Source organism: Magnolia sinica, chromosome 2 (assembly GCF_029962835.1).
Source record: "Magnolia sinica isolate HGM2019 chromosome 2, MsV1, whole genome shotgun sequence".
Classification (NCBI taxonomy): domain Eukaryota; kingdom Viridiplantae; phylum Streptophyta; class Magnoliopsida; order Magnoliales; family Magnoliaceae; genus Magnolia; species Magnolia sinica.
The window spans coordinates 15,100,142-15,161,089 of NC_080574.1; the positions used below are offsets into that span (position 1 = coordinate 15,100,142).

The window sequence follows — 60,948 nt, forward strand, 5'->3', positions numbered from 1 at the left end:
GTGGACCACACCGGAAGAAACAGGGGGATAATGATGTCCACCGTTGAAGCCTTCCTGAGGCTACAATGACGTTTATTTGTCATCCAACTTGTTCATAAGGTCAAACAGACATTGGATGAAGGGAAAAACAAATTTTCAGCTTCATCCAAAACTTTCATAAGCTTTCAATGGTCGGCGTTTAACTCCCATTCTCTTGTGTGGTGTGTTTACTTGAGCTTTTGATATGTTTGAATTTTGGCTCATGTCCTAAAATGAGCTGATAATCAGATGGACAGGGTAGATAAGAATCATACATCATGGTGGGCCCCACAGAGTTTACTCAGTACACAATGTAATCTGCGTCCAGATTTGCACCATTTTGGAAATGGTGGTGGCTCTTTAAAATGTACACATGGCATAGTTGTACGTGGTCTAGATTGTCCAGATGGTTGACCCAACATTGGATGGAGCATAGCCAGATTATTGACCTAAGAAGACACTTGATTTTCTAATGTACACCACTGACTATTTTACTTTTAATAATCCATTTGATTGCCATTATAATTGAATGGTTATGATTGCTTGATCAATGTGATTTTATTACTATGCTCCATCCATGGTGGAAACCACAATTTAGATATTGCTCTTAGAGCCTATTCATTGACGGTAGTTTTATGGGGCACTTATCACACCCCAGTGCTTTTCAACATTTTTGTCCTCATAATTAGTAACGACAATGCAAAACTTGTCAGGTCTTTTCATCATAAAACACCTTCAACATCCCATGGAGTAGCCCTCACCTACCTGCTTCTCTTCCTCTGCATGTAGCTTGCATGGAGTCCCAGTGTTACGGAGTACCAGCTACATAAGATTTGTGGAGTTCAATATATTAAATGAATTTGCAACATCCACATGATAAGGGCCGCTCCATGGCTCAGTGGTAGACAAACTCTATTTCAACACTGAGATCAGGGATTAAGTGCCCATGTGGTGTGAGTGGGTGTGTGAGTGCATGGATGTCAATCTAAAAATGAGGTAGATTTATAGTTCTAAATAGGTTATGGCATCAAAAAAAGTGAGTATGAATCTCTCACCATTCAAATCATTTCCCCGTCTCTCTCAACGCTTGTAGCCTGCGTGTGTATAGTTGCACCATTTCCTTTAATCTTCTTCTCCTTTTTTTCTATCCTCACTCGATCTTTCCATGTGGGCTGTACCATATGCCCTAGCAAGTTGCAATGCTCCTTGTTGCAATGAGACAAATAGATAGTTCGATGGATCAATCCAGACTATGTATTGGATCCACCGAAGATAGTGGAATACCTTGAAAATCACACTGAGTGGATGATCCCCATCAATCTTTAAGTCAGCCTTGTCTTTTACAACAAACCACTTCCCAACCCATGTAAAGGATTCAGGATTGCATGATAATTAAAATAAATAAATAAATAAATAAATAAAATTATATATATATTAAAACCATAAGGGCTTATTTGGCATGCCTCTATCAATGGTTGCATTGATTCTCAAGAAACATTTCTTCCAGATTACTTATCTGAAAGAGTTCAAGTCTAACAAACATGTATAAGAAAAACAATTTCCCTACGAAAGTTTCAATGGTAATCCTTCAATACTGATTGTTTCCTTTAGCGTGGCCAACTAAAAGTGCCAGATGTAACTCATTTTTGGAATCCTACCCTAATGTAGTCTGTCAAAACAGAGGGCAGATGGGCAAAGCGGATGAAAACGGTTTCATGGTAGTCCGCACATCACTGCAAGTAACAGTTACAGAAAAGTCACATCCGTCCTGTTTCTCCAGAGATTTAAACAAATGTATGGCTCTAAAATACTTGGGTGAAGTTTTCTGGCCGATTCACCTACCTTCAATATTGGAGCTAGACGTTACGAAAAAAAAAAAGCAGGTATTTGTAAAATTATTTTTCTAAATTTAATTAAGTGGCTAACCAAACACATTTAAAACTTAAAAAAAGTAACCTTCAAAAACACCTTTTTAGGAAAACCACACAGGCCCTAAGCAAAAGATAGATTAAATTGTTGATTAGGCCAACTTTTATATAAATGATCGTGACCTTGCATTTTATAAGCTCCGGATCTGATACTCTATGGTGGTTGTCTTTTTGTGCATTGAACTATGAAATGTGTGTTGAACCTTGTGGGAGATCCAGATCAATTAATTGCAATGTCAAAGTGTCCAAATGAAACTAGAAACACTATAAGAGCATGGGATTATGTATCCACCATCACTGTGGGCTAGTTTGGATGCAAGATTTTTGTATATTAGATTTCTAAAAGTAGATCGTGTGTGTGTGTGTGTTAATGCACTCCATGACAGAAAGACAACACCCAAATATACTATAAATCCCAACGGTAGATGGAAATGGGGCCACTAGACACAAAAACACGTGACAAAGCACCACATATGCGAAAATCAGGTCCATTCTTCGGGCGTGAGCCACCATGAACATGTAAGGCCCAAAAATCGGGTCAGTCTGCCGTTAGGTGGGGTGCGCATGTTATGAGGAAAGTGGAACTTAAAAAGTTAAAAAAGAAAGAAATGAATGACGACCTAAGGTCCGCATCCAAAGTACTCGACTGGCCCATTTGATGTGCCAGCGCCCCCCCCTGATTAATGTCTGGACATATCATTCGTGTGCCAGCCTGGCACGTATCCCACGTTCTAAGCCGCACTTATTATTCGCAGCAATTCGTCCACATCACCTGTTTTGCATACCACTTACAGTACTAAAGCTCTGTGGGTCCCACCATGCATGTTTATGTCTGATATCCACTCCGTCCATCAGGTGGGAATCCTTACCTTCAACGTAAATCCAAAAGATTAGCCCTAGAGAAAAAGGACTGAAATCATATTTTAGGCAATGCGTAAAACACTCAAGCTAATCGATCCCAACTTATTATATATGTAAAATCCACTCCGTCCATCAGGTTCTATCCTTAATTCTAAGACCTATGGAAAATTTCAATAAAATATACAACTCAGATGGACCATAACACAGAACAATGGGGCCACCATCGTGTGTATCTTTCATCAAACCCATTAGTCAGTATGACTCGCCGGGATAAAGTGAGCCTTGCTAAACCAATCCACCAGATCAAGGATGGGAGAGCAGAGCTGGCTCCAGCATGGATGAAATCTGTCACACATCTAGTAGTTGCACACAATCAAGCAAGCCTTATTGGATAAAACCAAGTCATGAACAACAACTGCTTCTCCCGGTGCATCTTTTCAAAGTAAATTTGATCTCTTCTGCAGTAGGGTGCACATGGAACCTATAAACCGGACGAGAACTGACCAAGTTTTGAAGTGCGCAGGTTCTAGTTCCAGTTCCGAAAATCAAATAACCAATTAGTTCGGTTCGGTTTTCGATTTGGGTTTATGTATAACCGAATTGAACCATAGAACCTAACTTGAAACTAGACCATCCTAAGAAATAAATACTTTAAAAAAAAAAAAAAAAAAAAAACCCTCTAATCTCTTAATTGTACTCGTCTTAAGGCTATTTTATGAGTTTCAAGTATATTTTAATTGCCTATATGACTCCTGATTTATGATTTACAATGAGTCATTTTATTGTTTCTGTAAATATATTTTTGCACATCTTACACAATATCTAAATCATTAATTAAATAGATCACAACATGAATGGACATGGGCTGAATTATTTATATAAATTTAAAAAAAAAAAAACCGTGCAATTGGGTTGGATTATAAAAGGTCCAAAACCATAGGACTGATCCGGAACCGAATCGATTTTTCCAGTCCAGTTCTAGTTCAATTCTAGAGTGCAAACAGTCCGGTTCCAGTTCCGATTTTTAGAACTGTTAGGAATAGTTCGATTCTGGTTTCACCCCAGAACTGGACCAAACTAACCCGTGTGCACCCCTACTCTACAGTAGATACCTTAATCAGACCCACACACAGCACTAATGCTTCCAGGATATGATACTCTCTAGGCTAACAAGGTCATTTGATACTTTGGTTTTTCTTGCATCAGTTGGTCTAATCAAAATGAATCAATCAGCAGTAACATTAGCCTTTTCCAGGCCCATAACATGTTAGAAAAAATGATGATTTAAAATTTAAAATTAAAATAAAATAAATTATTATTTTAAAAAAACAAAAAAAAAGGTTTTTGATGTCCCTTATCCCTTCTTGTTTATCAACATTTGGTTTAGACCCATATTTAAAATAAATAAATAAAACGTTGAAAACTTTAGGCCTTTATGTTAAAATCCTTCATTTATTGTTTGCATTGGAAGTTAAGGGTATGCAATGGGATCAATCTTCCAAAGGAAGCTTCTATCTCCTTCTATAAACCCAGGCTTTAGTCTTTCCTACTTTGGAATGAGAACCTCCCTTTTAGGGCCGTTTGGATACCACCAAATAAGTTACTTTTTCTACTTACATTAGTAGATAAGTAACGTATTTGAGATAAGTAATTTTGGTTTAAGAACAATTATAAGTAACTCTTTTACTTAAATTTAGTTAATCACTTCAGCTTAATAAGTAGAAACCAAGATAAACTACTCGAGCAATAAATAACCTATCTTAAGTAACATATGATCCAAATGCTCTGTTTGCGTCTACAACTTCCTTTATGCCCATTGCTTGCAGGCCCACATTATCCAAAAATGAGCATGGGCATTCGATTCACTATTTCTCCGATGACCCATTGCTAAACCTTTGTAATCACTACTTCTGTATTCAAAACACCTTCAAATTTTTCGAACAATGAAGCTAGTACTAAGACCTTTGAGCTTCTTAAATCTTGACAAACGTCTAACGAGCATGCACCAAAGCATGATTCTCTGTTGGATGGGCAGCTCATCATTTTGGCTAACATTAAAAATTGGATTAAAATGAGCCCAAACCTTGGATGCGCAAAACAGGTGGTTCAAACAGATGGGGCGGACATCTCAGTGGGCTTCACTAAGTTTTGGACCAGGCTTTGAGCTATTAGCTTGGCCTATGTGCCCAGATTAAGCTTAACATGCATGGCTGGATCAATTTTTTCAGCTAGAGTTGAGCTAAGTAATTTTACACAACCTAGGTTAGCCAAGCTTGATCTAATCCAACTTCATATGAACATCTTACATCCTACAGATGCCATTCTATTCCTTGATTAAGCAACTCATGCATCTTCAATGTAGACCATTAGTTTTGTTCCTTTTAAATGTTTTTTTTTTTTTAAATGTCTGGCCCACTTGATAATGGATTAGATTAGGAACATTCAAGGGTGAAATAGGGATTTTATCAAAAAAATTGCCACATTTGGTTGGGCCCAGGTCCAACCAATTTCATTTTGAGCTCAAGCTTGGGCCTGCTATGGTATGCCCATACTAGACATGGATGCAGCTCAAATGTAGGACCGTAACTGTTGAGCCAGCTACTTCCAGCCCGAATCCTACTCATTGCCATGATGGTTGTGTATTTAGGGGAGGGGTAGGATGTGGAAGTGATAAAAAAAAAAGGGGGAAAAACACTTTTAGGAGATTAAAAAGATAGGAATCTTTGAAGGTTTTTAGGTTCTAACATTAATCAGGATAAACTTTTTAGTTTTCATTTCTTAACAAAACATGGTTAGGATCTTAAATGATGGTCTCAACCATTCATTTGTGGAATCGATGATATCCAAGCCACCGTAAATAAATAAATAAATAAATAAATTTTGAGCTGAAGATGAATATTCAATGGCTCATATTCAAATCCAAGATTCAAAGGTCAAGATCATCAATGAAGCCTGACTCTAAGGCAATATCTTTTATGTGATAGTAGTAAGAACCGTCTAAGAACACGGACGGTTCGAACCAATCTAAGGATGTAATCGTGGGGTGGAAATGGTCCACTGCATGGTATATACTATATTACAGGGGCACTGTACCCTCGCAAAACATTTATTGTTTCTACTGAGTTGTTTGGATGCATGTAAAATTTTAAGTTATAAATACTTTAATACTTACAAAGAATTTCACAGTTAACTATTTATATTTTTGTCATGTTTGGCTTTTTTTAATGGTAAAAAAGTTATTTAGATAAACAGTTTATTATTATATTTAGCTAACTTGTAAAATATTTTCCATATAGAAAGTGGGTAATCATATCATATAAAGCCTAGAGCAGCAAATCCCACCAAAATCTTTATTTTTATTTTTATTTTTTTAATTTTTTTCTCTAAAAGTGCATCAGCTGAGGCACATGATGGATGGATTGGATGTATCATTCAGATTAAGATGAGACTTACAAACAATGCATGTGTATCAGCCATTATGCTCTGCTACATGTAATTAATATATTTGCACGTGTAAACATGGAAACTGAAACATGGGATTTTTGCTTGTAAAAAAATAAATAATAATAATAATAATAATAATAATAATAATAATAATAAGGCATTAACTACTAAACATAAATTTCCCTACTCAAAAACTGTATCAGTGAACCTTCTATATTTTAAGAATTTTATAAGCATCCAAACAACCCTTGTAGACATATGAGATGTAATTCAATCCATTTGGTGATTAAGATCTCGCTAAAATTTGCACTAATAGCTCTACACGGCCTAGATCATGTTAGACAATTGGTTAATGGAGTAGATTCCAAGCAATGATCATGTACGTGATGAGCACTTGAGTACACTAATCTATTCTAGCCATAGTATGCTAATCCAGTGGCAATTCAAATGTATATATCACTCTACACTATGTTGCAAGATTACGGTGAATAATGCTATGCATTCTCGAAATCATGTACAAGGATCACAGAGGTCCCTGGTTGATTTTATATGAATATTTTGGAGAATTACTACTACTACTACATGGAATGCTCATCTGATCACCAGCTCTCACAAGAACTCGTTTTTACTTTATAAGCACTCATTTTATGTGAAATGTGCCTAAATTTTGAATGATCCACATGATGCAGCACCTCATGGAATCCCTAAGGCCTAACTTTTACCTTAATCCAAAAATGTTGGTGGGCCATGGCAAAAAGAAACAGTGTCCTCTCTTGATTTGCCTCTCTTTTCTATGGCCCATCAAAACTTTGAAGCAATGTAAAAGTTGGGCTCTAAGGGTTTCATGTGGTGTTGCATAACGTGTACTGCTTTGATTTTGGGCTCATATAAAGGGATGTGAGTTCTCATGAGAATAGGTGCCCAGTTGAGCATTCCTCTCTCTGGATGCTCAGCTATGCATAAGTTCACACAAACTCGTGTAAACTTTTTTGAGAACTCATCACATGTAATGTGACTCCAAAATCTGAATGGTCCACGTCAAGTAGCACCTCATAAAACCACCTAGTACCAATTTTTACTTTGGTGGGCCATGAAAAATGAAAACGGTTTCCTTCCTTGATTTGCATTTCTCTTTTCTATGGCCCATTATAATTTTAGAGTGAAAATTTGTACTTTGGGGTTTCATGGGACTCCGCATCACGTGGGCTGTTCAAATTAGACGCACATGACACATGTTTGAAGGTATGTGCGTGCATAGGTGTGCAGGCCAGCATGACTCTCTCTCTCTCTCTCTCTCTCTCTCTCTCTCTCTCTCTCTCTATATATATATATATATAAGCGTGCACTAGTACAATGCACTTTGATTTAAAATTTAAGGAGACTACCCATGGCAAGGAAAAGAGTGAACCCTAGATAAGGGCCATCATATAAATGGTTTGGATTGCTTAGATCTGATCACACGTATGAAGGCTAAATGATGTATTTGAGTACACGTACGCATAAAATGAGTATTGGAGAGGGCTGCGGCTGAGAGAAAGTAACTGTGGATTGATAAAATAGTTCACACCCATAGACACCCAACCTCTGTATCTTCACCATCAAGCCCCACCTTCATCCTAATCCAAAACTTAAGTGGGCCACTGCACTCTGAACAATGTAAAATCAGTACTAAACCCTCTAATCCAGCAATGTGGCCCACTTGAATTTTGGATTAGGTTGATTTTGAAGTGTCTTTTCATCTTAGGGAGCCAATTTTGATAATTTGGTTTGATAGTATATATGTAAATACCGTAGTGGGCCCTACTGCACAGTGGCACCACTGGAACAGATTTTCTGACCAACGTACCAGTCGAGTCCAGGATTCTGTTAGTCATCTTGAAAAGGATGACATATATAGCCTGTGATTTGTGGGTCCCACTAATGAGGCACTAACTGGGTGGCTTTATAACATATATGAATAGCTTATATGGTTTTCAAATGTGTCAAGTACTGGGACCCACATATGTGCAATCTAGACCATTGGTTTGAGGCCTTCCATGAGGGTGGACCATGGCCAAAAGTTCTCCTCAACAGCGAACACGTGTCTGCAGATAAGACCCACAGGGGTGTATTTATAGCATCCAACCTATCCATCACGTACGGTTGCCACCCTGTGAAAATTGGATACATGACCGTAAATCAGGCCAATCTAACTATTATGTGGGCCACTACGGGAATTTAGATTTTTTGAGATAGAATTCCATTGTCTTCAAAGCAAGCCCACCATTGGTTTTTTAGTCATGATACTAGAGTTATCACATCCATCATCATGGCTGCTTTTAAATAGCGCATGTCTTGGCAACACGGTAGCCTCACGATAGAAAATAATGGACAACCATTCAACAAAAGTTTAAATTCGGGTGGTGGCCAACATGATAATTGAAGTGGCCTAATTTTGGGGGCATCTAACTTTTGTGGTGGCAACCATGATGGACAGATCAGATGCCATATATACACTAGTGGACCCCACGCAGCACTTTATGAAACAGCAAGGTGGGCCCACACTCAAAGTTGTAGAATGAGCTTTCAGCTGTTTTCTAGGATCTATATATTGTTGGAGGCTCCTCTACAAACGCTGTAAAATATTCTTCCTATAAATGTTGCGTGTGGGTCCACCACAATGTTATGTTTGGCATCGAACCCATCCAAAAGGGTTGCCCAACTATAAAAGTGTGATGTTCTAAAACTCATATCAATCCAACCATTATGTCGGCCTCCATGTGAATTTAGAATTTTCCCTGTAGTGGTTGTTGTACTTTTTTTTTTTTTTTTTTTTAACACCGGTATAGATTTAATGTTGTACGTTATCAAGCGACCAACGAAGTAGTATGGTCCAGGCATCCAAAAGCAAAACACAGTTAAAGAGCAAACCATGACCAGCAAAAGTAGAATTTAGTCGCAAGAAGAGAATCGGTCAAAATGAGATTCATAACAAAAGATTAATCTATATGGTGATACTTCAGTTGCTATAATCATCTAATAAATAAAATAAATGATTAAATAATTTTTATAAAAGAAATCTATAAATAGCAAGAAAATTAGCATGGAAAACACACAATAAAACTCAACAAACAGATCAATACTATTAATTTATTTTAGCTCAATCTATCTTAAGAATAGTGATAATCTAGTAACAGTAATTTCTTAATTGTAATCCAACTATATGCTCATAAGTTGGACTTGATCCTTATCTAATATAAACAATTATTTCAGAAGATGTATTCTTACAAAAGTTCTTAGTAATCAATTATAAGTTTTTCTTTTTGTTTAATTGCACTGGCATACTAAAAAGTCATTTATTGTAAAAGGCAATATGCAACTCATCTTCAAAGAAAGAACCACACCCTTTAATTATTACCTGATCATTATAGATATTTTGCGAGTGGCTGAGTAGGCTACCAATCTCCTCATATTCGATTATATAATGTTAAGTTTGATGTATCTACCTATTTTGATGCTTGGGGTCAAATTCGATCGATTTAAATCAAGCATAAGGGCAAAAAATAATGCATATCCAAAAGTCTGATGGGCCACGAACAAAGAACAATCAGGATGGGACGCCTACCATTGAAATCTTACTCTGAATTCACCAGGCCCACATGATGGTTGGATCGGACATTTATGCTAAGCTGACCATAATAGACGAGTCAAATAGCACACAAAACTTGGTAGGCCCCACAAGTAACACTTGTAGAATACCATAGTTACGGTGTATGGTAAAGGGTATTGTCACCTTTTAAACTACATATTAAGAGCTTCTTTATTTTACCATTTACCATAATAAATAGTGGTAAATATGCAATGATTATTTTTAATAGCAGTTTGGAATAGGGGAATTAAGAGTAATTATTATGCTTAGATGATCGAGATTGCATCAAACGGATTGCCTGCATAAAATTTGTGACTCCCATCATGATATGTGTGTTTGATCCATTGTCATTCATTTGTTTTATCAGCTCATCTTAGGGCATGACCCCAAAAATGATGCAGATTATACACTCAAGTGGTACACGCCACAGGAAATAAGGGGGTAATGATGTCCACCATTAAAATTGGAAATTTATGTAGGGCCCATAGTGATGTGCTTCCATCATCTAACTTATTCATAAGGTCAGAAAGACATAAATGAACAAAAAACACAAATATCAAACTTTTGGGGCCCTAAGAAGTTTTCTAGGTATGCTAGACATCGAATGCCCATTGTAGCCTATAGTGTAGTCCACGGCCACTTTGGATTTGCCTCATTTTTGGGCTCATGCCCTGAAATGAGCTGATAAAATAAATAGGCAATATGGATCAAACACATACATCGGGGTGGGCCAATAGATTTTACTTATCCCATTCTTCTCCTCCTCTTTCAGTAAAGCTGTCAACATCATAGGCACGCTTACCTGAATGTACCGTGTTAAGTAAGAATTACCCATTTACCACCACTTACCATGATAAATGGTAAAACAAACTGGCTAAGGCTAAGAGTAGAGGTATTTTAGCCATGAAACAATAAGTTACTAAACTAAATAAATATTATTCAACTTTCATAGTAGTTTGTGTGTGTAAATATCATAATCAGTTTTGATTGATTGTATTTACAAAGTAGGATACGTGGGATCTCCAAGTGAATAGGTTTCTACCAGTATTAGTGCATTGGGATTTGTGAGTATGGGCATGTGGAATCAAGCATGATCCAAGAAGTATGATTAGATCAATGTCCGTGACAAGTGGTTGGAAATTGAGGTGAGCTATTGCAAGATGATATTTGAATTTGATGTGACGATATCCCAAAGAAGATTATAGTCTCAAAAGTAGAGCTGTGCATTTCTGACCCGATCTGGTGGATCCGACCCGATCCGAACCGAACCGAACCGAAGGCCTGGATCGGTGTGGTTCGAGTTGGATCAGTTCGGATCGAGTTTGAATCATGGTCAATTCGAACCGAATGGATCCGATCTAAACTGATCCGATCCGGTGTGATTCTTATAAATATTTATTATATATATTTATCTTATAAACAGTTTGGATGACCAATAAATATCACTAGGGCCTTATAAATTTTTCAATGGTGGGAATCAATACTTCTACTTTTTCCTGTGATATGTTCCACTTGAGCTTTGGATATACATCGATTTTGGGTTCAACCACTCAAAAGATCTGGATAAACGAATGGATGGTGTGGATAAACCACATGCATTCACGATGGGCCCCAACAGAGTTTACTAAGAGACCACTTGTGTACACAATACGTCAACACGGGCGCGGATTAGCTACTGACAAGTTGAGTAGCGAGACTAGCTACTGAAGTGACATCAACAAGTTCCATGGGCCCCACCATGATGTATGTTTTGTATCCACACCTTCCATCCATTTGGAGAGATCATTTTAGGGGCAATATCCAAAGAACGAGTTAAATCTAAAGCTCCAGTGGACCCCAGCACAGAAAACAGTGGGATAGTGACGCCCACCATTAAAAACTTTTAAAGGCCGCAAAAGTTTTAGATCAGGTTGATATTTGTGTTTTCCCTTATTTCATGTTTTTTTAACTTTTTAATAGGTTAGATTTCAATAAACATTATGATGGACCTTAGGATAGTTTCAACGGTGGAAATTACTCTCCGCACTGTTTTCTTTGGTGGGGTCCACTACAGATTTTTATTTGCCTCATTCTTTGGTTCATACCCTAAAATGATATCTAAAAATAAATGGACGGTGTGGATATAACACATACATTATAGTGGGGTTCATAGAACTTGGTGACGCCAACCCAACCTGCTCAGTATCTAATCCGCGTCCCTTCATCAAAACAGGCTATAGCCTGTAACTATTTCGTGCCCAACATGTCAACACAAGCTTATTTAAATACGTGTAGTGCAAAGACAAGCGGAGACACGCCTCGAGCTCGAAGTTGTACGAACGGCTCAAATGAGATCAAAATTACATGGGCCCCATAATGATGTATTTATTATATCCATACCATTTATCCATTTTTCGTGATTATTTTAAAGCATTTGAAAAAAAAAAAAAAAAGAAGGAATCATATTTAAAGCTCAGATGGACCACACTGAAAATAGCAGCGAGGATAATGATTTTCACCCTTAAAAAATTCGTAGGGCCCACCATAACGTTTGTTTTCTATCTAATCTATTAATATGGTTAAAAATACATGGATAAAGAGGAAAAATAAATTTTATATTAATCTGAAACTTCCATGATCTCCAAAAGGGTTTCAATGGTAAACGTTCAATCCCTCACTGTTTTTTGCAGAGTGGTCCAACTGATCTTTAGATCTATCTTATTTTTTTAGCTCAAGCCTTAAAACGAACTCTACAAATGGATGGACGGTTTGGATATAACACATACCTCATAGTTTGACCCACAGACCCAACCCGATCCGACTCGATTTCCCTGACCGAGTCGGACTCGGTTCGGGTCAGGCCAACCGTACATCGGATCGGTTCGAGTTAAATATCCCGGACCCAATCCCGGATCGGACTGAGTTCGAGTCAGCTCATGTAGATTTCGGACCGAATTGAGTTGAACCTAATCCGATCCGACTTGGTCCAATGCCCAGCTCTACTCAAAAGTCTCACATTGAACCAATCATATTAAAGGACGGAGAGTAGATTTTCTATTCAAAATGAGAATAGTTATTCAGTACACCTTGTTTCTATAGAAAGAAAAGCAAGTGTTCCTCCAAGTAGACCTCTAATCAGGAGCCATAGGTATTATGACTCAGCTTGTGATGTTTCTCTCTCCTCTCAATTCTCAAAAATCTAATCCACTTTTCTATTTGTGGCTAAATAGCCTTATCTTTATCAAGCCACTTTTTATCTCCGCACAATGAATGTACAATACATTCAAGATAATATCATTTCTAGGAATTTTATTTGGCACATTTTTCCTGATTAAGATTCAGTGTGAGATGTTTCTTTTTCATCTCTAAAAATCTAATCCACTTTTCCATTCCTGGCTAAAAATCCTTTTCTTTATCAAGTCTCTTTTAACTTTACAAGAAGAACGTACAACACATTCAACATAATATCATTTCTAGGACTTTTATTTAGCATATTTCAAGATGTTTCTTTATCCTCTCTAAAATTCTAATCCACTAAAAGTCTTTATCTTTATTAAGCCTTTTTGGTCTCCGCACAAAGAATGTACAACACATTGAAGATAATGTCATTTCTAGGACTTTTATTTTGCATATTTTTCCTGATTAAGATTCAGTTTGAGATGTTTCTCTCTCCTCTCTAAAAATCTAATCCACTTTTTCGTCCGTGGCTGAAAATCCTTATCTTATCAAGCCTTCTTTATCTCGGTGCAAAGAACACACATTCAAGATAATGTCATTTCTAGGACTTTTATTTAGCACATATATTTCTCCTATCATCCAGCTTTTAAATATTTAGATTTTTTATTAAACGTTTTTTTTTTTTTTTGGATCCTTTATTTGTAGGCCACACATTGCCTTCACTTGTGAAAAATGAAAGATATATGAGTACCCATATTTACATCTATTTATGATTTGAGATTAAAAAATTGAATAACTTGATGAATAGCTTAGATTTATCACACGTGTGTTAATCAAATCAATATGTCAAAAATACAGTAAAAATCGTACCTGATGAAAACATGACCATAACTTAAAGATACATATGCCTACGAGTGTCAGACACAGAGACTTTTCCGTGTGAATTGAGTTATATGCTCCATTGATAATGCACCCTACACGACACACATGCATGAATATTTTCTAATGAGATTTGGCCAATAAATCTTACGAATCAAATCACAAGTTCAATGGATTTTACCTGCTAATTCGTGGTGAATACATGTGTGTGTAGTCATGTGGCAGTGAATTCTTGCAACATAGTTTAAAGTAGAGCTGGGCATCGAATCGAGTCAGACCGAGTTAGGGCTGACTTGATTCAATCCGGTTTTGAAATAGGCCTGACCCGAACTCAATCTGACTTGATACCGAGTCCAACATGCCTGACTCGATCCAAGTCTGGTCCGGCCTGGATTGATCCGGATCAAGTCCGATCCGGTCAGAAGTACCGAGTCAGGTCGAGTTGGCACCGAGTCAAATTGAGAGATGAGGGAAGGAGAGACCGAGGGAGTGGAGAGGAGGAGGAGGAGGAGGAGGAGGAGGGTGATGGTGGTGGGTGGTTGTCGGGCTTGGAAGATGAGGAGGATGAAGGAGAGAGAGAGAGAGAGAGAGAGAGAGAGAGAGAGAGAGAGAGTTTGGGATCGGATCAGGGTAGGGTTAGAGATGGTAAAAATCAAGTTTTTTTTATATACCCAAACTTAAGTCGAGTCTAACCAGATTGAGTTTCAAGTCAAGTCAGGTCAAGTTACTAGGTAACTTGAACTTGACTCGATTTGAGTTCAATTAGGTGAAGCCTACTCGGTTCGGACCGACTCACCCATTCGGTTCGGGTCGAGTCAGACGAGTCAAGTTAGCCGGATCGAGTCGTCTCATGCCACCTCTAGCTTAAAGTATGAGTACTGTGTGTGCATACATGGGGTGTATTATAAATGGGTTCAAGTAGTGTATGTATGGGTATGAATTAGAGTATACAGACTATCAACTCAATTATTAGTTTAGCTGCATTCATACCGAGCACATGTTGAGTCGGGCTTAGGTAACCATAGGGCTCAGTCGGCCTAATGACAGGCTTACAAATAATGCCTGATAGGTTATAAGCCGGAGATTGCATATGGAAGTGGCTAAATTAGATTGTGCTTGGGTTGCATCAAATATCATTATTAATTTTTAATTTTGCACTAATAATAAAATGTCATGATATTTGGTGCAACCAAACACACCCTAGTCGAATTCCCTACTTTTCACAGAGGAATTAAGAGACGTGGATACTCAACGAAAATCTTCTGCATAAGAAAATCCTACCTTCCAACACTCAACAAGGATAAATGCAGCAAGAGTCCAAATCTTCCGGCCTTGGGAGATTTTCAAAGCGTCGTCCACCACCAACGGTCGAACCAAGGAGACCAACAGTCTTGATCGGTGAAACCATAGTTCTAGAACTCGGCCCAGTCAACTCAACAAGGTTTGGAGCGAGTCTTTAAGTATTTGGTCCAAACCTGACTTAATCGAGAATCAAGAAGGCTAGTTGAGTCCGCTCAACAACTCCTTGACTTGCCGTGACCTAAACTGAGTCACTATCGGGTCAACTTAAGACTGGTTCGAGTCAGCTTAAGACTCATTTCAGTCTTCGAGTTGACCCGACACGACTGTATATTGGGTCGAGTCCTCGGTTTTGAACAATGGTTTAAACACGGACCCCACCTATAAGGACTGTAGTTATGCAGGTTTAACTTTTAAGATGGTATAATTCCTCATTTGGGGACGCTGGTTTCTTGCTTGGGATGCTGGGTGGGGCCCACTGTGCTAAATAAATGAGGTGAATCTAAAACCCAGGTAGGCCATATGAGTGTAAACAGTGAGGACTCGGAGACTATCTTAAAACATTTATTTAGCACAAAACCTATATATATCAGGCTAAATTAGATTTTATGATTTCACTTCATCCTAATGGAAATGAACTTATAAATGGATATAAACATTAAAGTAGAGCCCAAGAAGGTTTAAAATGTAGGAAACTCTTTTCCCAGTTTTCCCTCGTATGGCTCATTTTTTTCACGTAATAAAATAATATGGCAAAATAGATGGAAGCGATGGATTTCTCCCAAACATCACGTCGGGCCCCACCACATCCCAGCCTTTATCAAGAAACTCGCGTCCCTCATTTGCCGTTATTTTTATCACAGGATTATAATATGCACCACCACAGTGCGTGCACAGTACCCTCAGGATTTCAATTTCTAGAAATGGACCCCACGTGTTGATCCAAATCATTGGCCTTTTGGGCCACTCCATAGATGGACCATAATTTAGAAATCTCTGCAATTGAATACTCCTAACCATTGAATTTGTGGACCTCAAACAGAATGTCAAGAAGAGAAACTCAATAGCTATTCACATTCAACAGATGAAAGAGGCAAAAGATCGGTAGCTAAGATGTTACAGTCTGAGAGGTGACTCCTGCACGGCAGAATCCAACAGATGAAAGGACTCTATCATTGAATGATGGACCCCACTTGGGCAGAGAGAAAGACTGAGTATTCTGTACATGTTCTCGTCTACAGTATTACATGATTGAGAAAAACTTCGATCCTTTGGCAGAGCATGTGTGAATGATGCGACTATATGGAACTTGCATACATGGCATTCAAGTTATTTAAATTAAACTGTCCTAATTATGGGTCCCAGCATATATGTGTCATGAACCAAAATTTAAATTTATATGATTATCTGACCATCGGATTGGTGGACATTTTTTGGACGGTTAAAATAAAATTATTGAATAGTCCTATTTCAACAAAAAGTTTCCTTGAATCAGATCTTTGGATTGTTTAACCAATATGATTTTGGGACTATGATTTAGCTACAGTGAGCTGCACAAGTGTCCGTGACAGTTGATTTTCAGGTGTACAATTTCCGAGAGTCTGAGTATCAAGCGGCATACGCTTCCAGAGTATCATGATTCGTCCGTCCTTGGAAGGGTCAAGGCATATGCCGGACCAAGTTGGCTCCACAGCTCTTTCTGCTCGTGTCATGTATAGTAATCTGAACTATCCAGTCACTGGGGCCCACCAAGAACGTGACACAGCGCAAAACTTGCATCTATGGATATGACTGACTGGCTGTAGGTAGGACAAAGAGCTTGCTTCCAAACTCGTGCAAGACCTCATGTGGCTCACTGCACGGTGGACCCATCCGGCCATCCGTATGGTGGGCCCAACCATAAATGAGTAGATGGTACACTGTAAAAGGAAGAAAAAAGGTTCACGCTGTTTGAATAAACCCATCCATCCAATCATTGGCATTGAGATAGATGGTTGAGTGAAAAGTTCAATAGACGGTGGATATGATTGTATTTTGATGAGCTGAATGTGATAGTCTGTTTATGACCGGTTGAGATGAATCACTTCTCAACACAATATTTCAAAACTCATGAAGATATTACACATAGTAGAAAATTAGAAACAATGAACAAAAGAGCACTATTCATGTTCAAAGAGGTTCAACACCATGAAGAATATATATATATATGTATGCCAATGCTTCATCCTCACCTCAGATACCTAGAACGAGATGTACTCGGATTCAGTAGGGAATACGTACTGGCCAGTGCTGGAAAAGTTTCATTGCCCTTTAATGATGTCTGTGTTTCATCTAGACTGTCCATCCATTTTGTCAGCTCATTTTAAGGGCAACAGTGGAGATTGAACTTCATTTTAAGGGCAACAGTGGAGATTGAACTAGGTCACACGTACAAGTACCAGCTTGATTCAAGACTTATTTGGCTCCAAAAAAAACTTTTTACTTGTCGGAGTTCAATCACCACTGTTTCCTTTGGTGTGGCCCACTCGAGATTTTGGCCTGCCTCGTTATTGGGATCATGCCCTAAAATGAACTGACAAAATGAGTAACAGCCTGAAAAAATTAAACACATACATCACGTTGAAGCCTATACGGAGCTTTTTCAGCACCAACCGATTCTGAGGTTAGTACTGAATGGGCCACTACCAAATCTGAGTCCGCACGTAAGAAACCTAGCACGAACCAATGACTGCACAACACGTCTCACCACATTTAGTGGAAATTAGCAATAGGACATGCGTACATACAAGGGATATGGAGCAATAGGACATGCGTACATACAAGGGATATAGGCCAATAGGACATGCGTGGGAAATCCATTCTTATAGTAATTATTCTTATGGACTTTTGAAGAGTCCTATCTACACAGACTTTTCCCACGTGACTTTCAGGGGCACCCTCTTTCATAGTATATATTTGCTCACTTAAAAGTCATCTTTAATACCATTGTTTCACAGGCAATGCTCATGACAAATAAACAGCAATTCTAACCTCAGAAGGGTATTACCATTGTTTCACAAGCATTAGTCCATTTAAGCTTTGAATCTGTCTTATTTTTTTGCTCATGCCCTAAAATATATTACTACACAATGGGCCTACAAATTCAAGTCAGTACTAACAACTTCCTGTTCCAACTACCTTACAAGGTGAAAATTGTTGATAAATTTCATCTCTTGCATATAAAGATGGTGACTCATTATTACCTATTTACCTTTATTAAAAATCAAACTGCCCGTAATGTATGATTGATATGGACCATTCATCATGTAGCATAAATTGTCAATATGTATTATACCAGTATAAGTTATACATGAAAGTAGAATGTGGACATTTGTTAAGATACTTTTCTAACCATTCATTTATCTTATACATTTTTCTTATACAAGGTCTATGCTGTACATAAAAGAAATGAGCTAATCCGAATTACAGGCTAAGGCAAAGGCACAAAATGACATGACAGAGGCAGTGAGAAAAGATATATAAAGGACTTGGGAAGGTGATGAGAATAGACTTGCAGCCTATGATTTAATTGATGATATGGTTCACAATACAAATAAATGTCAGGACAGAATGACGTCCGTTTGTTGAAATAAAGTGTACATGATATGAAGTGTGATCTGCTTGTTCAGCGGACCAATTATTATTGCTATTCGGTGTAGATATGTTCACGGAGGAAGCGGATTGGCTGATGTGTTGATGTGACCAAGTTCTGCAGGTCCCATCATGAGGTATGAGTTATATTCAAACCATCTGTCCACTTGGGACCCTCTTGATAAAGCTTGAGCTGAAAAATAAAATCAAGTGAACCACACTGTAAAATGTAGTGCAGGATTGGATATCTACCATTGAAACCCTTTTGAGGGTCATAGAAATTTTGGATCAATATTATATTTGTTTTTCCTCTTCATCCTATCTGACCTTATGAACAGATTGGATAGAAAATAAATATTATGGTGGACCCTTTGAATATTTTAACGGTGAGAATTACTGTCCCCAGTGCTATTTGCGATTTGTTAAGCATTGAATATGACTCATATTTTGAATCAAAATCTATATTGATCTCACCAAAAAGATAAACATTGTAAATATGATAAATACATCATTGAGGGGCCAACATAACTTTGATCTCATTTGAACCATTCCTGCAACTCCGAGTGTTAGCACACGTGCCCAAACAAGTCAGTTGGTGGTGTTTGGAACACCAGCCACCAGCCAAGGTGTTCCACACACCACCAAAACCCAGCTGGTGTGAGTACATGTCGTGCAGAGAGAAGCACTCCCACTCGAGCTCCAATTTACTAGGGTTCAACGGAGGTCAAAGCAATAGGCCCCACAATGATCTATTTATTATATCCACACTATTAATTCATTTGGATAAATCATTTTAGAGCATGAACCCAAAAATGAGTAATATTCAAAGCTTAAGTGGGCCACACTACAAATAGCAATGGGGATAGCGATTCTCACTATTAAAACATTGGTAGGGCCCACAATAATGTTTACTTTTCCATCCAATCTATTCACAAGGTCACACAGACATGGAAGAAGAGGAAAAACAAATATCATATTGATCTAAAACTCTTGTGATCCCGAAAGGGTTTCAATGGTAGACATTCAATCCCTCACTGCTTTTTTGCAGTGTGGTCCACTTGATCTTTGGATGTAATTTGTTTTTTGGCTCAAGCCTTGCTATGAGCTCGTAAAACGGATGGTCGATTTGGATATAAAACATACCTCATGATGGGACCCACAGAACTTAGGGACGTCAACACACTAGTCGGGTTGGTGGTGTGAGGTACACTGACAAATCCGCTAAAGCGTGCATGTCATCCAATGGTGGAAACGCGTGGAAACTGGAATGAGATGTGTCCCGCATTCTGGGGGCCCGCAAGGTTGATTCCTACTATTTGATGGCACATGTGACAACAATCTGAGCCATTCATCACCATGGACATGCTTAAGGTTGTACATGAACCGAGTTACCTCACTTGACACGAATCGACTCGAAAAAGCTCAATTCGACTTGGTTTGAAACTAAGTTTGAGCTTAATCAAGTTGATTTTTTTAGCTCAAAAAAAATTTTGAACCAAGTTCGAGCTTGTCCGAGCTTGACTTGACTCAGATCGTCCTAGTTCGGTAACTCGGTTACTTTGATATTGATGTTGCTCGCCAAGTGTTTGATGAAACGACTCAACAAAGTATCAGTTAGTGGTAAAGAAGGTATGCAAATAAAACAAATACCTTTTTTTCTTGATTTTGATGTTGCGTATAAGGTGTTTGATGAAATATATGTAAAATCGCTGCTGTTATTTTACATACAATCCATCTATTTATGAAAATGTTGCACAAGTGAACTCGGCTCGATCTCGGCTCGAACTAACTCGAGCTACTGTCCGAACCGAGCCCAGTTGGCCAGTCAGGCTCAAGGATCGAACCAAGCCAAGTTTGAGTTGGGGTCAGCTAGTGGTCAAGCCAAGTCGAGCTAGTTCGACTCGTGTACACCTCTAGACATGCTATGTACTGAAGATCAAGATAGTAAACTTATCAAGTGAGCTACAAGTCTAAGTTAATTTTCAACCGTTGGATTTCTCTTCTAATCGTCAACTTTTCTCGTGAAAGTGTGACCTGCTCGATTAACGAACCAAATCTTCTTTGTTTGGTCGAGGGCATGTTTACGGTGAACAATACCTAATGAATGGCACCGATAGATCACACATTGCCATCCAACGGCTGAAATCAGGCACGGATTGTAGATGTCATGTCGGGTCCGTAACCAGACTTCCGAGAGAGAGGGGGAGCAAATTAGGTGTTACCCCAGGTAACACTTGAGTGGGTGTTACACTTACCATGGGGCCCACCTTGATGATGAGTTGTATATCTACACCGTCCATCTGTTTCTCTAGCCAATTTTAGGATACTGTACTAAAAATTAAGAAGATCCAAATCTAAGGCATACCACACTACAAGAAACCATGTTGATTGAGTGACTTAGCATTAAAAATTCCAAACGGCCCATTGTAAGGTTTTTGTAATGTTTATTTGCCATCCAACCTGTTAATGTATGACAGGAAAATACAAAGATCACCTTAATCCATAAAAAACTTTTACTTGTCATTAATCACCGTTTCTAGTAGTATAGTCCACTTGAAACTTGGATCTTCTTCAGGTTTGGGGTAGAGTCATGAACTGATTCAAGAAAAACATACAGGGCCTGTTTGGCCGGACAGATCCCATGGGATTAGGAGGGATGGGATGGTAAAATCCAGGGATATGCCAAATGAGCCAAACAGACCCGGTGAACTTGTCCCTGGGACATAGCAAACCCATGGATCTTAAACCAATCCATTGACATCACCATCATTACCTTAAAATTGATCCCATCCCTCCTAGTCCTGTTCAATGTGCCTACCGAGTGTTTAGTTGGACGGATTGAAAGGGATTGGGATGGTTAAATCCCAGGATATGCTGAGCATGTCAAATAGACTCGGTGAACTTGTCCCGGAATATAACAATCCCATGGATCTTAAACCAATGCACTGACACCACCATCGTTACCTTAAAATCCATCCCATCCCTCTAATCTCATGGGATCCGTCCGGCCAAACAGGCCCATAGACGGCATGGATATACAACAAATACATCAAGGTGGCCCCACACGGCTAGGATAACACGCATTAAGATGTCCCCCGCTCCCGAGAGGGAGGGAGAGAGGTCCCCACGCGTGTGAGGACTGACGCAGCAGCCAGAGCATCTGACTAACAGTCAGGCGCCTACGCACGTGCACCTTTGCTGCAGCTGCTTGCCTGTATGCAGAAATAAGCAAACAAAGCTTCGCTGAAATAAGCAAACAAAGCTTCGCTGTCTCCCACCCATACCTACTCTCTCTCTCTCTCTTCGTTTATTACACGTACATGTACGGGAGGAAGAAAAGGAGAAGCGAAGAAAAGGGACATAGAGAACGGAAACGATACAAAAGAGAAGGGCCTTGCCACACATTGTCTGATATTTTAGAGAGTGGTAGACTCTCTTTAATATGTCCACGGAACTAAAATCATGCCATGTCTGAGGGTGCCACGTCTCATGGTCCTCCACCCTTTTTATGTTCCAGGCATAAAGACCAGATTGCCCTTCCACTAACCTTTACCTTAATTTTTCCTGTTACAGGCAAGCAGGAACCGTTGAGACGAGGCGCACCAGCAGACCTGATTTTCTGCATGTGTATATGGACTTGTGTATAATATATCATATTATACAAAAGTTTCATGAAGAAGATAGTTTATAAATATTTTTTTCTCTCCAAATAAAAGTTTTTAAAAAAAATTAAAAAATAAAAACAGCAAAAAAATAAAAACAATACAAGTTTTTTTTATATAACATAATTTTTTTCCTTTTTTTTTAATAAATACCTACAATATTACATTTATTACAATATTACATTTAATAAAGGCTTAGTGCCACTACTCATCAATTCCAATTATACCCTTTCTATTCACTATTGGGTTTGTGAGGCATGTGGGCTGCGTCATCTAATTTTTGTTGTAATATGGCCTTGTGTGATTGATCTAGGCCATTTGATAGGGATTGCCCTAGTGATAGTGAACCACACATACAAGTTGAAATTGAATAAGTGTGACCTCTCCCATTGGTGGACCAATATCATTTTTGGTCCATTGCATGTTTGCAATGTACTTTACCATATGAATGTCCAAACCTCACAAGCATTACACATACCACCATGGGTATTCGAACTCAAAACCTCTGTGCTGAAACTCTTGGGAGTTTATCAATATTGAGCCTTGGGTAAGGATTTATGTTAGTAATTTAATGTAAAAGCACCATTAGTAAAATTTCATAATATTATTTTAAACACATAATTTAATAATCAAGTATAAATTTAATAGGAGATAAGTAAAAAAATTTATAATCATTATAATATGATTATATATTCCAGTGAAAAAGTTCCTATCAAACATAAGGAATCAATGTATTTATATTATTGATTTAACGTTTCACTAAATTAAAAATATTATCATTATAATTTTATTATGCCTATCAAAATACAGGTAATATGAATTAAAATTTGTAATCATCACATTTTTATAATACATTAAAGATATAACCAAAACAGTTCAACCAGGATGGATGGTAGCATGTATGTATCTATTTTTTCCATGACAATAAAGACTTTATGTATATGAGATTTACCCATCCATCACGCGTAAGCCACCCATTGGCAATTATACCTAAAATCACTTAAGTCACGTATTGTGGCCCACCTAAGTTTTTTAGAATAGCCTTTTTTTTTAATGCTTTCATGCGGATGAGGCAACGAAACATAGACATCACAGCAAGCCCTACACAAAACTAAACTGATGGTGAGCATTCCATCCCAACTGTTTCTTATGGTACAGCCAACCTAATTTATGAACTGTCATCATTTCAGGATTCTAAAGTGTGAACAAGACGCAACATAAAGGAGGAATTGGATCTCACGAAACTTCCACCCACATGGCGGTAGGTACTCTCCTGTGTACCCACGCTAGCGGGGTCCTATGTTTAAAGAAGTTTGCTACCATGCAACAGTGATGCTGACGGCAGTTCGACGAGTTTTGCTAATTTCACACGCATGTGAAACGTTGCTGCACACGCATGTGCAAGTACCAATACAGAATATGGTCACAATCTGGGCTTTCCATTTAGTTGAAGTCATCCTTTGATAGTACTTAACCAAAAAGCTGAGGCAGTTTCTCATGTTGGCCACTGAACAAATGCAATTAATGGCTAAAACATTCTTATATAGAAATCTATTTATCTTGATAATCTGTGTCCCACCAGCGGTTTCAAATGGACTCATTGAAAGATCTAGACAGTGTATCTCACAAGATAGATGACTTGGGATCTGTATGGGTATTTCATTTTGGCATACATGCTTGCATGTGCATGGGTTAGTCAGGCTCAGGCTCAAGCTCGAGTGGAACGAGCAACCCTCCAGGCTTATGATTCGTCCGGGAGATCAATCAAACGTCACTACCTGGATCATGAGAGCGTGCTACGACTAATTGAGCACCATGTGAGGGAGAATGTGCATGAGATCTCTATCGTCCTTTAGGTTTGCCGCCTCATGTTGAGATTGGAAACTAAAAAGTTATTTCAATACAAAACTCGGGTGAGCTATATTGTGAAATCTTCAATCGAATAATGCATATTTTCACTTAATATACATTAGTTGATTGAAGATTTCTTGACAAGCTACACCGCAAGGAAGAGTAGAGATGCAATGCCTTGCTATTTGTGTATGGGATCCCTTGCTATTTGTGTATGATCCCATTGTGGTTTATATGGTTTATATATCCAATCCAAACATTCACATGACTCTTCCCAAAGGACAAGGGTACTCTCCAAAAATAACTATTTTGGGTATAGCTGTACATGAACCCAGTTAGGTTGGTTAACTCGCTCGAATCAACTCGACTCGAAACTCAGCTTAAATTTGGGTTTGAGCCAAGTCCAAGCTAGACCGAACTCGACTTGACTCGAAACTTAATTTGAACTTGACTCAGTTCAAATTGATTCGATTCAGATCGGGTTCACTTAGTATAAATATTTTGTATATATTTATATATTTAAATAAATTATATATTATAGATTATTTATATTATATTATATATTATATATATTAAAAATTATAAAACCTAAACTCAAACTCAACTTGTGGGCTGAAACTCAAACTTGGATCGAGCTGGCCCAAGCTGAGCCGAGCTGCCCAATCAAGCACGAGGACCAAGCTGAGCTGAGTTTGAGCTGAGGTAGCTTGTAGGTCGAGCTGAGTTTGAGCTGAGGGAGCTGAGTTTGAGCTGAGGTAGCTTGTAGGCCGAGCCAAGCCAAGCTGGCCCAAGCTCGACGCAGTTTGACTCGTGTACAGCTCTAATTTTGGTAGTCCAGTGGGTGTCATGTGGATTTAGAAAGTTTTGAGTAGATTTTACATTAGTTCATAAGTCAGGCCATCTGAATTTTGGATCACTGCAATGTGCTAGATCAAGTCACAACATGGAGTGACACACCTGATGGATGGGGTAGATTTCATTCAAATGAAGTTGTCCAACATCAGTGGATAATCACAACCTTTGGTGACTAGTACTTCAGTCATGCAAGCGTCTTCTAGATCAAAGGGTATATCCGAAATGGATGAAAAACAAATGTCGCTGCTCAGTTTTATTCTTTTTTTTCTTTTTTTTTATGAAAGAAGGGTGTGAATGGATTATTTAGTAGCTGTGGGGGCCACATGGAAAAATAAAAAATAATGAGAGGGGCAGTTGATCATGGAAAAACAGGTGATGGAGCCATTTTGGTCTTTATCCCTAATTTATATCTATTTTCAAACTCCACAGAAGGGTTTGGGCCCACCATGTAGAACACCTGACATTCATCACATGGGCCATCAATACATGGCAATAGACAAATGGCAATCACGTGTGGCCCCCTTGTTCACTGTATCAGCTTATTTTCATGCTACAATATCTCCATGGTGGGCCCAATTTCTTGTACAGGCTTCATGTCAAGCACACATCACTGGTCTGCAGTTGAATGCTAATTCGACCGTAGCTAAACAGTCCAAACTAGATGCATGAGATAGAAAAGACTGGGTGTTCTTTTATAAAAGCATTGTAAATGGTAACTTTTACACGTGGATTTCACTTTACCAGTTAGAGAGAGAGAGAGAGAGAACCCAGTTTATTCTGTTTCTTCCATGGTATGGCCCACTGCATGAATGATCCTGACCCACCATACATGGGGCGTCCGGCTGCACGAGAGAGTGTAAAAGGGAAAATATAACTTGATATAACAGAGCAGGCTGTGTCAGACTATGATAGAGCTTAAAGTTGATGTGACCGCTGGATACCCGCATTGCATGCTACCCTATTTATTGGGATCAGGATCTAACCAGTCGTCCCAAAGACTTGGATACTATCTGAATAAGTAATTTTCTTCATTCACTTAATTATATTTATTGGATTTGAGAAAGGCCTGAGAAAAGAAATTGCATACGAAACCTTATTTTTAAGAAAATGTAGAAAATGAAACATTGTTTATCAGTAACATTTTCTTAAGAAAATTGAGGTTTGTTTTTAAATCATATACTTTGTAAAATAAAATTCTCTTGAGAAACTATTTTGATACATGTGGTGCCTATAGGTTCAGGAGTGAGATGTATCGAATTAACAATTAATTATATTTCTTTTGGAATATGAAAGTATTTATCAGAGAGGCAAGGGGTATTTGGTGAACAGTTTAGATGGAAACAGTTGTGATTGAAAGCCCACCGTTAAAAATTTATGGGGAGTCATAAAAGTTTTGGAACAAGCTGGTATTTGTGTCTTCTCACCGTGCAAGTTCGTATAACCTTATTAATAAGTTGGATGGTAAATAAACATTATTGTGGGTCTGAGGAAGTTTCTAATGATGTGAGCTCAGTCACCAGTGATGGGGTCCACCTAAGATTTGGATGATCTGAAAAAATAGATGGTTGGCATGGATAAAATACATACATCATGGTGGGGCTCACCAACCGACAATAGCAAGGTAGTTTAGAAGTCAGTCCAAAATGTGAGAAAAGAAACCCACTTTACCAAAGGGCTGGGTGAGAAAATTAAAAACTGATTTTTAGAAAAATTTTATTAGATAGGAAATTGGATTTTCCTCTATTTCCTATGTTTTTGGTGTTTACAAACAACAGAAAGATGATTTTATTTTTTTAATTTTTTTTGAGAAACCCAGTTTCCTTCTGTTTCACTAAATCCAAACAGGCCCATAAGAGATATGATTACTATGTTGACTTTGGACCCAAATCAGGATCCACGTACATTCAAATCCAAACCCCATTAAATTCTGTTTGAAATTAGACCTAACAGACTCGCCGGGGTACTTGATTAGATTTGGATCAGACCACATGTATGGTACCTTAACCAAAATATAGATCGAACCCGACCCAATCTCCTTAGTAAATCTACATTTTTAATTTTATATTTGTAAAACAATAAAAATAAATATGAAACAAATACAGAATGATATCAACCACTATTTAATTACCTACATCATATATACATACAATTTTAATTGAAGTTCTGTATTTTAATCTAATTCACACAGAAATATATACACCCGTACGTTCATATGCAACTGTTCTTCGCAGTCTTATTTTCCAGTGAAAAGGGTAGGTTTGTGTATTAGACCTCAACTTTTCATTCTCCAATTTTTTTGGTGTTTTGATTTCTTTGACATAATTTTATAATGACTTTTTACGACCGGATAAAATTAAACATGAATATTCCCTGTGTCGTGTTTCTAGATATGACGTTTTCCAAACTATTGTTAGGTCTGAATGCAGGTTCATTGGTATTGACGCGAACCTAACCAAACCGATCGGCTTTGCCTTAAATGGCCATGTTCAAGAACAGTGCTGCAGCATCCATCACTCTCTTTCACGGCTCCTTCCAATTTTCAACCTTCAACTCTTTTCACATTTCATTGTACATTTTAAGGCCACCCATCATTTTAGGAAAATTTTACCTTACCACATAGATGGCGGAGAGCCGGTTGCATCATATTAAGAAAACAATGTAACATTCCTGACATAGCAGGTGCATGGTGAAAAGGAGATGTAAATATCAGCGTCTTCCTCTACGATAATCCTTAAATCCACAAGGAGTCTTAATTCTGCAAGGTAAGAGAATCTCTAAAAAACAACAATAAAACTGATGTTCTTGAATCTTTGTTTACAACATACTTGATGTGCTTATATAAATAAAGATATTCTAAAACTTCTAATTCTACTTAAAATAAAAGTCCTAATATAATAAAGTTATTATAAATAGTGGAAGATATTTAATCCTATGCAAACTTGCAAACAACTCTTAGATGACTAAAACAAAGTCTTTGAATTAAAATCAGCCACCTAGAAAACTTAAATAACAAAAACATAATTTTCAAAAAATAGTAAGTTTTGCCTTCAGAAACAAACTTGACCTTTAAAATGATTGAGCTTTGAGAAACCATCAAGGAGTCAATTGGCCAAGAAATAATGCCCATCAATAGCTTTCCAACAACATATACATACATTTTTAATAACTGGTCACAAAGATATGGTTGTCAAAAACTACAACGTACATTATGCTCTTTTTTCACCCTATCTCGACTCATATGGCTTGATATCTCTCGATCTTAACCTTTCATATATGATTTCCACTGGCTTGTCCTATATCAATCTTCTCTACTTGAAAAAAAAAAACTCGTCCTCAAGTTTATGACAATGTTTTCCATTACAAGAACCCACATTTGGCACGTTTCTTCTTTTGATTTGGCAGCAACTGATAGTGAAGGCCTGTGCATCGTATCAAAATTTCATTCTATGATGACACCTTATAAAACTTCATTTCATCTTCCATTTTTTTATAATACCCTATGTCTAAGGTGTTAACTTCCACCTCTTTTACAACAATCTGGAATGTTGATTGTGGCTTCGTTAGTCGTTCTTAATCGGCATACATTGGCCACGATGTTAGCGCCATTATGAGTGGCCTTGAGAGGGTAAAAAGGCATCGAGCTTCATAGAGTTCATTGAAATGATCATGAAAGTGATAGTCTCCTTGGTGATTAAGTCATCTGTATCTGTCACTCTCAATCATTTTTATAAATCTCTCAACCATTTTTGGCAGGCCATTCATCAATTGATGCATTAATTTAATTGAAACTTTTTCTTGTCCAATCATTAATCTGTCAGTTCATCCAGCAGTAGACCAATCAAACAATTCGAAGAGGGATTCCTTTTGGTATGATACTAATTTTTATGCATGTCTAGAGAAGTTAAATGCTCATCAATATGATTTGTAGCCTACATTTGGCATGGGTGTTAGACCTGCTAGGCCATGAACCAACTAATGACGAGCTTCTTTGACGGTCTTAGTTAATCCATTGTCAAGGACCTTATTGTGGTCCACTACCTCTGCCAATCAATCAATCATTGTTATCATCTTTTGTATCGTTATCTAGTATGCCAGTACCATAATCCCCACCTGATTCACTTAAAACACCATCAATAAGATTGTTGTCACTTGATCGATGTTGGGAAGCCATTGGTTCAAAGAAAGACCTTTCTCTACACCCTGATCCATAGCTCAAGTGGTAGAGTGAAAGATACCTCGTTTTAACACTGCGGTCTTGGTATTGATCCCTAGTGGGGGTGGCCAACAGTGAAGTGTGATCTGATGGTGGGGTGTACTAACAAGCTAACAAAAAAAAATTTTAAAAAAATTAAAATTTTAAATTTTTTTTTTTTACAAAAAAAACAAAGACCTTTCTCTAATGCCAACGAATACAACAAGAGTAAGGTGAAAGGAAGATGAAAAGTTCACCACCTTTTTCCTCTAAGAAAACCCTGGAGTCGACATGAGCATTGCTTCCATAGGGTAGAAAATCTCTTAAAAAACGAGAATAAAACTAATCTATTGAATGAATTGTTATTTATAACATATATGTAATTATATAGGCAACAGACACCCTAGACTCCTAACTCACTCAAAAAGAAAAACTCTTCCAAAAGTAAATCTATTAAAAATAGTAAAAGAGGATAATGCTAATATAACTAAAACAAAAAAACTTTAGGCTAGAACTAACTCTTTAAATCCTAAAACAATAAAAATCTAACTAACTAAAAAATAGTAAGTTTTGACTTCAAATTTAAATTTGACCCTAAAATGGTTGAATTTTGTGAAGCCATCCATGAGGCCAATAAACCTTAGTTAATGGCTATGTCGTAGAACTTGTGGATAGCTTTCCAATAATATACTATAAGCACGAATCCAATAAGCGTTTGCAATATCATGGATGTTGGAAGCTATAATGCACGTTAGGTCCTTTTTTCCTATCTCAGCCCAAGATAGAAGTAGACGGCTAACGTTTCAGAGACACATGCCATGTGTTACACTCATCAAGCGAGCCATACACATGCATGCAATATATTTGGACTGTTAGACTTTTCTTCTAACAGTCCACTTTCTCATTCAAGTTTTAACTGCTTAATTAGCATTGCCAATATTATTTTTGGTCCATGGTATATTCATGGTGTACCCTACCTAATGAATAGCCCAAATCTCTAACATGTGTTCATCAACCCCATATCTATGACATCCACTCCCTCACATAAGGGGTCCCTCATTAAGTCATGACAGGAAGATATCATTTAAGGAATGTATCGAGAAACTTTCAGGGAATGTTTGTTAGACAACTACAAATGAGTTTTCATTTTAGTTAATCATAATTACATGTTAGAGATCGCAATTGTTGTATTAGAGATCATAGCTGTTAGTTATCAAGATTATTATTTTTAATACTTGCTAAAAAGATATTATTCCTCATACATAATTGCAATAAATAAAATGATATCAACTCATCGTTAGGCGTCCACGGATCTTTTATGTCAAAAAGAGAAGGCTAGTTCCTCTACAAATGTTTATGGAGCAATCTTGTTCTTCTTCTACAAGGCTCGCTCTGGTGTAAGTATGACATCCAACCTATCCAGCAGGATTCGCTCCACCATGAAAATTGGACACCCCAAAAATCAGGTTAAACCAACCATCATGTGAGCCACCAAATGAATTTTGAATTTTTTTAGGTAGTTGGATCCATTGTTTTCTATGGGTGTGGTCGGCCAAGGAATTGACAGGGTAGATATTTTGGCATCCCAGCATCATAGTGGGGCTCACTTAATGTACAGGTTTGAATGGCAAGCACACAAGATAGCGGGTCCCACAGGCAGTTGAATAAGAATTACTCGTTTGGAGAGAGAGGTACATGGTTTTGTAAAGCGCCCATGGTAGGAATGGGAGAAGGAGAAGAAAAGGGAAGGGAGGAATCCTTATCAATATCGGTTTTGAGGATGACGACGCATGACAACGATAGAGGCGATGATTTTTGAGCTAATTTCGTCTTACTTCACTGTACATTACTTCAGCAAAACAGTAGCCACTTGTCTCACATGCCTCACTCCTTTCAAACATGGATAGCTCCTTTTTTTGTCTTCTCTCTCTCTCTCTCTCTCTCTCTCTCTCTCTCTCTCTCTCTCTCTCTCTCTCTCTCTCTCTCTCTCCACCAGCCGTTGCTTGTTTTCACTCTTACAGTTTGCAAGCATTTCTTTTCAATAATGCCCCAACACACCTTCACAATTGCTACATTCAACCTTGTCATATGACCAATTAGCAAAACTCCTCCCCGAATCTCACTCGTCCGTTCAAGTGGGGCACCTTTTGCTTTGGTTGGTGCAATGAACTGGGGCCCACTTCAAATCACCATCTGATCAGTCCAGTGTCAAGAGACTGCGAATTGTCCATTTCATAACGACCAATTTAGAAGGATTTGTCACTACCGTCGGATTGTCGTAGACTGTTTTGGGTGAAACTGTTGTTATGGGGCAGTTTTGATTTTCATGCAAAATGAGACCATCCATACCTGATGGCCAATTTTGATCCGACGGTGGTCACTAATCATTGAAACGTGTGGTCCACATTTATGCAGTTTCATCAAAAATAAAAGTTGGGGCATATTAGTCTAAAAAAGGTGCGCGCAGAATAGCCATGGTGCGCAGGTTATCAGAGCCCAGACTCTTAAGGACGACTGGGGACCATCAAAACAGCGTCGGTGTGATGGTTTTGGTCGCCCTAGCCTGCTGACAGCTTTCCATCTTTGGAAGTTGCAGCGCTGCCAGCAACCTTCCTCGCCGGGTGGCCACACAAACAAAAAGAAAAGGAAATAAAAAAGACTAAGCCCACAGCCGCCCTCATCACCTTATCCTACGCCCACCTTATCCTGCGCACACTCGTCGTGCGCCTAGTCGTGGGTCATGGCCATGTGGATCGAGCCCCCAACCTACACACAGAGGGAATGTTCTTAGGCTGTCGGGAATGAAGAGTCCTTGACAACTCATCCCCCTTTCCATTCATTTCAATACAACACTTTCTCTTTCTTCCTCCTCCCATTTTTTTTTTTTTTACATTTATAACCCCATCTTTCCTATAGAGAACTTGGGATGGTTTTTTTTTTTTTTTTAGGGTTGATGGGTGTATGGTTTCTGTACACATGAGTCTGTGCGTGGGTGGGGACACAACCACCAACATCTCTTATATAAGAATAAGAGAGATGATGTGATGATATATGTAACAAAAACAAAAGGAAGGAGAGAAAAAGAGAAAAAAAACCCAACATAGGAAATACCCTCTTTAGAGTTAAAGAAGGGGAAATAAAAGAAAAAGATAATGGAGAATGCTGCTACTCCACCCTCTACTCCTCTCATGATCTTTGCCATCTTGCCCATCTCAGACCATAATCCTCACCACCATTCCAAAAGGTGGCCTTCCACATCAGAGGTTGGTCTTCCTCTCTTCGAAATGACTGTTTATTTATTTGAAATTACTACAGTTACTCATTTGGGTTCTTCTGTCTTTCTCTCTCTCTCTCTCTCACTCTCTCCTTTTTCTTTAGGTGGTGGAAGAGATTCAAAATCTCTATAACATAGCTTTCCCAATGATCATCACAGGCTTGCTCTTATACGGTAAAGCTGTAATTTCAATGCTTTTCATGGGTAGATTGGGAAAGGATGTTTTAGCTGGAGGTTCTCTAGCCATTGGCTTTGCAAACATAACTGGCTACTCAGTCCTCTCCGGCCTAGCCATGGGCATGGAAGCCATCTCATCCCAAGCCTATGGAGCCGAGCAATGGTCCCTCATGGGTCACGCCCTCCAGCGGACCATCATGATCCTCCTCACGGCGTGCATCCCAATCGCTCTCTTATGGTTGAAGATCGAACCAATCCTCCTCTACTGCGGCCAAGACCGTGCGATCACAGCCGTCGCATCTACATACCTCGCCTTCTCTCTCCCTGACCTTATCTTCCAGTCATTTCTCAATCCTCTCAAGATCTACTTGAGGACCCAAAACATAACAATGCCACTGACAGTCGGCGCAGCCCTTTCACTCATCCTACACGCTCCGATCAACTACTTCCTAGTCTGCTTCTTGGGGCTCGGCATCCGTGGGATTGCACTCACGGCTGCATTCACAGATTTCAATCTGCTAGTCGCATTACTGATTTATCTGAATTGCTCCGGCCTACACAAGAAGTCATGGGGAGGTTGGTCATCGGAGTGCTTCTGCGAGTGGAAGCCGCTGCTCAACTTAGCTATTCCAAGCTGCATTTCGGTGTGTTTGGAATGGTGGTGGTATGAGCTTATGGTAATATTCTCTGGCCTTCTCTCCAATGCCACCGATGCTGTTGCAGCCATGGGTATTCTCATACAGGCTACTTCTCTAGTCTACATCTTTCCATTGGCATTGAGCCTCGCAGTCTCAACTAGGGTTGGGAATGAGCTTGGAGCGAACCGGCCTGATAAAGCCAGACTATCGATGCAAGTTTCAATCTTTTGCGCTATCTTTACAGGCCTTGTCGCAATGGTTTTTACTACTGCTTTGAGAAATGTATGGGGTCGAGCATTTACCACAGACGGTGCGATTATTTCATTGACAGCCATGGCAATGCCGATTGTTGGGCTCTGCGAGCTCGGCAACTGTCCACAGACAACAGGATGTGGAGCTCTGAGAGGAAGCGCTCGGCCGTCTCTAGGAGCAAATATAAACCTTGGATCCTTCTACGGCGTCGGCATGCCGATGGCAATGGCGATGGGCTTTGTTTTGAATTTGGGCTTGTTGGGTCTTTGGTTGGGCCTTCTTGCAGCCCAGGGGACATGTGCTTTGGTAATGATATTTCTGTTGCTGAGAACTGACTGGGGCTTGCAAGCAAAAAGAGCAAGAGAGCTAATGGGTGGTGGAGATGAAGGAGTGTACAAAGGGAATATAGAAGAAGATGTGGGGAATTCCCCTCCATATAAAATTGTGGAGAGTGAGGAGGTGGAAGCTATTATATCATTCAAGGTGCTGCAACAGTAGCACTGATTTCTTCATGTTTCTCCTTCTTTCTTTATCTTATCTTGTGTTTTTTCTTTTGTATGGCAAAGACGGCTATTCTTTTGATTTTTACTGAGAGCGATGGCAGTTTTTGACCCTTTGACTCTTATGAGTCTCAAGGGATAGGACAGATACGAAAGGACTTGTTCGTGCATGCCTTTGTATGACTCTTCTTTTTTTATTTTTTCCTTTTTCCTTCTGTTTTTTTTTTTTTTCTCTTTTTTAGGTTGGGAGTTGGGACAGGTCTTATTGTAATTTTCTAGATGTATGAAACCATTTTCGGAAGAGGAGGAAAGGTCAGGGACAATGCGAGTGCGACAGATAACGGACCACCAACGCCCACCGTCCATTTAGGGTAAGAAGGCGTTTCGGTATTTTTTTTTATTGGATCGACGGATTTCGTTTGGTTCGCCTTGTCGAGCCCGGTTGAGATGGGTCTAGCCGCCTTCTTAATGTACAAATGACCATGGGTTCAGGGCCTGTGGACCGTCCTTTCGGTGTGCCCTATTGTGGATTGGCCGCAGATAAGAGGCCACTCAAAGGAAGAATCTTAACCATTCGATCCATGTACTTTTGCTATCCATCCAATGTGGACCAACCGTTGACTAGTTTTTTTTTTTTTTTTTTCCCGCCTTCCATTAGATGGCCAGCAGCAAAGTGCAATCTCTTGAACTAGACCGATTTGATCACCATTTGAATGGTCCAGATCTTCGGATCTATCGTGGAAATGCACAGTGGTGAATAGATTAGGGATTTTTATTACATAATACCTCACTATTTCAGAATTTACAATCCAGTACCTTTTTCAAATAACTTTTCGTTGAGCTACCTCATTAATTTAGTTAAATATTTCATTCCGATACTTTCCATTAACAGCAGTTTAATTAATCAACCCAATTTAGTTAATGACCAAAATACCTTCTATTTAGCATGCCAAACGTAACTTCTGTTAACATGTTTTTCTGTTCTCTCCATGCACCCGCTTTATAGATGCGTTCTCATGCACCACACCATGAAAGTCCAGCGGGTTCAATCTGACTGACCCGTAACCAACCTAACATTGGGTTGGGCTTGGGTAGGATGTACTGGGTTGGGCTCGGGTTGAGGTCTCGTGTTGCTCTACCCAACCCGAATGCGAATGATATATAAGTTTCTTATAAACTATAATTGAGTGCAGATTGTCCGTATTGAAGGCACATGAAATTCCAATGCCATCAGATTTCATTGGTCCACGTCATTTCCGACGACTCAAGCTAACAAGATATGCCTGATTTCTCTGCCTCAAATAGATTATGTCTACACAACATGACTTTTAAAGGAGTAGTTATCCTATATTTTAACTCGCTTGTTTAGAAAAAATGAACTTTTTTCCAATAACTACATATAATTAATAAAATCATTAGTATAAAAAATAACCAAAATATTAGCATACATCTGAGGTTGGGTTGGTTAGGGTTGAGGTATAGGAACCTTGGATTGGGCTAGGGTTGAGCACCAACCCGACCCAACTCTCAGCCCTACCATGTCCTTCGTTTCTTTCTTTCTTTTTTTCTTTTTTTTTTTTTTTTTTTTCCATTGCTCCATTGCTCTCGGAGCATCGTACGTTATTTGCATCTGCTCACTTGGATAGTCCATTTGATCGATCCAAACTGTCCATTACGTCCAGAATACATTTCCTAGGCTGTCATACAAAATCATACTAATTGTATGATCCAATCCATCTTTAATTTGGCCTTATTCTCTACAGCCATCCTTTTCTAAGCCACAGATCAAATAGTTAGAATTGCCTAACAAAAGTGATTCTTTAGAATCAAATAGTTAGAATTACAGTACTCTTAACAGCACCAAAGCATCTCCACATTTCTCTTATATCCAAGCGATGCATGAGGTCGACACTAAGAGAGCAGATTCCGTGAGGTAAGCTAATTGAGTCACCAGATGGGCAAACCATTAGAGTTGAATGTGAATTTTTAGAAACTGTATGTAAGGTTCCGTTCTTGCCATTCATGCAGGGCCCACTGATTCGAGCAGCCTGATTTTCAGCAACTATCTTCAACAAAGCTTTGGATCGGAAGTCCTACTTCTCTCCATACTAGAATATGTTGGAAAATATTTCACAATAATATTAAAAACCAAAAGACAAAAATAAAATTAACACCATGCTGAATCACGCTTGTAATATGTTGTCTTTAAAGCTTAATTCCCTCCCTTCTCAAGTTATCGTTGATGGGTAACAGGAGAATTACTTTCAGGATAAAACATGCTTTTTTTAAGGTCGGCGTGCAGCAATCATGAAGGGACCTACTCAGGGACTCGGTCAATGCAGTTTAGAATTACGGCAGATTTGTTGAGTGGTCGAACTCAATGACTCAAATAATGTTTGAGTCACTCAGCAAGTTCTTGAATAAACTTAAAAAGGAAACTTATGGAGATTAGATCAGATTGAATTTATATAGCATCTAGGGTGTGGACTGTTGTCAAGCGGTCATCAATAGTTCAGAACGATTGTGAAACGTTTCTGATTGTTGACACTAAATTCTGAACGTTTCAGATCATTATATCAACAATCTAACCGTTGGATCATCAAGGGTCGTCCATTTTCGGACCATTTCGGCTGGTAAGACTACTAGTCATTCTAAAAAACAGTCGACAATTTCAGATCCACTACAGCCACATTGCTCACACCCACGCCCACGCCCACACCCAAGCCCTTGCTTGTGCCCAAGCTCAAACCCGAAAGCGAGTGGATATGTTCAAGTGTTATACACTGGAATATGCAAAACGAGCATCTCTCTCTCCATTTCTACGAGTAAAAATACTCCACACTTAAAGACTTATAAATCAAAAGTTTTCTCCCACTCTATCTAATATGAGACTAAACAAAAAAGTAACTTTTCCTTTGTTTTTTTTTTTTGCCAAATTCGTTTTGGCGGAAAACGAAATTTTTCAAAAAAGTTTATTGTTTAAACCAAAATCTCAATAATCCCCAATTAGCTTTAAAACAAATAGTAGAAAATTATGTCAGAGATAAAAGACAGCTCTTATACATAAAGAAATATATCTTTACAATTTGAATCTTTCCTTAATATAAGTATTTTAAAGTTTTATCGTAATCTCTAGTAGTCGCGGCTTTGAACTAGTTATTTCTAAATAACAAAACTGAAGATACCGGACACATAATAGCATCTACATTATATAAGTTCTCTTATATTACTCGCTTAACACTTTTAATGGCTATATACTTCACATGTTTCATGAACGATCGTAAGAGAAACTCTAAGTCTCACGAGAAGTAGCATCACTTCTACGTTCATATAGGTAAAATCATTTCAGTGTTTATATTACTATTTGAAACACTTGTCTTATAGATTGAATTTCATTAAGAGTTCGAAGACTCGACCCTCTATTTGTAACAGTCAACACTCTTCATCGTGGATGATGTTATTTACAATTTTAATGCTAAAGTTTTACACATATTAGTTATTTGTTTTTATCCATTAAACTCGAACTTTAGAGATTTTCTAATTTTAGGTTGAGTTTTCATCACTAGTAGAACTTTGGTTGAAGAATTTCAACAACATCCCTCTAGACGTTGTCCTTACTACCTCTCTTATTAAAGGTTTGGATCAGCCAAGTTATTACTTGACTTCACAAATAAGTTCGCAATGATTCTATCGTGAATCAACTACCTTACATCATCATATCTCAGACTTATGTATCTGGACTTCCCATTACATTTACCGTTATAGGCTCTCCTTAGAGTGGATTCAATCACAGTGAAGTGAAACAGTCGGTATAAGCTTCACACATAATGTGATTTCTAATAGAAAATCCCTTAGCCACTCAGCTTATTTACCAGTTGCAACCAAGGCTATGAACTCAGGCTCCATTGTCGAGTACGTAATGCATGTTTGTTTCTTGGATCCTCAAGATACAATTGCACTTCCTAAAGTGAATATCCACCCTGTTGTGGACTTGTTGTCCCCTACACTCGATATCCAACTCGCATTGGTATATCATTCCAATACAGTCGAAAACTCTTAAGTAGAATAGCACTAGTTCTTTTATTTCTTCTAGATAACTTAGAACTTATAACTTTCTAGTGTTCTACACTAAGATTACTAGTAAACCTACTCAGTTTACTTACAGCGTATTCTATATTCGGTCTTGTGCATTACATAGCATACATAAGACTACCTATAGCACTAGCATACTCTAGTTATGTAACTGCTATTCCATCGCTTTCTTTTAATTTGATACTTGGATCAAATAAGATTTTCACCTCTTTGGTTTTCAAGTTGTTAAACTTGTTCAGTATCTTCTCAATGTAATGAGACTGACACAACATATAACCTCCACCATGTTTTTTTAATTTTGATATCTAGTATAGTATCCACTTATCCAGATCCTTCATTTTGAAAAAGAATTAGAAAAACCTCTTTGTTTCAGTTACACCTTCTATTTTATTGTTGATAATTAACATGTCATCTACATATAGACATATAATCATAATATAATCATTACACGCTTTATAGTATGTGCACTTATCAGCTATTTTATGTATGAAACCATGAGATAGCACCTTTGAATCAAACTTTTCATACCACTGTTTGGGTGCTTGTTTTAATCCATACAAGGATTTAATGAGTCTATATACTTTCTTTTCATTTCCTGGTAGAACAAATTATTCTGATTCTTCCATGTATACCTCCTCATCAAGGTCACCCTTCAAAAATGTTGTATTTACATTCATTTGATAAATATGAAGATAATGTATGGATGCTAAAGTGAATAAAATCAGAATCAACACTATTCTAGCCATTGGCAAAATTGTATCAAAATAATCGATTCATTCTTTCTAACAGAATCCCTTTGGCTGCTAACCTAGCATTAAAGGTTTGTATTATACCATCAGTGTGGTATTTCTTCTTGAATACCCACTTACACCCTATAAGCTTAAAACCTGAAGGTAGGCCTACTTATTCTCATGTTTGATTTGACACAATTGAGTCTATTTCATCATTAATATCCTCTTTCCGAAAACAAAGTCTCTTGAAGTCATAGTTTTACTGAAAGTTTTAAATTCATCTTCTACAGTTAAAATCATGGATATTTTCCTAATGACCTTCTCTCTATTACCATCTAGTAGATGAAAAAAGAGACATTGAGAGTCTATTTGTTCAGGATTAAGACTCTTCTCTACTCTTATTCATTGTCTCCTATGAAGTTCGTTGAGAATTTTAACTTATTGAGTTCCCTTTATAATCTTATTAGAAGAGAATCTCAATATCTTTTTTCTCCATGGATAGCGTTCTCAAAGAACTCTACTCTACATCTCTAGATTCTAAGTCTAAGAGTCTATAGGCTTTACTGATTTGTGTATACCCTACAAAGGCGTATTTCACAGCTCTCGTTCCCAACTTGTTTCTTCTAAAGTCAGGAATTCTACAATATGCGAGAAACCCCCACACTCTAAGATATCCTAAATTTGATTTTCTTCTTTTCATATTTCATATGGAAATGACTTGGTTTTCTTAGATTGGATTCTATTGAGGACGTGGCACGCTGCTAATAGTGTTTCTCCCCATAAGCTTAATGGCAACTTTGCTTGTATTAACATTGAGTTGACAATTTCAACTAAAGCCCTATTTTTCTCTCGGCCACACCATTTTGTCGTGGTATGTAGGGTGTTGTGTATTACTGTAGTATGATGTGTTCTTCACAATAACTAGAAAATTCATTAGAAAAATATTCTCCTCATTACTGAGATTTGATTTAAAAAATTCATTTCCCCACCAAAACGATTTTGAAAATAAAAAAAACAAACAAACAAACAAAGGAAAAGTTGCTTTTTTGTTTAATCCCACGTTGGATTAAGTGAAGAAAAACTTTTGGTTTATAAGTCTTTGAGTGTAGAGCATTCTTACTTGGAGAAATGGAGAGAGATACTAGGTTTGAGTGTTCAATGCTGCGCACCGGAACACGCATGCATGCGCTTGGGCTCGGGCGTGGGCGAAGGCAGTGTGGCTGTAGTGGTCCTAGTTGGCACACTTTGCACCGTCACAAATAATGCGAGAAAGATGTGCGAAATGACCATTGGATCATTGATCTAACAATCTGAAAGGTTCAAAATTTAATGCCAGTGGTCAAAAACATTTCATAAACGTTCTGAAACATTGATGACCACAAGGCAACAATCCACAACCCGAATGCTATATAAACTCAGGTCCAGAATCATCCAGGTCCAACAAATTCAATCCAATCTGATCTCTCTAAGTGTCTTTTTAAATATATTCAAAAACTTGCTGATTGTTTGAGTCATCAAATTCGACCACTCAACAAATCTGCCAAAGTTCTGAACTATGTTAACCAAGTCCCTAATTAGGTATTTTCCTGATTGATGCACGCAAGACCTTAAAAATGGCTTGTCGTATCCTATTAGCAATTCACCTATAACCCATCAGCGATCTCAATTTACCAAGAGAAGGGGGCGAATTAAGCTTTAAGAATAGCGTATTATATAAGTTATTCAACCTGGTGTTAATTTTATTTGTCTTTCGGTTTTCAATATTATTTGTGAAATATTTTCCAACAAAATATTATCAAGTCATTTAGTTTTATACAAGTGGGGACCATCCTTAAATGATCAAAGACCATTCTCATCGGACACGAAATGCATTAACAAGTCTCACATGCTTGAATGATGGTAACATTGCTCCACTATCGAGTGGCTCGTGGGACCCACTAATTGCATCAACCTTTCATCCCATATCAGTGACTAGATATCGCCCATAGTTAGCGCCTTTGGGTTTTTAATCTGCTCCACTCATTTTCAGGACCTTTCTATTGCTGTGATTCATGTAGGGTAGCAGGCTAAGAGTAAACTGGACGGACGGTTTAAGATAAAAGATGTGAATGCAACTCTGTGCAGGGAAGGTTTCTTTCACTCACCGCACTAGATCATTTATTACTAAGCAGGCTAAGTACCCATTTTTCATTTTTCGGTAATCACTTCCTAATCATAAAGAGACCTGGAACATCTAAAAAAAATCCAAATCGTTCATCATTTGTGCCCCATTGTGTTAATTCTGTAGCCCAGAAATCATGCCGATCTGCTCATTCATGCATCTAGAAAAGAAATGAAAGGATAAAAGGAATTTACAACAGTCACATTCAACAAATACATAGTGTGCGTGATGTGGACGGTGGACCACCCTTTCCTTGGTCAAGGATACTTTCACTGTGAGTTCCTCTTGATGAATGTGTCTGATCTCCATCTTCATCATGCATGTTTTTTTAATTTTGTATTCTTCACCGTCCAATAACTCCAAAGGGAATTTTCATCATTAATTAAAAATTAACTAATTACTCTAAGAGAAGGTACTATAATGAAAAATAGTTAAATTAATCAGATAGCTTAATGAAAAGCAATTTAAAAAAGGCACCAGAACGAAAATCCTGAAATAATTAGGAATTAAATCCCAATTGAGTACCACAAATGATGCCCGCTGAATTTCCGACTTTGGTTATAGACAAGGACATCTAGTCATTTTGCACACTCTCAGATTCAAACAATTACAAAACCCGATTTCATTTTGCATGAATGGAGACTCACTAATCCCATTACATGGATGATCTAAACCATACATCTGATCAGCACTAGTGTGGATGGGACAAAAAAATTACACTTGGCTGATAACCCTGACCATCAACTGGAGTGTGGACATTGATTTTCAGCCATCCAGGATCACTTCTATCAATCAATTGTCGGAAGCATCCATTCATTCATTTTGGCATCCTGGATCATGGCCCATCCACAGTGGCACGGAAAAGATGAAGATTCCAATCAGCACGCCACCTCTCCATGCGGGCCCAACAGGGCAATGTTTCCATTCTTGTTGATCCATCAATAAGAAGAATGGCTTATTAAAAATAAATGTGAGCAAATCAGAATGAAATTTCTGGCAGGTTGTAAACTTAACTTGGCTGTAGAGAGAAGAATGCAGCATTCTCAAAATCATCCAACCCAATCTGATATTGACAAACATGAAAGCAAGGCTCTCTCAATCCAAACCCTGCCTTTCCATATGGGTATCTGTCGTAGTCTTAGAACTTGCCAACTCAACTCAAAACATCGGTTGACTCGGCTGAGTTTTTCATAGACTCGTCGACTCTACTCGCTGTCAAAAGAAATGGGGAAGATTTTACCAATTTTAACCTGCAACCTCACTACAAGCACAAATGTTTTTAACTGCTAGGCCATGCACTATGTTATTGTCTGCTTCTGCTAATTTATATAGATAACTAGATTATAAACATTTATTACAAACCAAGATATTTTAAATGTAATTATTAAATCAAATCGAATCAAGACTCAAACAAGTCCCTGAGTCGACCTGGCCTGACTGGACAACAAGTTGAGTCTTTTCAGGTTTTTGAGCCACGTATTCATACAGATCTGATAAACTATTCAGGAGATTGACCTCCACCTGGTACTATTTACAAACAGGTTTTGTCTTGTAGTTACCGTAGTGAGAAAAGGATGTGGGAAGCAACATATAAACATCCAATTTTTCAAAAATTCTATAGTTTGCTAGACGCTTGAACCGGATGCAGAAAATGGAAGTTAATCATGCAATGGTAAGTATCAGATAACTTGAGAAGGAGAAATGCATGTTCTGTGACTTTGTTCTTGTAGATGGTGATCTGGATGATCCAGCTTATGATCTGGGATGAGGCAAGAGTAATGACAAATTCACTTCAGCAGTGCTTATCATCTGTCCATATCAAGCGATGAGGACACTGGGCAAAACGGGATCATAGTCCAGGAAAAAGAAAGATCTAATCTAACAGGAGCATGGAGGACAGAAGACATGATGAAGAATTTAAAGTGCACTTAATAGGTTCATTTAAAAGGAAGCACAATGACCCTACAAATCCAGGAGTTTTCAATCCCAACCCCAAAAATTTCGGATCAGACATGGTTTACTCCATACACAATGACCCTGCAACAATGTTTGGTCCGCAGAATTACGATGTGTTGAATTGCATCTGGTGGGATATCGATTCCATCTAGCATTTGGAATCAATGGGAAGGATTGAATTAATCCAAGTATTTGACCTCCCAATCCCAACAGGAGACGGCGTGATTTTTGGTGGATTTAGAAATCCACTACATCTGTGGACCCCATGTTGATGCATGTCTTTTATCCACACCGTCCATCCAGATCCACCCTTTACACATGACACTCGACTTGCATATGAATACAATCGACGAGCATCATGTGTGAAATTTGGTCCATTGATTACAATTCCAATGTGCACCAAATCTTGGTTTCACATAATACAGTGTTTTTCCCAAAGGAAGATTTCGATCCCAAACAACGGATTTGATGGTCAGAATACCATGGTATTTCCAGACAAGTACTGCAGGAGTAATCGTTGTGTTAATACCACCTAATCCCGCATTCCAAACAGACCCTAAATGAGTTGATGCTCTGTAGCAGTTTTGAGGTTGCATTTGGATGTGCAAAGAGAATCAAATTTCATCATTTAGTTTAATGAAGAGGAAATGTCAAAAACCAATGATGCTTCCAAAGATGAGTTGGTACTCAAATCAACTTGAAAGCACTATGATTGCAATGAAGCAAACTCTCAAAATAAATACAAAGGAAATCAAACTACAAGTTGGTCATTTTAACTTCGATGGGCAAATAATAATACAAGTCACTATGATACACCCTGAATATCCTGGGAGATCAAGAGCTAGGATTGACCTTTTCCATTACTGCACTTGAAAGGTGGTGGAGAATTTCAAACCAATAATGCTGTGCTTTAAGGACAAAATAGACCAATAATTCCAATATGATAATTACTTTCCTTTTTTATTCATGAATATATATTTTATTTAGAAAGGTATATAAAAAAATCCGAGCATTGGTAGTATATACATGAAAGACCGTTTAAACTTGAAAAATCTAACAATGACTCCCCTCTGGTCCCTACTAAACCCCAATGATTAGTCTATTGACAGTTTCTCTCCCATCTCCCACTCTAACTTATCTACACTCCCTCGCTAAACCTGGCAACTGCAGCTCACCCACAAGGTGACTCACAATGCGCACTAGGTCCTGACAACCCAAAATAGTTGTCGCTTCATGGTTGTCAGTCATCACCATCTGTCCCATTCACGGCCTGTTTTTGTATTTCTATCGATTTGTTTTTCACCATGCAAAGCGTGATCGTTCAGTTGTTCATGGCCTGGTTCCACAGAGTGATGGAAATTGACTTATACAACTTCCAAGGGAAAGGGATTTCACAACTTCCATCAGCACAATGGATCTTGTTATCTCCCAACTTGGACACAAACCATCTTTCCACCAACATTATAGGTTATCTTGTTATTGAGTTAACGAAGTCCCTTAAATGTTCTACTGCCTTATTTCCAACCCCTTGTATATCATTTAGCCATAGGAGAGCATGTGCTCTTGCTCTTAAGAGAGTAACTATGGATTTGCAGCATAGACACAATGGTAATCCAAATGTAGAAGGGAGGAAACTTTTGGATCAAATAGTGGGGACCAGGTGGAGCTACCCACATGGCATCAGATGTTTTGGGTGCTTCTCTGTCTGTGGCCCACAACACAGCCAACCAGAACACTTAAATAATAATAATAATAATAAATCAGTCTCTCTCCATATTTCTTTTATAATTTGTACATCTAATGATTGATCTCTTTTAGGCCTTTTTCCCCGTGTGTCTAACAAACCATGTCCCGAAAATGCTGCTTCAAGGGGATTCCCATCCCAAAACACTTGTTTGCACCTATCATAGTTTTCAATATCAGTATTATATCGGCCAATATTGCCGTATCATATCCGTATCGGCCTAATACGATACGCAATACAGGACCAAATTGACTTAACCTTAAAAAAGGGCAGTATCAGCCTTTATAATATGGCTGATATGGGGCGTATCAGAATCAGTATGTGTCCAATAAGGATGGATACAAGCTAATACACCCATAAAGGCCCAATTTTGATTTTATTTTTTTTCAAAATTCCACTCATATTTTCTCTTCGGTTTTCATTTAAACCATGGCGTTTTCTCTTTCTTTTCTTTTTTTTCATTTAAACCATGGATGAAGCTTAGAAAGTCATTTTAGGCTAGATATAGACCCATTTTTGGATCAAAACAAATGATTTAGGTGGGATTCGACAAATCGAAGCAAAGTAAACCATTACGGGAAAATCAGAAAGAATGATAAACCTTCACTTTCTTTTTTATGTTTTCATCTTCTTTTTATTGTATTTCAATGTAATGGGCCCAAAATCACCAAATCATACTTGACTTGTGTTCAATTAGGGCCCATTTTAGATTTAGGTGACTTTCAACAAGTCAAACTGACAGAACATTTTTTATCAAAAAATGGTCTGATACACCATTATATGCATGTCCAGAAAAAAATAATAATAATGATGGATTCTTGAATATTTCATTTTTCTCTTTTTTTTACCTGATATTCTCTTTAATTATTTGGCTTAAAAAATAAATAACCAATACAGGCTGATATCGATACGCGGCGCCCATATCGTATCATTTTTTTTTGCTAGGCTGATGCGCCCCCAAATACCGATATTCAGAGCCATAGCACCTACAGCAGGCCCATAAGTCAAGTACACACCCAGAGCATCTGATCCTCAATTTAGCATCCAACCCTCAACTCATACTGACTAGAGTCAGAGCTGTCCTCTCTGCTATCTGACACAGCTAATTAGGGAGAACCTCATCATAACCTGCTTAATCTATGATGCTACCTGCCGCAAACTGCAACTCATTCGCCCACCCCATTGGAACCAATACTGACTGTTTCAATTTCCCAGACCCTGATGCAGTGGATGATCTAGATAATTTGCAGCTTGCAGGGTAACACCCATCATAGCCGTCCCTGCAACTCAATACAGATGTCGATAGTCCCACACAGCATAATGCAAACTAATAACATTCTAACCTGCTTGATTTATGTCATTGTCGACACCCCCTCCTAAGACCATTGTCACTGCTTAGCCTCAAAAGAGTCTTTGCACCATAAGCTACCACCTAACACCAAGCTCTCCTTACTCAACGCCATTTGAATATGAGGAAGTGTAGGAGGGTAACCCACGCTCATCCTAGTTTGATTCCAGGCCAACGTCGAAACCTCATCTGTACCATGTTCCTATCCAACATCGATCTGCCTAGAAAAAAGAGGAAAATGAGCATTCTTGGCACCTGGCAGTAATGTGAAAGATCCAAAAAGAATTCAGTCACCCCTTCTAAGTGCTTGAACAAGTGGAAATTCAGAGCACGACGCTCCAATGGAACCAAATCCTACTCTAACAGCATTGAGCGCTGTGTACTTTTCCTCAACCCAAAGCTCACCAAAAAGTTTGAGATACCAAAAACCTAAAAAATAAAACACAACCGAAAGCTCACCCACACTTTCTAATACTTATTTCTGATGCAACTCTTCCCAATAGGATTCAAATTGTATGCCTTGCATTGACACCAGTCCGGAATGAAGTCATGGGACTGACAACCCAAAATACCCGTGGACCACTACTTTAATCCATTGGGCATCAGTCTAATGCATATCATTGAAGAAAAATAGGGTGGGTGTGAAAGATGTTCTCTTAGGAAGAAATATTATCACAGAATAGGATAGCAGAGTTTTATGCTAAAGAATCTTATTAAGGTTTGAAAGAAATATTTCAGAAAACCCCCGAAGTAACAAATCCTTGTTTCTCAACATTGTTATTCATAAAGGGTAATCAATAAGCTTACTTAACACAGTGTTGCACTTCTAAGTTGGTCTATTTCTAACGCAGGGTTATTTTTACACCGGGCTCGAGTGGGGTTGTCTATGGTAAGCAGGGGCACACTCGGGGTGGGTGGCTCATGTGAGGCAGTTCCCATGTGATTTGGGGCCCACGAGAGGGGTTCGGCCGTAGTCCTAACTCATGAGATGTGGGGCCTGGGCTATAAGATAAAGAGATTGATTCGCCATGCTCTAACAGTTCGAGCTTTTAGAGCAAGTGGTTAATTGTCCTACATCAAAGTGGTATCAAAGCAGGAGGTCTCGTGTTCGAGACTCCTCACCGAGGGTGATTAATGCAGGGGCATTTTCACACCAGGCTCAAGTGGGGTTGCTTGTGGGATGCAGGGGTACACTCGGGGCGGGCGGCCTATGTGAGGTGGTACCCATGTGATTTGGGGCCCATGAGAGGGGTTCGGCTGAGGTCCTAACCCATGAGATGTGGGGACTGGGCTATGAGATAAAGGGATATTGGACAGTCAAATGAAGTATGGTTGACTCCATTTATTCCCATAGATGTCTATAGAATGGTTAAGATCGTCTGATTAATGTGATTTGGGCTATGGCCCATCCAAGATAATGCATACCTAATGAATGGTTTGGATCTTGTACACATTCATTTGGATCTCACACAAGTTTGACATGTGTATGAAAAGCAAGACACTGATAAGTTGCAAAACAAGTTGGGAAAAAAAAGGACTAGTGCTCAGAGCCCATTAAAATGATCCCATCAAGCCATACAAGTGTATGAACAATTTGACCAAGAATATCATAATTATAGGGATGTCGATATAGCTACAACATGTGAACTGCTTCAACTTATCAGAGCAAAAACAACCAATAAATAGCCACTATGATCAACCAGCACAAACTGAAATTTGATAAAATGAGACACTAGAATCAAATTTATAAGTATCTTGTCGGTTATAAAATCATCAGCAGCATAAATATCTAGGGAGTTGGAAGAAACTACACTGATCATAAACCAGCAGCAACAACAGGACCGACCAGCCATTCTAACATGCAAAAGGGGAGATCATGCTTTGAGTCACAGTTACTTCAGGGAAACATAACTATTACTATCTTTCCTTGGATGGTTTCCATGATTATTCCACTGCGTCTTCATCACGATAAAGGGTTCTGACCATTTTTGGAAAATCAGCAGCCCTTTGCCTGTAAATAGGACCAGGAACTTACGAGTGCATGCATATTTATCAAACAAAATGAGGGGAAAAAACTTACAAGTGCATGTATAGCTGTCAGAGAAGATAAAATCAATAATATCAGCAGGTATGTTTCCAATCAGTGGAGTGCATGTGACATCCCTGCCCCTGGTAATCAGGTGAATGCAAATGTGGCCTCAAGGCAACTGGATATCTCCTCTGCATGTGATCTTCACAAAATCTCAGAAATCTGCATAAAAGCAACCATATAAGCTTGTCAACTCTGTAGATGATGTAGCATAAGGTAAACGATGCACTCACATTTATGGGCATCTCTGCAATTACAAGGCCACTGCCTTCTTCAATGCCTTTCAAGGTCACCACTTCACCTCCAACAACCATGTTCATCACAATCCCATCTGCACATATTTATAGCTCCATAAAATAAGGCACAAGGCCATGAATATGAAGTACTTGTTAATGCGTAGAAAAATGAAACCTGCTGCTAAACAAGTTGAGATCCGCCTCAAGTACATTTCCTGTGAGCATCAGCAAAATCAAGAAATCTAATCAGATGCGTAATTTGAAAGAAGATTGAAGTGGAAAATAGTATTTTTAAAAAGGCATCATATTTATTGTTTTTCCATAACTTGAAGAAAACGATGACAATAATCTTCTGATGCAACAGTAATACATTATATATATTTATCACCCCCTTCATTTTTATTTTTTATTTTTGGGAGCATGGATATTGAAAGCTTGTCATAGATTTTAAGATTTTCATCCTTGAAAGGTGCTTTAGAGAAGATGCTTGCTAACTCTTCTTCTGAAGGAATCTAAAATGGATTAATTCTTTATTCCTAACCTTTTCTCTCACAAAGTAGTACACCTCAACAGGTTTTCATTATTAGAGCACATAAGTTTCCTCCTGGAGTGACACATCACAAAGTACTATGACTGTCTTACTGAAAGATTATTTGTCAAAATAATGCTGAGATATAACAGTTCTTTTATCTACAATATTTTGGCTGCAGCTTGACCCATGGAGCTTTCCTTAAATTTAGCACTTGATCTAGCGATTAAGCTTTGCTCATTGCTGCTAGAGTAACTAAGCCCCACAAGTATGCAATATCCATACATGCAGAAATGATGTCTTAATGAGAGAACAAAATCTGTACATCAGTTCCTAGAAAACTTATGCACCTTCTTTGTTGGTAATTCATAATTTATCAAGATGCGAGCAGAGATAGGCGCCTCTCCTGCTGCAAGAACAGGCAGGCAGGCATCTGTCACAACAATCATATGTGACTTAGGCTCTTGGTTTCCAGTTTCATATTCATCCTCAGGGTGAACAGTAATATTTTGGTTCCACTCTAGGGTCGCCTGACGGAACTTCTCTAGTATAGATGCACGTTCAGCTTCTGCCAGGTCACTATACTGCAATGATAGAAAATGAACAATCTGTTACATAACCAAATCCCAAATTGCTAGAGCAAGAATACACTAAAACATGTAGGAAACATGAGTGCCATGCATCACATGGGTAAGCATTGAAATTGATAATTCTAACAGCAAAGGAATTTTATTATACGTCTTCTCGACATAATGAATGGAAAGGGGAAAACCATCATCAGTGTCATCGGCTTGTCCTACTCAAGCACTTTGGGGTCGGCTTTTAATTCTCATGGTAGTTTGGACAAGCTTGACAGCAGAATGCCAAGTTGACATCTACCCTCCCCTATCCAGATTGGGGGGAGGCAGGTGCAAATGCTACCAGGCAGAATTAGGGGAGAAACTTTTCCATGCTCCTAGACCACTATAAGCTATGGTGCTCCTAGTTGCAAGGGGTCAAATGGACAGTTCAATCAATCAATTTGGACTTTTACATTAAGGCTATACTTCCCAAACACCAACTAATAGAGATGAGATGATACAAGCCATAAATTCATTTTGCTAGTTTACCACAAGACATGCCAACCCCAAATAGCTGGGACAAGGTTATGACAATGACGATCTTTTGACATGAAAGACCTAAATATGTTTGGCCCGCAGTATGGTTTGTCTAGCAACATACAAAACAACCAAAGGCAGCCACATGAAAAACCTCCAAAAGAAGATCACCTCACTAAAAAGCATTCTTGATATCCATCTTGAGGAAGCCAAGTATGGACATCAGCAATAACAATTGGAAAAGAAACAGGGATTAGGTTTGCTAGAAGCACAAACGTCTCATGATAATAAGTAGCCAACTGCAACAAAAGGGAATCATGCAAGTAAGATGGAGAAGGGTCTCACAGCACGCATACCAATGGGTCACAGTATAACTGATGTGGGCCATTCATCAGGAGGGGCCTACTGTGAACATGCCCAGACTCAAAAATCAATGCGGTCCACCCATCAGTTGGGCCACAGGTGTATGTTGAACATGGACTGTTGGTAATTTTTTGTAAACTGCCCATGTTTCCATGAAAGTAGATGTGCATCCCCAGCTGATGTTTGGGCTGGCTCAATTCTCATCACAGGGCATGTTCGCTATGGTCCCCACCTGGCCCAAATGTTGGATATGTGTGCCATGTGAGCTGTGTTGCTGATGCCCCTTCTCCAGAAAAGATAACATGCAGGTGAGTCCCACTAACAGGGTTCCTGAATCAAAGGCACAACAGGAATTGACATTTTCACCTCTTAAACTGTTAGTTCCACCACATGAAAGTATATTAATCATTCTTGAAATTGTAAAGGCGGACATTGAAAGCTTGATCTGACCAAATTACCCCCTGTAGAGGTGGAAATATCAATCATTGGGAACCAAAATAACACTCCCCTTATCAAAACTGGGAATGTGTGTTTTACCAATGTGCACAAATTTTCAGTTCCATTTGCAAGAAGCTGTTATTTTGTAGCATAAGCAGGTATTTTCCTCACTCGATGTTACCAAATGATTGCAGAAAGAAAGCGTTCAACTACCAGGGAGGTCAAGGAAATGTAGGGAAGGTTGGCAATGGTGCTGCAGACAGCATCGAGTTCGTCGCGTGAGCTGCAGCAGAGCACAATTGGCAGAGAGGGACGCCGGCCTGCCACTCCTAAGAGATCCACCAATGTCTCCTGCACATATATACATAGTTAAAAATGAAAACGAGGAGAATTTGAACAGGAGGAATTATAGGGTCCTGATGCATTGTAACTTGCATGGTAGCCCCAATGCACTGTCCTTACAAGTTGGGTCCATATTTTGCGCAATCTGGACCATTGATCTCATATGCTTAAGGTCAATGGGGGATTCCAAAAAAGAACTCCTAGATCAGAGGTTCCTAACCCTTTCCATGAGTGGTTAAACGTCGATGGACACGTCAATGGTCCAGAAAAGGGTTCTGAGGATTAGACGGTTAGATCTTCTAATATGGAAGAGTTTTTAGGAAATCCCCATCCGCAGCGGGTCCCGCACGATCAAAGGCCGGGATCACCAAACCATGGACCTCACTTTGATGTTCTGGACACATCAATATTCCTTGAGTGTCAGGGGCGCCGAGTTTAAAGCCGACTCCAAGCCGGTCTCGAGAGCCAATCTGTAATTCGTCTTCGAACAGAAATCGGAAATTGGAAGGCACTGACGGAGGAAGTTAGATATAGAGAGAGTGTGAGAGAGATAGATACATGCCATCTTGAATTGGAGTCTGTCCACAGCGACGTAGTAATGTCGAGCGGAGCTGCAAGTTATAGAGAAATGAAGAATTAGGGTTTTCAAAGTTCGGCTGTTATTGTTGTTGTCGTCGTTTGTGTCTTTGTCATCGTTGTTGTGCTTGTGGTATGAGAGAAGGGACATTGAGAGAAACAGAGAGAAAAAGGGAGAAAGATGTGAGTGAAAGTGCCTAGAAATACCTGAAATGGGAAGAAGAGAGAGATTGAGACGGAGATGGGGATTCGACGGTATCGATGGCCATCTAACGGAGATTGTTGGAGGATTTTTCTTTCTCTGGTTTGGGTTTTTGCTTCCTTGTAACGGTTGGGGTTTTAGAGCGCGGCGAGTGTTTGTACTTCGTCCGTTGCAGTGTTTAGGCCCCTGGGCTTCGTGGTCTTGGGAAACGGTGAGAAGGATTCGGATTCGGTAATGACCGCTTCAGTACCAGAGCGGTGTTGTTCGGCGTTGGAAAAGCTCTGTGGGCCCCACCATGATGAATGTGTTTTATTCATGCTGTCCATCCAATTTTCCAGTTCTTTTTAGTGCATGAGCAGAAAAATGAGGCAGATCCATATCTCAGGTGGAATACACCACAAGGAAACAGTGATGATTTAACGTCTACCATTAAAAACTTATTGGGGGAGGGGGGCTAAAAGTTTTTTTGTCAAGCTGATTGATATTTGTATTTTCCCTTCATCTAAGTCTGTGTGACTTAATGAACATTTTGGATGGCAAATAAACATTACAGTGGGCCCTAGAAAGTTTTTAATGGTAGGATCACTACTATTTCATGTGGTGTGGTCGACCTGAGATTTAGACCTACCTCATTTTTGGGATTATACCCTCAAATGAGCTGAAAAAATTGATGGACGGAGTGGATAAAACATATACATCATGGTGGGACCCAAAGAACCGACCAGTACTGAGATTTGTGTACGGGAGGAGTCACTACCGAATCCCAGTCCGAGAGGGATATCAGAGCCAATCATCACGTGCGCCGCTATGTATATCAAATCTGTGCGATTCGACTAACTTCTCTTAACCGTTACATCGTTTTGACAATCTGTAGCCTACTTGATGAATGGTATTTGCCTGATCTTTCAGATGAATCCCCTGATAGAGGTTCCCATACCACGAAATCGCCTGGATGCGTGAGGTGACCGCACCGCTGTGAAATTGCGGTTATCGTGTTACCTCAACCTTACATGAGGCCCAACCCAACATGGACGATGGGAGCCATTACCTGCAGTGAGCTTGCGGTAACAGACCACTGTATGTCCGTTGGCAGGGGTGGCAACAGGTCAGTTTCGGGCCAGTCTGGCCGTCGTGTCAGCCCCCAGCCCAACTCATCCACTAAACGCGGCAAGAAGAATTCAGAGCCCAAACCCATCCCACGGCCCATTATCCTGTGGCCAAACTTGAGCCACTTCAAATTCATTAAGCCCAAGTCGAATTGGGTCAGGCTCAACCAAACCAGCTCCGACCTAACTTAGGTACAACCCGCAGTTGACCTCTGGGCTGACCCAATTCATTGCCATCCTTACCCATTGTGAACGCGATAAGAAGACTTCCATGTATTCCCTTCCACAGCTGAGTTTACCATAACAACGGTCTGGATCACTGTACAGTGTTCCTTGGGGTCCAACACCAAGCACGGTGCAGCTTTTATAGGCCAAGGGGAGTTGCTATTTGGGAGTCAGGATTGGTACTGGAGAAACCAGGCGTGTTGCCAATCCATGTCTCACCTAGTCATGATCCAAACAATATCATCCTTTACACCAAACCTTAAGCAGCCCATGTCAACAAATGAGAGGCTGCCATGTGTTGGCATACTGACATGAAACATGAGAGAGAAACATGCTTGTGCCAGGGAAAGAGCCTATGCCTCAATGACACATAACTTACCAAAAAGAGCTGATACGAGTTGTAGGGCAGTAATCTCTCGCAAGGCGCGTGACTGACGTGTGCAATATACATGTGACTCCTAACATGTTAAGAAGGTTTCTAAAAGATCTACCATTGTCAGGTTCTTCCAACATGTGCAGGGCATGGGCATGCCCGTCTCAAATCAACTCAAAAGGAAAAAAAAAAATTCAAATGGCATCCGCGACTCCTTCGGAGACTGCAAGGAAAGCCATATGAAAATATAAGGATTTCAAATCCTAATAGGATATGGCCACTATGCAATTGAGAGATTCATGCGAAAGTAACAGGGACTTAATTGTGACCACCGCCTCTCAAATGCTTATAAAAGCAATACTCGAAGCAAAGCTTCGTGCCTTTGCTAACACAAATCAATCAACCATTATAACTTTATACTACCCTTTTATCTGTCTTCTATGGATGTTTATTTAATTTAGCTTATTAGCTTACTTTCTTCACTTTTGTCTAGCCATGTTGCAGTAACTTCGGTGCCAATAGTTTAGCTTGGTTGTATTATATTCTAGTAGATCGCTGCAGTATATACTTAAGAGTAAATTAAATATCCACTATCTAGTTGTCTAATCACTTATATTATCGAGTCCTTATTCATTTTTAGTCACATGCTACTAACTTTATACCACGATTGCCATGATTGTCTGATAATTTCAATGGTCGTTTAGTTATCACAAGTTGACATAGGCATTTTATTTTTCCCTTGCTTAGTTTATTTTCTATCCACCGATTGTACTACTTTAACATTCCAATTAATAATATATAATAAAAAACAGTGATTTAGCCTTATTTTTAATCCCACCTAATTTTTATTACATTACCAAGAAACTTAACATGCTATTACTATTGAAATAGAAGCCCTTGATTCTAAAACAAGAGTATCTATTTAGAAGGATTAATCCTCTCCTTTTGAAATTTGCATGATCATTGTAGCAATTCAATTGGTTGCTAAACAGTCAAGTTAACCTTCACAGATCTAGTTCTAATTTAGCTAGTAATTGATACCGAGGTCATAAGCGTTCAATCAATTTAAATCAAATACAACTCTAGCACTATCGACGCTACATCTAATCACACGCATTTAACTGAATATTGGTCGTTTGTAACACATGTGGCCACACATCTAGATTGAACAACAACACTCTTGTACTCATGGGCCCTAACACATGCACAACATGTCTCACCGGATCTACTGTTAATGGTCAAGATCACACAATCATATTATAAACTATCATAATAACCATAAAGTTCATGATTCAAGGAGTTTGTCATGTGAGGAAGGCCTCAAAACCGTTAGTGGCATAAGCTGCAAATGCCATACCATGCATTCTTTAGGCTGAATACACTCTAAACATGCGTGGATTAAAATTATTATTGGCACAAGTCACATATATATAAAAGAAACATGCAGTTGCCAAAAAAAAAAAAAAAATCATAAATCCAAATTCAATTGTAGATGCCTGGCTCGCTTCGGAGAGTGTAGTGTACTGCTCCAACTGCGAACACTACCTAATGGGGGCGAAGGTCTCTAATACATGTGCCATCTGATGTGGGAGCAAGGCTAGGTTGGGCTCTATCAAAATCATATAAAAACTTTCAAGATTTTGCCGCAAGCATTAGTTAAACCAAAGTCCTTTCGCCTTCCAGTGCATCTAACTTGCACCAATCTTATAAAGCTTGCTTTAAATTTATGTGATATCTACTATATATACATTTGTTACATTAGCTCGTATTAAAACATCATATCAAAATTAAGAAAACCGTAGACTTGAGTAAACCATAATAAATAAAATAGTAATATGGATCACTTGCCATTTTCTTCTCTTTCCTTCTTTCTATCACATCATTCGGTAGCCAAACATTTTCATCCAGTTTAAGGTATTTTACCTCTCCCTTAGAATTTATCTCCCATTTCCTCTCTCTATCCCATCACGTCACTGCCATAATTCAAGTATTAAATAAAACCAAACAAGGGGCAACCTTCCGTCACTCGCTAGGGCCATATTCCATGGCCCACTTATTTTCATCCACGTCAAGACAATGCTTATAAAATGGGCTCATCATGATAGAATCATTCGTTAAGGCTGGCGCAGTGCAATACTCATCCATTGCATGCGCTTATAGACCGTACGAGTAGCATACACACATAACTAAGATCCAACCGGAAGCGGATTGGCTGATGTAACCCCCCACCACCGACCTGGCGTGGTGATGTCACCAACTTCTGTGGGTCCCAACATGAGGTATGTATTATATCCAAACCGTCCGTCCATTTAGCGAGTTCATCATAAGGCTTGAGCCTAAAAATAAGACAGATTCAAAGATCAAATATACCACACTGAAAAAGGCATTGAGGGATTGAACTTCTACCATCAAAATTCTTTTGAGGGTCACAGAAGTCTTGGATCAATATGATATTTGATTTTCCTCTTCATCTAGGTCTGTGTGACCTTATGAACAGATTGGATGGAAATTAAACGTTACAATTAGCCTACCGATGTTATAATAGTAAGAATCATTGTCCCTGTGCTATTTGTGCCGTGATCCACTTGAGCTTTGTATATGACTCAATTTTTTTGTATAATGCTCTAAAATGAACTCGCCAAATGGATGAACGGTGTGGATATAATAAATACATCATTTTGGATCCATATAACTTTGATCTCCTTTGAACCGTTCGTACAACTTAGAGATGTACGACACGCACCCACACCAGCCAAGCCGGTGGTAGTACACTAGCCAATCCGCTACCGATCGAATCATCGAAATTGTAGAAATACCTATTGGGTTTTTTCAAAATAAGAAGAAAATGAATTTTTAATTTATATAAAGAAATTTTTAGGAAAGGGTTGTGGCTTTTGGTGATTATTGGTGACCATTCATTTGTGAATGGTGGTGCTTCTTGGTAAAGTGAGCATCATTTAGATATGAACTGGAGGGATGCCGTTGTTGAAAAGACACCATGGAAGAAGATGTCTTTTCATGAAAAGGGTCTTAAAGCATCTCTTGTGATTCTATATAAACCCTTCTTTGGGTCAATCCGAAATTACAAATTCCAACAATCTACTCTCCATCTTCTTCTTTTTCTCCATTTTCGTTTTTGGAAGGTTTTTGGAAAGATACAGTTTTCAGGCGCTAAACTGTAAATAGTTTTCAGACAGTAAATTGCAAACAATTTTCAAGGGGTAAATTATAACAGCATAAAAGTTAAGGTTATACGCTGTAAAAGTGTGTTTAGGGTGCGGTTTTTCAGTTTTGCAGGCCGAAACCCACATTTCTCCGATCTTGGAGAAGTGGCTTGTTGTATCCTGAAGGCGGATTTGTTGTAACCCTCTTGCAAATTGATTTAATCACCAGTATAGTGCAAATATCACCTTAAAGATAGCGACATCATAATGCGTCTTAAGCCTATCTTTAAGTGATTAATTTTTTATTTTTCCGCCTCAATTATAATAATTTTTTATTTTTTCGCCTCAATCATAACAATTTTTTTATTTAAGTGATGTATATTTTAAGACGATATCGTTCGACGGTTCAAATTTTCTTCGATGGCAATCGAGAGTCCATCTCTTCCTCACATCACTTAAATTGGATCACATGTTCACTTAAGATCCTCCTTCACCACCATCTGACAATGATACGTTACAACAAATTCAAAAGAGACAAATTTGGGAGAGTAACGACTACCTATGCAAAGGTCATATCTTCAACGTTATTTCTTACTCGTTATACGCTGTTTACCGTTAAAAAAAGATTGCTAAGGATTTGTGGCAGGCACTGCTCACCAAATATAAATCAGAGGACGAAGGCAATAAAAAATTCTTTTTAAGTCAGTTTTTAGATTTCAAAATATTGGATGAAAAACTTATCCCTAACCAAGTATATAAATTACAGGTCATCATCCAACAGATTATAGCTAATGGCACTAATCTCGACGAATCCTTCCAAGTATCCACCATTATTACTAAACTTCTACCTAAATGAAAGGATACTAGAAAATCATTGAAACATAAAAAAAAAAAAATAAAAAAAAAAAATCCATAGAGGACCTCCTAATATTTCTTCGAATAGAAGAAGAATTTAGGCTCCGTGACAAAAAAGAAGAACAACAAGAGATCCTAAATAACGCTAATATAGTCGAGAATAGTGAATCAGGAATCAGAGAAGCCACCTTTCAAAAAAGATAATAGGCTCAAACCTAATAACCAAGAGTTCAAAAAGAATACATCCAATGAGGGTTCATGCTTCTTTTGCAAAATCCCTCGTCACTTTAAGAAACACCGCCAAAAATACAAAAAGAAATGCAAGAAAAGAAATGGCAAGTCAATATGACGGAAGACATGAATCTGGCAATTATCATCTCTGAAGTTAATATAGTAAATGAGGATATTGAATAGTGGATAGATTCTAACGTTACCAGATATGTTTGTAGAAATTACAACATGTTCAATTTCTACGAAATAGTGAGGGATAATCAAGAATTATATATGGGGAATGCCTCCACATCTAAGGTTGTAGGAAAATGGAAGGTACATCTTAATCTAACTTCCAGAAAAGCCATTACTCTGAATGATGTGCTACATGTACTGGATATTATGAGAAATCACTTGCTGAAACGTTCCTAAATTCAGATATTATAAGGATATTATCAACTAGTCTATTAACTAAGTTTAAATTCAGACTCCAATTTGAATCCGATTAATTCATTGTGTCTAAAAATGGGGTATATGTAGCGAATGACTATGTATACAATGGAATGTTCAAATTGAACCTTATAAATGAAAATTCTTCTTCTGTTTATATGATTGATTCATATGATATTTGGCATGCTAGATTAGGACATATTACTTATCGTAGTATCGATAATATGTCTAATTTTAATCTAATCCCTAGGTATAAAAAACTTAATAACAAATGTAGTATTTGTGTACAATCTAAAATAGCTAGAAAATTATTTCTAAAGGCGGAAAGAGAATCACAACTCCTAGACTTAGTTCATACTGACATTTGTGAAATAAGCAGTTTAATAACAAGAGAAGGAAAAAGATACTTCATAACCTTTATAGATGATTTCTCCCGTTATGCCCTAGCATACCTATTGAAGAATAAAGATGAGGCACTACAAAAATTCAAGATATATAAGGCAGAAGTTAAGAACCAATTAAACCGAAAGATTAAAATTCTAAGGTTAAATAGGAGAGGAGAATATCTATCCCTACAATTCTTGAAGTTTTACAATGAAGGTTTGAGTTCAGAATTTTAGGGAGAAGCCCTGTTGATTGTCTGTCATATCTTTAATGGGATACCTCACTTTAAGACTCATAAGACTCGATACGAACTATGGAATAATAACATTCCTAACATTGCATACTTCAAGGTATGGGGTTGTAGAGCCTTATTTCAGTTTACTGAGCCTAAAAAATATAAGATAGGGTTGAGATCTCTTAAGTATATGCTCATAGGATATGCAAAAAATAGTAAGACTTATAGGTTTCTAGTTGTAAAATCTAATCATGCGATCCTGGTAAACACCATAATAAAATCTATAGATGCAGAGTTTTATAAAAACTCATTCTCTTCTATAACTAGAAAAGAGATAAAATCTCAAGACTCTGATACAAGTAGTAGTTCTTAAATACCTGATCAAGATATTAGTAGTGTCGATAAAGAGAACATAGAACCTATAAGGACCAAACGGATTAGAATAGATACATCTTTTGGACTCGACTTCTACCTTCTGCTAATAGAGGGAGATAAAGATAACATAACAGAAGAAACCGTGTTGATATATAACATAGAAAATAATCCGGTAACAATAGATGATGCCATTAGATCTCATAATGCTTCTTTTTGGAAGGAAGCTATAAACGATGAGATGGATTCTATATTACAAAATGAGATATGGAAACTTGTTAATCTGCCCTCATGATCAAAATGAATAAGTTGTAAATGGATTTTATTTTTAAAAAAAAAAAACTAAAACCAAATGGAACCACAAAAATGTTTAAAGCCAGATTAATGGCTAGAGAATTTACACAAAAAGAATATATTAATTTTTTCGATGCCTATGCTCCAATAGCAAGGATATCAACTATCCGAGTTTTAGTTGCTCTAGCATCCATTCATAAGTTAGAAATCCACCAGATGGATGTAAAGACAACTTTTCTAAATGATGACCTCGATGAAGAGGTTTATACGGAGCAACCAGAAAGTTTTATAGTTACAGGACAAGAAAATAAAGTGTGAAAATTGATCAAGTCATAATATGGACTTAAACAGATACCTAAGCAATGGCATGAAAAATTTGATAAAGTAATCATCTCATATAGCTTTAAAATTAATGAATCTAATAAATGTATATATTCGAAATTCTTTGATAATAAAGGAGTAATTATATGTCTCTATGTAGATGATATTTTAATCTTTAGTACATATTTAGAAGTTATAAATAATACTAAAAGATTCTTATCATCTAGTTTTGACATGAAGGATATGGGTGAAGCTAACGTGATCTTAGGTATCAAGTTAATTAAAAATGAAGGTTGTAGTATATCTCAGTTAAAGTATTCCAAGGTGATTGGCAGTCTTATATATGCTATGATTTCTACTCGACCTGATATTACTTTTACAGTAAGTAAATTGAATATGTTTATAAGTAATTTAAGTTTAGATCATTGAAATGTTATTACTTTTACAGTAAGTAAATTGAATAGGTTTATAAGTAATTTAAGTTTAGATCATTGAAATGTTATCTCTAGAGTACTCAGATACTTGAGAAAAATAATTAACTATGTTTTACATTTTTTTAGTTACCGTAGTGTACTTGAAGGGTATAGTGATACAAGTTGGGTCACTAATTTAATGAATCCAAGTCTACCAGTAGATGTATTTTTACAGTTGGAGGAGCTGTCATTTCTTGGGAATCTAAGAAGCAAACTTGCATATCTCACTCTACTATAGAATCTGAATTTATAGCTTTCGTGATTAGTAGTAAAGAGACAGAATGGTTAAGAAACATATTATTAAAAATATCATTATTGGTAAGACCTTTATTACCGGT

The 60,948-nt window shown here is 38.3% G+C and overlaps 2 protein-coding genes across 5 annotated transcripts; one reads left to right on the forward strand and one right to left on the reverse strand.

Annotated features, from left to right (window-relative positions):
• The first annotated feature begins 31,935 nt into the window (after positions 1-31,935).
• On the forward strand, positions 31,936-34,414 carry LOC131236289 (protein DETOXIFICATION 49-like). Its single transcript, XM_058233409.1, has 2 exons — positions 31,936-32,666; positions 32,782-34,414. The coding sequence occupies exons 1-2, from the start codon at positions 32,556-32,558 to the stop codon at positions 34,240-34,242; spliced, it is 1,572 nt and encodes a 523-aa protein (XP_058089392.1). The 5' UTR covers positions 31,936-32,555; the 3' UTR covers positions 34,243-34,414.
• An 8,117-nt stretch (positions 34,415-42,531) lies between these two features.
• On the reverse strand, positions 42,532-52,357 carry LOC131236295 (ATP-dependent RNA helicase fal1). Of its 4 annotated transcripts, none has more exons than XR_009166670.1 (8): positions 52,154-52,357; positions 51,933-51,981; positions 51,242-51,379; positions 49,481-49,714; positions 48,777-48,816; positions 48,599-48,696; positions 48,357-48,527; positions 42,532-42,987 (listed from the first exon to the last, which is right to left on the reverse strand). XR_009166670.1 is itself a non-coding variant. In XM_058233413.1 (7 exons), the coding sequence occupies exons 1-7, from the start codon at positions 52,213-52,215 to the stop codon at positions 48,510-48,512; spliced, it is 639 nt and encodes a 212-aa protein (XP_058089396.1). In that variant the 5' UTR covers positions 52,216-52,357; the 3' UTR covers positions 47,863-48,509. The 4 variants fall into 4 exon arrangements, 1 of the variants encoding a protein (XP_058089396.1); XR_009166676.1 differs by having other exon boundaries at positions 42,532-43,037; XR_009166675.1 differs by lacking the exon at positions 42,532-42,987 and adding an exon at positions 47,863-48,287.
• Positions 52,358-60,948: the final 8,591 nt, after the last annotated feature.

Excerpts from the sequence above, each read along its gene's own strand:
- LOC131236289 (XM_058233409.1), top strand. The coding sequence starts at position 32,556 with ATGGAGAATGCTGCTACTCCACCCTCTACTCCTCTCATGATCTTTGCC. Across the intron at positions 32,667-32,781 it reads GGTGGCCTTCCACATCAGAG|GTGGTGGAAGAGATTCAAAA; the intron begins GTTGGTCTTCCT and ends CTTTTTCTTTAG.
- LOC131236295 (XM_058233413.1), bottom strand. The coding sequence starts at position 52,215 with ATGGCCATCGATACCGTCGAATCCCCATCTCCGTCTCAATCTCTCTCT. Across the intron at positions 51,380-51,932 it reads ACAGACTCCAATTCAAGATG|GAGACATTGGTGGATCTCTT; the intron begins GCATGTATCTAT and ends ATATATGTGCAG. Across the intron at positions 49,715-51,241 it reads ACATTTCCTTGACCTCCCTG|TATAGTGACCTGGCAGAAGC; the intron begins GTAGTTGAACGC and ends CTATCATTGCAG.